Here is a 72,089-nt window from a genome sequence, read left to right on the forward strand (position 1 = left end):
TGGCGACTCGCCGGTCCACACCCCTGGGGTCCCTTTGTTCCTTGTTCCTGGAGCCTCCTCCGCTCCTCTTCCTTCCTTCTCCTTCTTCTCCAGGCTCCGGCCCTGTGACTAAGCCCGCCTCTGGAGCAGAGCTCATGCAGAGCCCCTGCTCCCTGTCTTCTCCTCTCTTTCTGAACTTTCTGCCTGACTCCAAGATGGTGCCCACCTTTTATACCTCCTTCTCAGTGCACCCAGGAACTGCTCTCTCCCTGCTATGCACTACAGGGTTCCCCTTCCTCGGTGTTCCCTCCCCCCCACTCCAGCCAGGGACAGGGACTCTCGTGCTCCACTTGGAGCATATCGGTCGCCCTGCCCCCCGGAAATGTGGTGCAATGCATGCAGGTGTCAGGGTCCTGATTCACACTCCAGCCTTACCTGGAAGTGAGATATCACACCTCTGGGTGAGGAGCAATACCTCTGTAGTGACCGAGCCCTCTGGGTGCTACATATCCAGTATATTTGCCTGTCTACCAGCCGTGCCAGACTGCCTGCCTATCAACCGTGCCAGCCTGCCTGCCTATGAGCCGTGCCAGCCCGCCAGTCTATTAGTCGTGCCAGCCCGCCTGTCTGTCAGCCGTGCCAGCCTGCCAGTAAACCAGCCATGCCGGCCTGCCTCTCTATCAGCTGTGCCCATCTGCCTGCCTGTATACCAGCTGTGTCAGCCTGCTTATTAGCGGTGTCCACCTACCTTTATACCAGCCATGCATGCCTGCCTGTCTATCAGCCGTACCCGCTGGCACCAGCCTGTCTGTATACAAGCCACACCTGCCAGCAGTGACATCTCTGACAGTGACACCATCAGTTTGAGTCACTGTTGTGGACAGAGTGGTCTGCCTGATCATAAATGACTAGAAGGTATATTTTTTGACAGTTTTTTTTATTTTAGAAAAACATGAAAAGTCAGTCAGTGCACTGAGTTATAAAATTGGCTGTTGGTTACTATTAGGTTACCTTGTCCTTAGTGTGGTCTTTGGAAAGAATAAGTTGTGGGTTGGTCCTTTGTATTGACCACACATATACGTATACATATAAATGATATCTCCTGTGAGACGTCTTTTTTCTAAGCTAAACCAGCCCAACTTTTTCAACCTTTCATCATATGAGAGGGCTTCAATTACGAAACAGCACTTAATATTAATTATGCCAGACGTATATTTGCAGTAGGTCAAGAAACATAGACTATTGTTCATACTGTCTGAACGTTAACTCTTGAATTGCTGCTGGACAGGGGCCCAGGGTAATTGAACAATCAATGTTTGCTAATATGTTGATTACCCATTGTATAAGTCCATGTAGCTTGTTGACCTGCAAAACAGTGAAGGCCAAACTATGCAGATTGATTAAATACTCAAACAATGCCAGTTAATCTCATTCCACCTTCCCTCTGACCTGTGGATGATGACCTGAACTACATACAGTGCTGGCCAAAAGTATTGGCACCCCTGCAATTCTGTCAGATAATACTCAGTTTCTTCCTGAAAATGATTGCAATCACAAATTCTTTGGTATTATTCTCTTCATTTAATTTGCTTGCAAGGAAAAAACACAAAAGAGAATGAAGCAAAAATCAAATCATTGATCATTTCACACAAAACTCCAAAAAAGGGCCGGACAAAAGTATTGGCGCCCTCAGCCTAATGCTTGGTTGCACAACCTTTAGCCAAAGTAACTGCGAACAACCGCTTCCGGTAACCATCAATGAGTTTCTTACAATGCTCTGCTGGAATTGTAGACCATTCTTCTTTGGCAAACTGCTCCAGGTCCCTGATATTTGAAGGGTGCCTTCTCCAAACTGCCATTTTGAGATCTCTCCACAGGTGTTCTATGGGATTCAGGTCTGGACTCATTGCTGGCCACCTTAGAAGTCTCCAGTACTTTTTCTAAAACCATTTTATAGTGCTTTTGGAAGTGTGTTTTGGGTCATTGTCCTGCTGGAAGACCCATGACCTCTGAGGGAGACCCAGCTTTCTCACACTGGGCCCTACATTATGCTGCAAAATTTGTTGGTAGTCTTCAGACTTCATAATGCCATGCACACGGTCAAGCAGTCCAGTGCCAGAGGCAGCAAAGCAACCCCAAAACATCAGGGAACCTCCGCCATGTTTGACTGTAGGGACCGTGTTCTTTTCTTTGAATGCCTCTTTTTTTTTCCTGTACACTCTATGTTGATGCTTTTTCCCAAAAAGCTCTACTTTTATCTCATCTGACCAGAGAACATTCTTCCAAAACGTTTTAGGCTCTCTCAGGTAAGTTTTGGCAAACTCCAGCATGGCTTTTTTATGTCTCAGGGTAAGAAGTGGGGTCTTCCTGGGTATCCTACCATACAGTTCCTTTTCATTCAGACACTGACGGATAGTACGGGTTGACACTGTTGTACCCTCGGACTGCAGGGCAGCTTGAACTTGTTTGGATGTTAGTCGAGGTTCTTTATCCACCATCCGCACAATCCGCATTGAAATCTCTCGTCAATTTTTCTTTTCCGTCCACATCTAGGGAGGTTAGCCACAGTGCCATGGGCTTTAAACTTCTTGATGACACTGCGCACGGAAGACACAGGAACATTCAGGTCTTTGGAGATGGACTTGTAGCCTTGAGATTGCTCATGCTTTCTCACAATTTGGTTTCTCAAGTCCTCAGACAGTTATTTGGTCTTCTTTCTTTACTCCATGCTCAATGTGGTACACACAAGGACACAGGACCGAGGTTGAGTCAACTTTAATCCATGTTAACTGGCTGCAAGTGTGATTTAGTTATTGCCAACACCTGTTAGGTGCCACAGGTAAGTTACAGGTGCTGTTAATTACACGAATTAGAGAAGCATCACATGATTTTTCAAAGGGTGCCAATACTTTTGTCCACCCCCTTTTTTAGGTTTGGTGTGGAATTATATCCAATTTGGCTTTAGGACAATTCTTTTTGTGTTTTTTTCATTGAAGACAAATTAAATGAAGAGAATAATGCCAAAGAATTTGTGATTGCAATCATTTTCAGGAAGAAACTGAGTATTATCTGACAGAAGTGCAGGGTTGCCAATACTTTTGGCCAGCACTGTATGTGGGTATAAAAAGGAGCTATATCCTTATGCAGAGACTCTACAAGACAGCAGCCAGGTCACCATGGCTCCATCAAGTGGGACACAGATTTGACATTCTATAAGATGCTAGCCTAATGGAATACAATCCTAGCTGGGAGAATACAGACATGCTCATTTGACCATCACCTGAACTCATGGAGATGTTTTGGGAAGCCAGGTTGGGACCTTATGGTCGCCTGGCAAAATGAAGACATTTGGGGAAGCAAAGTTGGGACCCTCTGGTCACCTGGCCTCATGGAGACGTTTGGAGAAGACAGGTTGGGACCCTCTGGTCACCTGATCACGTACCTCAAAGGACTGTTAGCTTCCTAAGCTTGTCATTAACTCCTCTCTGTGGGTGCCCGCCAAAAGTGGGGTACCACTAGTGGGGGTAGTCATCCCTGGAAACCGCGAAGTCGCAGCTGCCCTAATCTCGGCGAGTCAGCAGAAGGGTTAGACTCTGTAATTTTGTATGCACCATATTGGGTATTTGCGGGGACTGTTCTATATGTTTGTCTGTTTGGTGGTTCAATAAAGTATTGCCACAATGTTTTACCCTCACCCTGTGTTGTCTGAGTAGTGCTTATGCCCACGGGAAACGAGAGCGGGCGTTCAGTGGGATGAGCCCTGGTCCATGCGGTCTTGAGCCAGCAAACAAGAACACCCACTGACCCCCGTGTCTCCACACCTTCCATCCTTTGTAATAATCTAGTTGCCACTTTTGAACTGACTCTAACTTCTGAATATTCTTTTTAAAAAGTATAGCCCAAAACTGGATCCCATATTCTAGATGTGGCCTCACAAGTGATTTATAAAGGGGTAATAATGCATTGGAATCACAGATTTTCTCTCTCTTTTTATACATCCTAAAATCTTGTTTGCTTTTGCAGCTGCTGCTTGACATTTAGTACTGCTGCTCAGCTTACTTGTAACCAGAATACCCAAGTCCTTCTCCTGTTTTGCAATCCCAAGTATACTCTCATTTAATGCAGATGCAGCAAAATGATTATTCAATCCTAGATGCATTACTTTACATTTATCAACATTAAATCTCATTTGCCAAGTGTTTTGCCCATTCAGACTTCTTATCCAGATCATGTTGCAATATTTTAATGTCAAGGTCAGATTTTAATATCCTACATAGTTATTGTCATCAGCAAAGACGGACACTTTACTCTCAATCCCATCCACAAGGTCATTAATAAAGAGGTTAAAAAGAATCGGTTCTAGCACAGATCTCTGCGGTCCCCACTGCTGACTATATCCCATTTAGAGAATGTACCATTTATGTTGACTCAGTTTCCTGTCTTTTAGCCAATTCCTTACCCATCTGCATATAGTTTCCCTCAGTCCCTGCTTCTGTAACTTCAGTAAAAGGCTGTTATGTAGAACAGTATCAAATACCTTTGCAAAGTCCTTATAAATCACATCAGCTGCATTACCAACATCCAGATTTGCACTTACCTCCTCATAGAAACCCAATATGTTAGTTAGACATGAGTTATTTTTCATAAATCCATGCTGGTTGTCATTTATTATATTATTCTCTGCAATATATCTCTGCAGTTCATCTCTTATAATGACTTCAAAAACTCTGCACACTACTGATGTCAGGACGTCGCCTGGATCCAGCTTCTTTCCTTTCTTAAATATCGGTACCACGTGAGCCATCCTCCAATCTTGTGGCACCATCCCTTTTACAAGAAAGTCTAAGAATATGAGATACATTAGTCTCTCAATTACTGAGCTCAATTACCTCAATATTGGTGGATGAATGGCACCTGGGCTGGAGAATTTGTTAAGGTTTCATTTGCTCAGACGCAAGCGTACTTTTTCATGTATTCGACTACTTATATCAGGTGGTGAACTTTGATTTTTGCCCTTAAGAAAGATCCTTGGAACAGACGGCTTGTTGGTGAACAGGATGAAAAGTGCCTGTTTACTATCTTAGCCTTTTCTTTGTCCTCTATAATTATCTTGTTAACATCATCTTTTAAGGGGCTGATAATTTCTGTTTTTTTCTTTTTGACATAGATGTATTTCTAAAAAAATTTTGGATTTATTTTAATGTCGCTGGCAATTAGTTTCTCTGTAGATAATTTTGCTATCTTGATTTCTTTTTTTACATTTCTTATTGAGATCTTTATACTTCTGAAATGCTATTTCTGTACTCTCGGCCTTCAAGATTTTGAATGCCCTTTGTTTTTGTCTTATTAAACTTTGTACTGTCTTATTTATCCATAATGGTTTCTTTCTATTCCTGGACATTTTATTACCAGAGAGTATACGTTTTCTACAGGATTCTAGTAGTATTTCATTAAACATGCCCCATTTATGTTCGGTATCTCCAGTTACCATGACATGGTCCCAGTCTACACGATTAAGCACTTCCCTTAATCTGTTGAAATCAGCTTTCCTGAAGTCCTAGGTTTTGCATTTCCCATTTGAAATGGTTTATTGAATATTACATTGAAACTTACCATATTATGGTCACTGCATCCCAAATGCTCCCTGGCCTGTAGATCTGAAATTGTATCTGGTCTATTTGACTGAACCAAATTCAGCAGATTACCTCCCCTGGTTGGTTCATCTACCAACTTAGAAAAGTAATTGTCTTGAACTGAGGATAAAAACTTGCAGCTTTTAGCACAACCAGAAGATTCTATTATTATTATTTGCTGCCTTTTTAATTTGTTGCAGCATTTCATCCTCCACCTGTTCAGCTATATTAGGAGGCTTGTAGCAAACTCCAATTAGCAGCTGTCCATTCCCATGCTATTTACCCATACTGACTCTGACATTGGGGGGAGCTTCGACATTGTAATCATTGAACACAGGTCTTAAGTTGGATTTAACAAAAAACACACCCCTCCACCTTTTTTTGTTCTTCCTGCCCTTTCTGAATGTATTAAAGCAGCCCAATCCCCATCCAGTCTGGATGGTCAGATTATACTCTTCAAATAAACAAAGTATGCAGCAAAACTATATAGAAAACTTATCTTTTATTATATATATTAAAATAGCTACTGCGCCAAATACAACCCAACAAATATAATAAAGTGTTCAAAGTGCCAGTGCTCATAAAAAATATCATGATCTCACCCAAAGAGATTCCAAATGACTCCAAACTGGGTCCTCAGAACAGAGACAGGTGATCCGACTACAGGGTACAAAAAAATGTTCCTAATTACCCTGTCGTGCCCTGTTTATCTCCTGATCTGACAAGAGCAGTGCCCAAGTGTTACCTATAGAAGTAAAGAATAACCCCAACAAAAAGCCCTCCCAACGCATTTCTGCCTCAATGGCGAGGCCTTATCAGGGGAGTGTATTGCGGATATCAGGACTCAAGGGCCAATATAGATATGGGGTGCAAAGAACAGTATTAGGTACAAAAAAGAGAAACACAATGCAGATACACTTCAGAGCGACCGTACAGAGTGCTGCTAGGTCAGAAAATGGGATGAGAAGGGGGCATATTCCTAGGGATATAAATAGTTTTCTTTTCATCCGTAGCCCGTCGGCGTTCCACATGTAGCACAGGAACTTCTTGTCCCACCCCGTAATGTCATCAGGTCTCTAAGGACACAATAGCCTCATGAATCAAATGCCCATTGATGGCGCCGGAGTACTTCCTCTCCCTCCTCCGGCTCGTCATGCGTCTCCACGGAGATGTCACAGCAACAGCCTAGGAACTTAACAGAGCGATTCCGCTCCGGTCTCCAACACTCCTATGTCTACATGTAGACATGACGCCTAGGCATACTGAATGTATCTCTGCAGGGATATAGTTAACCCCACCAGTGACTAAGCTAGGATCCAAAATACAGGGGGCCATGGGTGCACAGATATTATTAGATGCACTGTTGATATTCATCTGTTAATATATTACTTAATATGCTAATTGACATGCTATTGCTATGTCAATTTGTGTCTTACCAAAAAAGTAAAGTATCCAGTGTAGCAGGAAGATACCATCAGAACACAAAGGTTCTCATGACTTCTTACAGGGCCCATAAATCATATCAATAAAGATAAATTTTTATAATACTTCTAAACATCTAAGATTTCACCCTAGATACACATACAGTGGGTACAAAAAGTATTCACACCTCTTTAAATTTTTCAATCTTTGTTTCATTGCAGCCATTTAGTAAATTCTAAAATGTTCATTGTTTTCTCATTAAAGTACTCTCTGCACCCCATCTTTACTGAAAAAAACTGAAATGTAGAATTTTTTGCAAGTTTATTAAAAAAGAAAAACTGAAATATCACATGGTCATAAGTATTCAGACCCTTTGCTCAGTATTGAGTAGAAGCACCCTTTTGAGCTAGTACAGCCATGAGTCTTCTTGTGAATAATGCAACAAGTTTTTCACACCTCGATTTGGGGCTCTTCTGCCATTCTTCCTTGCAGATCCTCTCCAGTTCCATCTGGTTGGATGGTGAACGTTGGTGGACAGCCATTTTCAGGTCTCTCCAGATATGTTCAATTAAGTTTATGTCAGGGCTCTGGCTGGGCCTGTCAAGAATAGTCACAGAGTTGTTCTGAAGCCACTTCTTTGTTATTTTAGCTGTGTGCTTAGGATCATTGTCTTGTTGGACGGTGAACCTTTGGCCAAGTCTGAGGTCCAGAGCACTCTGGAAGAGGTTTTCATCCAGGATATCTCTGTACTTGGCCGAATTCATGTTTCCTTCATTTGCATCCAGTCGTCCTGTCCCTGCAGCTGAAATACACCCCCATAGCATGATGCTGCCACCACCATGTTTCACTGTTGGGATTGTACTGGGCAGGTGATGAGCAGTGTCTAGTTTTCTCCTCACATACCCCTTAGAATTATCGCCAAAAAGTTCTATCTTCGTCTCATCAGTCGAGAGAATCTTATTTCTCATAGTATGGGAGTCCCTCGTGTGTTTTTGAGCAAACTCTATGCGGGCTTTCATATGTCTTGCACTGAGGAGAGGCTTGCTACACAACCTTGACACTTATATCATCCATTCAGTCTATTGAGGAGCCAAGTTTCTCCCATTTCTCCTCCATATATCTCCGACCTAGTCTCCCGTTACATACCTGCCCGCAACCTCCGATCCTCACAAGATCTCCTGCTCTATTCCCCTCTTATCTCCTCCTCCCACAACCGTATACAAGACTTCTCCCGTGCTTCCCCCCTACTCTGGAACTCTCTACCCCAACATATCAGACTCTCGCCTACCGTGGAAACCTTCAAAAGGAACCTGAAGACCCACCTCTTCCGACAAGCCTACAACCTGCAGTAACCACCACTCCACCATACCGCTGCACGACCAGCTCTACCCTCACCTACTGTATCCTCACCCATCCCTTGTAGATTTTGAGCCCTCGCGGGCAGGGTCCTCGCTCCTCCTGTACCAGTCGCTGTCACATTGTGTTCAAGATTATTGTAATTGTTCTTGTATTATACCCCTTTTTCACATGTAAAGTGCCATGGAATAAATGGCGCTATAACAATAAATAATAATAATAATAACAATCTTGACACCTTTAGAGGGTACTGTAATGGAGGGACCTTGGCTGTTACTGGTATAAGGGTACTCTGTGTTACTCACCGCTCCCTACTCCAAGGTCCCGGCCATTGGTTTCATTGGGCCCTAAGCAACCTGACGCACCTTTATAACTCTCCAAGTACCTCTTGATCATGTCAGCATGTTCAGATACGGCTCTTCTAAGTGGTGAGTTGTCATGACCACTGGCCTCTCCTCTTGCTAACAGGCCTTTTGGCCTATTTGATGAGGCTCCGTGCAGATGACCTCTGCTGGATGATTAAGATGCCTCCGTTCTGGCTCAGTTCTTCTTTTATTGATTTTACTATTGTGATCATGTCCTGGTCCCAATCTTACTATTCCTGATTAATTTAATGTCTTCATCAATATTATACCTGGTACTTGTTATGCTACTTCTGGTGCAGACTCTTGGCTACTGCTGCTGATTACTCTCCTGCTCCACCACTGGAATCCAGTCTGTAAGTGATGGTTTTCTATTATTGGTCTCTGAACCCTTTCAAGTCCTACTATGTCTTCTCAACATGACAAAAACAAATTTGTAGATAGTATTTTATGTGTGGTTCATGGAGTGACATATATAGAATTAAAGCTATGCTTTCATCATGTGTATCGGCATATCTAATGGAGAAAAATTAACATATCTTGGAGTAAAGAACATGCGGGGGCACTACAGCAGCTTTACCTTAAAGAATGTAACATTATCTGCTCATTTACTGGCATGAAGAAAGCCTTGTGCTCACTGTCCAGCACAATATTACCCAATTTCACTCAAGATTTCTCTGGTTCAACTCAATCTTATCATCAGAAAATGAACCCATATACAGTATATTTCGAGAGACTTCTGATCTTGATGACAACTGCCTAGTAGATGTAGTGCCGGAGTCTCTGCCTCCTGCCTCCCTTCCCCGGCAGAGACGCCAACTCATTCCTCTCTTAAAGGGGCCGCGCGCGTCGCCCTAAGGAGTCCCCGGCCAATGGCCGGAGGATCCCTCCATATACAAGGCACCTCCTCCAAAATGGAGGTGCCCGAGCAATGTTGTTGCACTGTTCACTACTCTGCTTCAGCCCTCAGGTCCCATTGTCAGTTGCCTGCCAGTTGCCTGCCAGTTGCCTGCCAGTTTCCTGCCAGTTTGCTGCCTGATTCCTGCCTGTCATCCGCTTTCCTGCTTGCTAGCCTGAGGTCCGACGGTCTGCCTTCCGACACCTGTCAGTCTGTCTATGGACCAGCTTACCCGCTCACCTGGGAGCGCTCACCTGCTACCTGTCTGCTAGCCTACCTGGAGGCTCCGCCGTCACGTGCTGTGACCACCTGCCAGTCCAGAGACTCTTGCCTGCTCACCTGGGAGCGCTCATCTGCTACCTGCCTGTTAGCCTACCTGGAGGCTCCGCCGTCACGTGCTGTGAGACGTCTTTTTTCTAAGCTAAACCAGCCCAACTTTTTCAACCTTTCATCATATGAGAGGGCTTCAATTACGAAACAGCACTTAATATTAATTATGCCAGACGTATATTTGCAGTAGGTCAAGAAACATAGACTATTGTTCATACTGTCTGAACGTTAACTCTTGAATTGCTGCTGGACAGGGGCCCAGGGTAATTGAACAATCAATGTTTGCTAATATGTTGATTACCCATTGTATAAGTCCATGTAGCTTGTTGACCTGCAAAACAGTGAAGGCCAAACTATGCAGATTGATTAAATACTCAAACAATGCCAGTTAATCACATTCCACCTTCCCTCTGACCTGTGGATGATGACCTGAACTACATACAGTGCTGGCCAAAAGTATTGGCACCCCTGCAATTCTGTCAGATAATACTCAGTTTCTTCCTGAAAATGATTGCAATCACAAATTCTTTGGTATTATTCTCTTCATTTAATTTGCTTGCAAGGAAAAAACACAAAAGAGAATGAAGCAAAAATCAAATCATTGATCATTTCACACAAAACTCCAAAAAAGGGCCGGACAAAAGTATTGGCGCCCTCAGCCTAATGCTTGGTTGCACAACCTTTAGCCAAAGTAACTGCGAACAACCGCTTCCGGTAACCATCAATGAGTTTCATACAATGCTCTGCTGGAATTGTAGACCATTCTTCTTTGGCAAACTGCTCCAGGTCCCTGATATTTGAAGGGTGCCTTCTCCAAACTGCCATTTTGAGATCTCTCCACAGGTGTTCTATGGGATTCAGGTCTGGACTCATTGCTGGCCACCTTAGAAGTCTCCAGTGCTTTTTCTAAAACCATTTTATAGTGCTTTTGGAAGTGTGTTTTGGGTCATTGTCCTGCTGGAAGACCCATGACCTCTGAGGGAGACCCAGCTTTCTCACACTGGGCCCTACATTATGCTGCAAAATTTGTTGGTAGTCTTCAGACTTCATAATGCCATGCACACGGTCAAGCAGTCCAGTGCCAGAGGCAGCAAAGCAACCCCAAAACATCAGGGAACCTCCGCCATGTTTGACTGTAGGGACCGTGTTCTTTTCTTTGAATGCCTCTTTTTTTTTCCTGTACACTCTATGTTGATGCTTTTTCCCAAAAAGCTCTACTTTTGTCTCATCTGACCAGAGAACATTCTTCCAAAACGTTTTAGGCTTTCTCAGGTAAGTTTTGGCAAACTCCAGCATGGCTTTTTTATGTCTCAGGGTAAGAAGTGGGGTCTTCCTGGGTATCCTACCATACAGTTCCTTTTCATTCAGACACTGACGGATAGTACGGGTTGACACTGTTGTACCCTCGGACTGCAGGGCAGCTTGAACTTGTTTGGATGTTAGTCGAGGTTCTTTATCCACCATCCGCACAATCCGCATTGAAATCTCTCGTCAATTTTTCTTTTCCGTCCACATCTAGGGAGGTTAGCCACAGTGCCATGGGCTTTAAACTTCTTGATGACACTGCGCACGGAAGACACAGGAACATTCAGGTCTTTGGAGATGGACTTGTAGCCTTGAGATTGCTCATGCTTTCTCACAATTTGGTTTCTCAAGTCCTCAGACAGTTATTTGGTCTTCTTTCTTTACTCCATGCTCAATGTGGTACACACAAGGACACAGGACCGAGGTTGAGTCAACTTTAATCCATGTTAACTGGCTGCAAGTGTGATTTAGTTATTGCCAACACCTGTTAGGTGCCACAGGTAAGTTACAGGTGCTGTTAATTACACGAATTAGAGAAGCATCACATGATTTTTCAAAGGGTGCCAATACTTTTGTCCACCCCCTTTTTTAGGTTTGGTGTGGAATTATATCCAATTTGGCTTTAGGACAATTCTTTTTGTGTTTTTTTCATTGAAGACAAATTAAATGAAGAGAATAATGCCAAAGAATTTGTGATTGCAATCATTTTCAGGAAGAAACTGAGTATTATCTGACAGAAGTGCAGGGTTGCCAATACTTTTGGCCAGCACTGTATGTGGGTATAAAAAGGAGCTATATCGTTATGCAGAGACTCTACAAGACAGCAGCCAGGTCACCATGGCTCCATCAAGTGGGACACAGATTTGACATTCTATAAGATGCTAGCCTAATGGAATACAATCCTAGCTGGGAGAATACAGACATGCTCATTTGACCATCACCTGAACTCATGGAGATGTTTTGGGAAGCCAGGTTGGGACCTTATGGTCGCCTGGCAAAATGAAGACATTTGGGGAAGCAAAGTTGGGACCCTCTGGTCACCTGGCCTCATGGAGACGTTTGGAGAAGACAGGTTGGGACCCTCTGGTCACCTGATCACGTACCTCAAAGGACTGTTAGCTTCCTAAGCTTGTCATTAACTCCTCTCTGTGGGTGCCCACCAAAAGTGGGGTACCACTAGTGGGGGTAGTCATCCCTGGAAACCGCGAAGTCGCAGCTGCCCTAATCTCGGCGAGTCAGCAGGAGGGTTAGACTCTGTAATTTTGTATGCACCATATTGGGTATTTGCGGGGACTGTTCTATATGTTTGTCTGTTTGGTGGTTCAATAAAGTATTGCCACAATGTTTTACCCTCACCCTGTGTTGTCTGAGTAGTGCTTATGCCCACGGGAAACGAGAGCGGGCGTTCAGTGGGATGAGCCCTGGTCCATGCGGTCTTGAGCCAGCAAACAAGAACACCCACTGACCCCCGTGTCTCCACACCTTCCATCCTTTGTAATAATCTAGTTGCTACTTTTGAACTGACTCTAACTTCTGAATATTCTTTTTAAAAAGTATAGCCCAAAACTGGATCCCATATTCTAGATGTGGCCTCACAAGTGATTTATAAAGGGGTAATAATGCATTGGAATCACAGATTTTCTCTCTCTTTTTATACATCCTAAAATCTTGTTTGCTTTTGCAGTTGCTGCTTGACATTTAGTACTGCTGCTCAGCTTACTTGTAGCCAGAATACCCAAGTCCTTCTCCTGTTTTGCAATCCCAAGTATACTCTCATTTAATGCAGATGCAGCAATATGATTATTCAATCCTAGATGCATTACTTTACATTTATCAACATTAAATCTCATTTGCCAAGTGTTTTGCCCATTCAGACTTCTTATCCAGATCATGTTGCAATATTTTAATGTCAAGGTCAGATTTTAATATCCTACATAGTTATTGTCATCAGCAAAGACGGACACTTTACTCTCAATCCCATCCACAAGGTCATTAATAAAGAGGTTAAAAAGAATCGGTTCTAGCACAGATCTCTGCGGTCCCCACTGCTGACTATATCCCATTTAGAGAATGTACCATTTATGTTGACTCAGTTTCCTGTCTTTTAGCCAATTCCTTACCCATCTGCATATAGTTTCCCTCAGTCCCTGCTTCTGTAACTTCAGTAAAAGGCTGTTATGTAGAACAGTATCAAATACCTTTGCAAAGTCCTTATAAATCACATCAGCTGCATTACCAACATCCAGATTTGCACTTACCTCCTCATAGAAACCCAATATGTTAGTTAGACATGAGTTATTTTTCATAAATCCATGCTGGTTGTCATTTATTATATTATTCTCTGCAATATATCTCTGCAGTTCATCTCTTATAATGACTTCAAAAACTCTGCACACTACTGATGTCAGGACGTCGCCTGGATCCAGCTTCTTTCCTTTCTTAAATATCGGTACCACGTGAGCCATCCTCCAATCTTGTGGCACCATCCCTTTTACAAGAAAGTCTAAGAATATGAGATACATTAGTCTCTCAATTACTGAGCTCAATTACCTCAATATTGGTGGATGAATGGCACCTGGGCTGGAGAATTTGTTAAGGTTTCATTTGCTCAGACGCAAGCGTACTTTTTCATGTATTCGACTACTTATATCAGGTGGTGAACTTTGATTTTTGCCCTTAAGAAAGATCCTTGGAACAGACGGCTTGTTGGTGAACAGGATGAAAAGTGCCTGTTTACTATCTTAGCCTTTTCTTTGTCCTCTATAATTATCTTGTTAACATCATCTTTTAAGGGGCTGATAATTTCTGTTTTTTTCTTTTTGACATAGATGTATTTCTAAAAAAATTTTGGATTTATTTTAATGTCGCTGGCAATTAGTTTCTCTGTAGATAATTTTGCTATCTTGATTTCTTTTTTTACATTTCTTATTGAGATCTTTATACTTCTGAAATGCTATTTCTGTACTCTCGGCCTTCAAGATTTTGAATGCCCTTTGTTTTTGTCTTATTAAACTTTGTACTGTCTTATTTATCCATAATGGTTTCTTTCTATTCCTGGACATTTTATTACCAGAGAGTATACGTTTTCTACAGGATTCTAGTAGTATTTCATTAAACATGCCCCATTTATGTTCGGTATCTCCAGTTACCATGACATGGTCCCAGTCTACACGATTAAGCACTTCCCTTAATCTGTTGAAATCAGCTTTCCTGAAGTCCTAGGTTTTGCATTTCCCCTTTGAAATGGTTTATTGAATATTACATTGAAACTTACCATATTATGGTCACTGCATCCCAAATGCTCCCTGGCCTGTAGATCTGAAATTGTATCTGGTCTATTTGACTGAACCAAATTCAGCAGATTACCTCCCCTGGTTGGTTCATCTACCAACTTAGAAAAGTAATTGTCTTGAACTGAGGATAAAAACTTGCAGCTTTTAGCACAACCAGAAGATTCTATTATTATTTGCTGCCTTTTTAATTTGTTGCAGCATTTCATCCTCCACCTGTTCAGCTATATTAGGAGGCTTGTAGCAAACTCCAATTAGCAGTTGTCCATTCCCATGCTATTTACCCATACTGACTCTGACATTGGGGGGAGCTTCGACATTGTAATCATTGAACACAGGTCTTAAGTTGGATTTAACAAAAAACACACCCCTCCACCTTTTTTTGTTCTTCCTGCCCTTTCTGAATGTATTAAAGCAGCCCAATCCCCATCCAGTCTGGATGGTCAGATTATACTCTTCAAATAAACAAAGTATGCAGCAAAACTATATAGAAAACTTATCTTTTATTATATATATTAAAATAGCTACTGCGCCAAATACAACCCAACAAATATAATAAAGTTTTCAAAGTGCCAGTGCTCATAAAAAATATCATGATCTCACCCAAAGAGATTCCAAATGACTCCAAACTGGGTCCTCAGAACAGAGACAGGTGATCCGACCACAGGGTACAAAAAAATGTTCCTAATTACCCTGTCGTGCCCTGTTTATCTCCTGATCTGACAAGAGCAGTGCCCAAGTGTTACCTATAGAAGTAAAGAATAACCCCAACAAAAAAGCCCTCCCAACGCATTTCTGCCTCAATGGCGAGGCCTTATCAGGGGAGTGTATTGCGGATATCAGGACTCAAGGGCCAATATAGATATGGGGTGCAAAGAACAGTATTAGGTACAAAAAAGAGAAACACAATGCAGATACACTTCAGAGCGACCGTACAGAGTGCTGCTAGGTCAGAAAATGGGATGAGAAGGGGGCATATTCCTAGGGATATAAATAGTTTTCTTTTCATCCGTAGCCCGTCGGCGTTCCACATGTAGCACAGGAACTTCTTGTCCCACCCCGTAATGTCATCAGGTCTCTAAGGACACAATAGCCTCATGAATCAAATGCCCATTGATGGCGCCGGAGTACTTCCTCTCCCTCCTCCGGCTCGTCATGCGTCTCCACGGAGATGTCACAGCAACAGCCTAGGAACTTAACAGAGCGATTCCGCTCCGGTCTCCAACACTCCTATGTCTACATGTAGACATGACGCCTAGGCATACTGAATGTATCTCTGCAGGGATATAGTTAACCCCACCAGTGACTAAGCTAGGATCCAAAATACAGGGGGCCATGGGTGCACAGATATTATTAGATGCACTGTTGATATTCATCTGTTAATATATTACTTAATATGCTAATTGACATGCTATTGCTATGTCAATTTGTGTCTTACCAAAAAAGTAAAGTATCCAGTGTAGCAGGAAGATACCATCAGAACACAAAGGTTCTCATGACTTCTTACAGGGCCCATAAATCATATCAATAAAGATAAATTTTTATAATACTTCTAAACATCTAAGATTTCACCCTAGATACACATACAGTGGGTACAAAAAGTATTCACACCTCTTTAAATTTTTCAATCTTTGTTTCATTGCAGCCATTTAGTAAATTCTAAAATGTTCATTGTTTTCTCATTAAAGTACTCTCTGCACCCCATCTTTACTGAAAAAAAACTGAAATGTAGAATTTTTTGCAAGTTTATTAAAAAAGAAAAACTGAAATATCACATGGTCATAAGTATTCAGACCCTTTGCTCAGTATTGAGTAGAAGCACCCTTTTGAGCTAGTACAGCCATGAGTCTTCTTGTGAATAATGCAACAAGTTTTTCACACCTCGATTTGGGGCTCTTCTGCCATTCTTCCTTGCAGATCCTCTCCAGTTCCATCTGGTTGGATGGTGAACGTTGGTGGACAGCCATTTTCAGGTCTCTCCAGATATGTTCAATTAAGTTTATGTCAGGGCTCTGGCTGGGCCTGTCAAGAATAGTCACAGAGTTGTTCTGAAGCCACTTCTTTGTTATTTTAGCTGTGTGCTTAGGATCATTGTCTTGTTGGACGGTGAACCTTTGGCCAAGTCTGAGGTCCAGAGCACTCTGGAAGAGGTTTTCATCCAGGATATCTCTGTACTTGGCCGAATTCATGTTTCCTTCAATTGCATCCAGTCGTCCTGTCCCTGCAGCTGAAATACACCCCCATAGCATGATGCTGCCACCACCATGTTTCACTGTTGGGATTGTACTGGGCAGGTGATGAGCAGTGTCTAGTTTTCTCCTCACATACCCCTTAGAATTATCGCCAAAAAGTTCTATCTTCGTCTCATCAGTCGAGAGAATCTTATTTCTCATAGTATGGGAGTCCCTCGTGTGTTTTTGAGCAAACTCTATGCGGGCTTTCATATGTCTTGCACTGAGGAGAGGCTTGCTACACAACCTTGACACTTATAGCATCCATTCAGTCTATTGAGGAGCCAAGTTTCTCCCATTGTTATACCAGGGAAATGGCTACATACTACACATTCCCAAATAGATCGTTTTTTGCGATATGTTATGCCTGGTACCATGCCCACCATGCCACCAATATCCTTATCCATCCTGAGGATATCCGAATGCTTGGTCAGAATCTTTCTCACATCCGGTGCCCCGTTATCAAAAGTGGCTATTAAACGCATGACGTTGTCCTCATTTCTATTTCGACCTGTTATGAGAAGCTCCTCCCTGTTAGAACTCAGAGAATCTTGGAAAGTTTCTCTGAGCAGAGGATCTGGGTACCCCCTGTGCAGGAACCATTTCCTTAAGTCTTTAGATTGTTGGATAAAGTCCTTTTTATCTGTTCAATTGCATCTTAGATGCAAATATTGTCCTTTAGGGATACCCTTCTTTAGGGGAACAGGGTGATGGCTATCCCGATTTAAGAATGAATTAGTGGCAGTTGGTGTACGAAAAATTGTGATTTGAAATACCCCATCCTCTGTTTTGGATATCAAGAGATCAAGAAAAGAAAGTTGGTGTTCATGGATTTCAAAGATAAATTTGTTGTCATTAAGGAAATCCCACAAACCTGTGGAACTCCTCCACAGGGCCCTTCCACAGTAGGAACACATCATATATGCATCTGACCCAAAGGTGGATAAATTCAGACGTGGCACAGTTTTCCTCTGTAAAAACGATGGTCTCTTCGCACCAGCCCAGGAGCAAGTTGGCATGGCTTGGCCACACAGGCTGCTCATAGCTGTGCCGCTAAGCTGGTGGTAAATGACTCCATGAAAAAGGAAAATATTGTTGTTAAGGAAAAAACTGAGGAGGCTAAGTAAAAACTGATTGCGGGGCTTAGATTGGCACCCCTTGGTGTTCAAGAAAAACTTAGTTGCTTCGATGCCCTTTTCATGCGGTATTGAGGAATACAATGTCTCAACATCGATACTAGGAAGAAGGATGTCTATGTCTGCCATGATGCCCTCAAGCCTATTCAGGAAATCTGTAGTGTCCCTTATATAAGATGGAAAAGTTAAGACAAATGGTCTTAGAATTTGGTCAAGGTAAGACCCAGCTCCGTGACCCAACCCACCGATGCCTGACACTATGGGCCTACCTCCAATAGGTGAAAGGCCCTTATGCACCTTATGTAGGGAGTAGAAAGAAGGCATCACTAGGTATTTAGGGAGCATGAAAGTGCATTCATCCTCTCTTATTAGATGTTCATCCAATGTTTTATTTAGGAGGATTCTAAGTTTTTCATGCATTGCTCTTATCGGGTTTCCTGATAGTGGGGCATAAGTGGATTGGTCCCTTAGAATAGAGAGGCACATCTCCATGTAACCCTTGCTGTCCAAAACAATTATATTCCCACCTTTGTCAGATGGTTTCATTGTTATGGAGGTGTCCTTTTCCAGCTTACATAGGCCCGCCATTTCATCTTTAGATAATTATGATAACCCCCGCTCGTTCTCAATTCTGTAATCTCTATCGTCACCACACTTACAAACGTGTCAATGGCTGATACATCGCCTATGGTGGGAGGCATCTTATTACTTGTAGCTTTAGGAGTAGTGAAGGGTCCCTGTCCTGTTGAGGTTGGGGGGGGCGGGGTGTTTCCATTTCTGCAAGAAACCTAATGTCAGATTATAACTCTACTGGGATGTTGAGATCAGAACTAATTTTTTTATCCTATTGAGCAAAGTGCTTCCGACACCTCAATTTTCTAGCAAAGAGATTAAAATTTTTATGCACTCAAAAGCACAAAATTTCCTTGTGGGGACAAAAGAGAGTCCCTTACTCAACACTGATAGCTCAATTTATAATTTGTGCCTCTAAATCTGATCTCTGGGTTGTGTGTTCCGATTATGCAGGGTATAGTTTCTGAATGTAGTTTATGTGTGGGTTTCTTCTGGGTTCTCCGGGTTTCCTCCAACACTCAAAAGAACTACTGAGAGGGAATCTAGATTGTGAGCCCCAATGGGGACAGTAATGATAATGTCTGTAAAAGCGCTATAGAATTAATAGCGCTATATATGTGAGTGAAATAAATAAGTATTACACACATCTTTTAAGGGCAATTGGACTACCTTCGATTTGTGGCAAATGTATTAGTCACAAATTATGTGTTTGGGAAAAGTTTACAAGTTCAAATTTATATTTTAGCTGTTAAAAAAAAATTCAGAACTTTGTTAAAAAACATTTACTGAGACCCATACTTATTTTATTTCTCCATCTATGGATCTGTGTGAGGGATTGCTTTTTTGTATGTTAAGCTGTAGTTTTTATTGGTTCCATTTTGGGGTACATTGGACATTTGGTTTTCTCTTCCTAGCTTTTTATACTTTTTGCAGGTGGTCTGGCAATCAAAAATTACTAATTCTATGGTTTGGATTTTTTTCTTTTATTGTTTAAGGTATGGGTTATATAATTCTATATCGAAACAGATGATCTTTTATGGATGTGACGAGACTGAAATATTTACCTTTTTTAAATTTTGAAAATTCTTTATTTTTATAATGGGAAAGTGAGAGTGATTGATTCAAACTTCAAGTTACACAACTGGTTTTGTTATGAAATATTTGGCATAATTGGGGACAATAATAACATAGGTGCTGAACAGCAATACCAAGTGCAAACTTTGTACATATGTGGCGCCATTTCTAGAAGAGCGCAACTTTTCTAAATAATGGTCACCCCCAATTAATATTTACATGGATGAAAATTTTTCTGAAAATGTTATCATAGCTTTCAGAAATGACGCTACTATGTAGTAAAATCCAGTAAACTATATATCAATATATTACAACAAGTTGTAGTCTTTGGGCTGTTTTAACGGTACATGACTTTTACACGATTTGCAGAATGGTCACATTAACACGTTAACCACATTTTCCATTGAGGGGGTGTGTGATGTGTAAGTCGTATAAAGCAGACAAAAAGAACCGCTGCATAAATCTTTCTTTTTTTCAACGCTCTGATCACAAAATGGAGCTTTCAATGAAACTCTCTATATTTTCTCTTCTGGGTCTTCTTCTACAAATCGGTAAGAAAATATACATAATTTAGTTATTCTTATTTATAAAGTACTAACGGAGGATTTCCTTTAAAACATAGATTAAAAGAAAAATAAGGGCTAATATGATATTTGGGAAGGAAAACCCACAAATGTATTTTGTAGTAGAAACATTTACTGCTTCTTCAGAAACAAAAAAAAAGCAAAAATTATAAAAAAAACTTTCTCTTTAATATGTTACCATAGGCATAAAAATAAATTAAATCAATTTCTAACTTCTACTTAATGTATATTTTTATTATCTATATACCGGTTCATAAATGATATTAAATTCCACATTTTATTTTTCATCAGCTTTTTTGACTCTCTTCTTTGTGCACTGCTTCCATTAATTTGCTACAGACGTCAAAACAGCCATGATACGGAAGATCGGAAAATGTCCTGAAATACAGTTTTTTGTAATTTCCAAAATAACAAAAACATTAATTTCATATAATAGTATACTGTAATTTTCATTATATAAAATAAGAACATTTTATATAATGAAAAATTCAGTACATAATACTCTATGTGAGATGAGACAAAATAGAAAAACATTAACGTACTTTGTTCTAAAGCAATTTATGAACAGGAAATGATAATAAAAGCAAGAGATAAAGAATAAGAATCAAGAAAACTTTCAGAAGTTAAAATAAAAACTAAAAGCAAAGGTTTATGATTTATACATTTAATTTGTATGAATATGAATTATTTTTAAGAAGAGAACATACAAAGTGAAATCCAAATATTTTCTTTGTCTTATGCTCCTCACCCGTACAAAAATGTACTAGTATTGTATATCAAATGTTATTTATTACATTCCATAATTTCTGAATGTTTTACATATGTTTTAATTTTTTAAATAATGTTTTAAGGTAACTTTATTTATATAACAATAACTATTTTTTTAATCTCATTATGATTGTTACTTTTAATGATACAATAATGGCATATTTATATTTCAGTATAACATGGCCATTCATGCTGATATCATAATATAATACTATAACATACAGTAGTGTGTTAAAAGTTTTAGGAGTCTTTCGAAAAAAAATATGCTGCAAAGTAAAAAGCTTTCAAAAATAGTAGTTTATTATTACCAATTAACAAAATACAAAGTGAATGAACAAAAGAGACACTTACATCAAACAAACATTTGATGTGACCACCATCTTATGCTGAAGTCGGTTTAAACCTTCCTGTCCAGGCTAAATTTTTCTTTTCTGATCAGTGCTACTTCATGTAGTATTAACTATGTAATGCTTTAAACATATCTCTATAATGTTTTTTTCATTACACATTTTATTTCATATTAGTGGTAAATTTAGGTTGATGTGATTTGTGTTTATTTATTAAAAACTTAGAAATTTGATGAAAATTTAGCAAAATTTGCAATTTCCGAACATTAAATTGTAATGCCCTTAAAACAGATAGTCATTAGTGTTGAGCCACCCCCGTAGTGTTCGGGTTCGGTTCGTCGAACACCGGTATGTTCGCCGAACTGTTCGTCGAACTGTTCGTCGAACACCGTTAAAACCAATGTCAGGCAAACAAAAACACATAGAAACACATAGAAAACACCTTCAAAGGTGTCCAAAACCTGAACAAACTGCTCAGAAGACACAACTAACACATGGAAAAGTGACAACTAAATATAGTCATGCGAAAAGAAAGAGGTGGAGGAGTAAAAGGAGGGGGAGACACAGATATAGGCATGTCATGCCCTTCTAAAACCAAAAAAGTGAGAAGCCGACAGGGCCAGTCCGTTCCTGCCCGTGCGACCTCCGTGTCGCCGGGTTTGTGCCAGAGCTGCGGTGGATCCTGATGGCCAGCCCCCCTCTCCCAATACTGGTGCCTGTCCGCTGGTGGGTTGAGCCCCCCCCGCGGTGGAGGCAGCTCTAAGCTCTGTAATTTAAATTGTCTCTCTAATTTGAATGAGTACACTTTAAATCCTTTTACAAGGATCTATTGGAGGGCAAGTCTGATGCCAGCAGCCGCGGTAATTCCAGCTCCAATAGCGTCCACTAAAGCTGCTGCAGTTAAAAAGCTTTTATAAGGATCGAGCTTGGCGGTCCACCGCAAGGCGTCCTACCGCCAGTCCCAGCCCCTGTGCCTTGGGATGCCTCCCCCGATGCTCTTCACTGAGTATCCTGGGGGCCCGAAGCATTTCCTTTGAAAAAATTAAGTGTCCAGACTACAGGTCATGTAGCTTGCTTAACAGCTTGGATAATCCGCTGACTAGCAGACACTGCTACTAGGCCAAAAGTATTGCCTGGGCTAGATGCAGTTAAAAATTTGTAATTAGATCTACATGCGGTGGCTACTCTGCTGACTAGCAGACACTGAAGCTTTGCAGCAGACCTCTGATTCCCAGGCTATAGTATGAGTAAACAGCTCTTCAGACTCAACCATCTGTGTTACCCCAAGCCATAGTGTATGTAGTTTCTTACGGTTAGAAGGGGGGTAGAGACCCGACCCACCTGGAATTGACGATGCCAACGTCATGTAAAACACAGCAAGGGGACTCCAAAAAGAGTCTCCATTTTTTCCAAAAATGTGTGGCACAGACACCACTTAAGTGGCATCAATTGCCCCAGAGTTGCTTAAAACGGTTGGTGAGGTGATTTTACCAAATCCTCAAGCTTTTACTCTCCCCAGGATGACACAGGGGTAGAAAAGTCCTTGTGGATCCATGATTTGTTCATCTTTATGAACGTGAGTCTGTCTACATTCTCAGTGGACAACCGCGGGTGCTTATCTGTCAGCATACCAGCAGCAGCCCTGAACACACGTTCAGAGAGAACGCTGGCTGCGGGGCACGACAAGATCTCCAAGGCGTGAGTGGCGAGCTCAGGCCATTTTTCCAGATTGGAAGCCCAAAATGAGCAAGGGTCCAGTGACACAGTCATGGCTTCCATGTTCACTTGGAGATACTCCTGTACCATTGTCTCTAGGTGTTGACTTTGTGTCAGACTTCTTATCTCCAGTGGCCTTGCAAAGGATGAGCTAAAAAAGTGGTGAAATGATTGCACAAAATTTCTGTTACCAGCAGATACTGTGGTTCGGTTACGGTTTGACTGCTGAATACTCGACAGTCCCATGGTTGGCAAGTTAGAACTGTGAGATTCACTACGTGCACCGCTGGTGTTTTGTGGAAAAGCACATATAAGATTCTGCAACAGTCTCTGCTGATACTCCTGCATGCATGAATCCCTTTCTATGGCAGGAATTATTTCTGCAAATTTACTTTTGTACCGGGGATCTAAGAGTGTGGCAACCCAGTATTCGGGATTATTTTGAATTCTGACAATCCGAGGGTCATGTTGCAGGTAGTGCAGCAAGAAGGCACTCATGTGGCTTGCGCATCCAGGAGCACCAAGTCCTGTTGTGTTGGTGGCGAGGTAAGAATCATGCTTCCTCTGCCCTCTCCACCCTACCTCACACAACAGAAATGTGATCAAGGTCTCCCTCATCTGATGAGTCTTCCATGCCCATCGCCAGTTCGTCCTCCACTTCTTCCTCGGCTCCTGTACCCTCCTCACCAGTTTGGCTGCTACCATGCGCCCTGGTTAATCCCTCTCCCTCACCCTCCCATGCCTCCCGCCTTGGTGCTGCCGACCGTCTGGACCTTGCAGATGTTAGCCCTTCCGCATACAACTCCTCCTCCTCTACTTCCTCCACCTCCTCTTGTCCCACCACCTGACTCCGAATTCTGTTTAACGTGTGCTCCAGCATGTAAATCACAGGAATAGTCATGCTGATAATGGCATCGTCAGCTCTAAACATCTTCGTCGCCATTTCAAAACTGTGCAGAAGGGCACATAGGTCCCTGATCTGAGACCACTCCTCCAGCCTGATTTGCCCCACCTCTGGATCCCGTTGGCCCAGGCTATACGTCACAACGTATTGCACCAGGGCTTGTCGGTGCTGCCACAGTCGCTGCAACATGTGCAGAGTTGAATTCCACCGTGTCGGCACATCGCATTTCAGCCGGTGAAGTGGCAGGCTCAACAACTTCTCTAGAGATGTAAGTCGCTGAGCTGCGGGATGCGAATGGCAGAAGTGAGCACACAGTGACCGTGCCCTCTGCAGAAGGCCATTAAGTCTGGGATAGTGGGCTAAAAATTGCTGAACAACCAGGTTCAACACGTGAGCCATACAAGGCACGTGTGTGACATTGGCCCGGCGAAGGGCCGCACCCAGGTTTGCAGCATTGTCGCACACGGCCTTCCCTGGTTTCAGGTCCAGTGGAGACAACCATTCATGAAACTGGTTCTCCAGAGCTGACCACAACTCCTCAGCTGTGTGACTCACATTTCCCAGACATTTCAAAGTAAAAACCGCCTGATGACGTTGAGCCCTGCTGCCAGCATAGTAAGGAGGTGTGCAGGATTCCTTCTGCGCAGTTAGAAAGCGGGTGGCATTACCAGTCAGGCTTTGGGTGCAGGTGGAGGACCGAGAGGAGGTTGAGGAGGCAGAAGCAGTGGAGGAACTTCGAGATAAAGAGGATTGACGCACAACTCGTGGGGACGGCAAGACTTGGACAGCAGCCCCTTGTCCTGCTGTCACCATAGTTACCCAGTGCCCAGTCAGCGACATGTAACGACCCTGTCCATGCCTACTTGTCCAAGTGTCTGTGGTGAAATGCACCCTGTCACACACAGAGTTTCTCACAGAAGCGGTGATGTTGTGTGCGACATGCTGGTGGAGCGCAGGCACACCTTTCTTTGAGAAGTAGTGCCGACTGGGCATCTGGTACTGGGGCACTGCGACGGACATAAGGTCTCGAAAATCCTCTGTGTCCACCAGGCGGAAAGGCAGCATTTCTGTAGCCAAGAGCTTGCAGATGGTGAAATTCAACCTCTTAGCTTTCTCATGGCTAGGAGGAAATGGTCCACATCTGAGGGACCGAGGGCTGGCTGTTGTGCTTAGACGGGGTTGGGTAGGGTGTTCCCGGGAAACTGCTGGTCTGTGAGGAAGATGCAGGCGGACATGTTAGGTTGCCTTGATCCAAAGGTGGTGCTCTCGATGTCGGAGAGCACTCAACACCAGCTGGTGTTTCCACTTCCAAATGAAATGATGACCTGTCAATCACACTGGCTGTTGTGGGTAAAGAGGTGGCAGGTCTGCATCCAAAAACATGTGTGACTGCTGTCCCCCCAGTCACAGAGGATAAAGAGGCCGCGGATGAACAAGATGGGACAGACGGTGGTTGGCCCGGCCCGCTAGGCCGCATTGTAGCACAGTGAGCTTCCCACTGCAACTTATGCTTCATATCCATGTGAAGGTTCATGCATGAAGTACTCAAACTATGGATTTTTTGGCCTCTACTTAGCTTTTGGTGACAAATGTTACAGATAACACGAGTTGGGTCATCCTTATCGATCTGAAAAAATGCCCAGGCTATGCAAGGCTTAAAGCCCATGTGACCTGAAGAGCCACCACGACTTGTGGTCAGAGGCACAGTTCTGTTTGAGGATGCAGTTGTTGATGTGCTTCCAGTACTACGTCTCTGTCCAGGAAGGCGCAACCTAACCTCGTCGTCACTAGCATCCTCCTCCACCTCCTCTGCTGACCTCATCGACTGGCTGACTGTGGGTTGACAGTAAGTGGGATCTCCAACCTCGTCATCATCACCCTGTGTGTTCTCACACCCGTCATCCTCAGAGCCAACCTCTTCCTGCCCTGACCGAAAACTTAAGTTGTCGCTCCAATCAGGTATTTGAGTCTCATCATCGTCTTCCTCATTGTCTCCACCAACAGGAGTTGCAGTTTGGGAACGAAGATCTACATTATGCTCAGAACCTTCTTCATCTGGTCCTGGATCCGACTCATAAAGATTCTGGGCATCAGTGCAGATCATTTCCTCGTCTGGATTCACAGAAGCTCTGGAGCAGACCTCTGATTCCCAGGCTATAGTATGAGTATACAGCTATGCAGACTCAACCATCTGTGCTACCCCATTCTCAGATGGGCAGCTGGAGACTTGGGAGCTGTGAGGAAGCAAGTGCGATTGGGGTGACACCTCTGAGGACTGGAGTATTTGTGATGTTGAAGTTGAGGTGGAGGAGAGCCCACTTGAAGGAACACTTGATATCCGTTGAAGCACCTTCTGTTTTTGTGCCTCATCCGGAATTTGTAGCGATGGACATGGCCGTATGAAAGGGATCGGATCACATTGTCCACGAAAAGAAGTAGACATCTTAGTTTGGCTGGAAGATGGTCTTTCTTCTGCAGATGTTACTGTTGCTTTAACACCTACCCCACAGACACAAATTTTTTTTCCCTTCCCAACACGCCTATTTCCCTTTCCACCAGCAGCAAGCCTTTTGCCACTCATTTTGGTGGTTAACTAATTGACAACTCTGTAGTTGTTTGCATAAAAAACGATGGATGGAAACCGAGCAGAGCTGAGTGGCCAAACTGTGGTACTAGCCCAAAAGGATTGGCTGGGTTAGATGCAGTAAAACAATTTTACTACATACACAGGTGGTGGAGCTTGGTATAGATGGCCTAATAGAATAAGTACCACACACTGCTACTGTGCCCAAAATTATTTTCTGGGCTAGATGCAGCTAAAAATTATTATTAATTTCAAAGCTGGTGGAGCTTGGTATAGATGGCCTAATACTCTGAGTACCACACACTGCTACTATGCCCAAAATTATTTTCCGGGCTAGATGCAGCTAAAAATTATTATTAATTTCAAAGCTGGTGGAGCTTGGTATAGATGGCCTAATATAATGAGTACCACACACTGCTACTATGTCCAAAATTATTTTCCAGGCTAGATGCAGCTAAAAATTATTATTAATTTCAAAGCTGGTGGAGCTTAGTATAGATGGCCTAATAGAATGAGTACCACACACTGCTACAGGCCCAAAATTATTTTCCGGGCTAGATGCAGCTAAAAATTATTATTAATTTCAAAGCTGGTGGAGCTTGGTATAGATGGCCTAATACAATGAGTACCACACACTGGTACTAAGCCCAAAAGGTTTTACTTGGCTAGGTGTAGTAAAAAATTTGTATTACATACACAGGTGGTGTAGCTTGCAACACAGATAGGCTACTCCACTGACTAACACACACTGCAAGAGGCCCAAAATCATTTGCTTAGCTAGATTTAGCCAAATGCTGTGGAAAACACTTGCACAGCACTAAAACAGACCTGCCTGGCAAAAAGTGATAGGAACTGACATAACCTAGCCCTCAAAAGGACAGCAATTATAATTAGTCCCTACTCCCAACCTATCTGTCTATTTAATAGCAAATTCGCTTGCAATTCACACAGTTAGAAAGTATAGCGCCCACAGCAGCAACAGTGCCGTCTAACACTCAGCTGCAGCAGTGAGAAAATGGTGGCGACGTGCAAAATGGCTGGGTCTTATAGGGCAAGGACATGTGACATACACAGCCCTTGCTTTTGTGAAAAAAAGCAGTTCGCTCCGTTTGTGCGCTGCTGATAGGCTGACAGATTGCACCTCCCCACTGTAAATGCGGAAAAGAAAAAAAAAAATGGAGATCTTCATTATTTATGCAGAGATCCATCCCCTGCCCCTCCCCCCACCCCGCTGTACACTTAAACTGCGTATTAACATTAATTTTCAGCATTACTGTGAAAAAATCCAGTTATGATTTTGGTGCACGAACAGTTATTGAACATAACCTCGAACAGCCGAATTTTTTTCAAATCGTTCGTGTTCGCCGAACGGCTCGAACACCGCCCAAAACAGCTCGAATTTGAGATTGGTGAACAGTTTGAGTCGAACACCGCTCATCTCTAATAGTCATACCACTAAAAATAATTAATACATAACACTTTCAGCATATCTACTTTACATCAGCATCATTTCTGAAAGATTTTTCTTTTTTGTCGAAATAATAGGGTTTAAATTTTGTCAGCATTTTTTCATTTTTCCAGCAAAATTTACAAAACATATTTTCTTAAGGAACACTTTACATCTGAAGTGACTTTTAGGGGTCTATATGTCAGGAAACGCCCAAAATGACCCCATTTTAAAAACTGCACCTTTCAAGGTATTCAAAACCTCATTTAGGAACCCTTCAGGTGCTTCACAGAAATTAAAACAAAGTGAAAACAAAAATGAAAAATTAGTTATTTTCCACAAAATTGTTGCTTTAGCCTTAAATGGTTTCATTTTTCACAAGGGTAACAGGAGAAAATGGACCATACAAGTTGTTGTGCAATTTCTCCTGAGCACGACGATCCCCCATGTATGGTCAGAAACTACTGTTTGGGAACACAGCTGGTACCAGCTGGGTTCGGAAGGAAAGGAGCAGTATTTGAATTTTGCAGCGCAATTTTGGCTTGAACAGATTGCAAATGCCATGTTGCATTTGAAGAGCCCCTGACATGCCAAAACAGCAGAAAGGACTGGGGGCTGCATTATACTCTATAAGGCTGCATTGTACTGTATTGGGATGCTACATTATATTATATGGGGCTGCATTATACTCTATATGGCTGCATTATACTGTATGGGGGTGCTACATTATATTATATGGGGCTGCATTATACTATATATGGTTGCATTATACTCTCTTGGCTGCATTATACTGTATGGGGGTGCAAGATTATATTATATGGGGCTGCATTATAGTCTATAGGGTCTGTATTATATTATATGGGGGCTGCATTATATTCTATGGGGGCTACATTATACTATATTTACTCTGTGGAGCGGCATTATACTCTATCAAGGACTATAGGCTGTGTATTATACTGAATGTACTATATGGGGCTGCATTATACTGTATCGAAGACTATGGGGTGCATTATACTGTATGGAGGACTATGGGGAGGGTATTATACTATATTGAGGATTAAAGGGTGCAATATACTATGAGGAATGCATTATGCAATATGGAGGACTGTGGGATGCATTATACTATATTGAAGACTATGATGAGTCCATTATACAATATGGAGGACTGTGGGATGCATTATACTATATTGAGGACTATGGGAGTGTACTATACTACATGGAGGACTATGGGGAGTGTATTATACTATATTGAGGACTATAGGGTGTGCATTATACAATATGGAGGACTATGGGGTGTGTATTAAACTATACGGAGGACTATGGGGCATGTATTATACTATATGGAGGACTATGGGGAGTGTATTATACTATATTGAGGACTATAGGGTGAGCATTATACAATATGGAGGACTATGGGGTGTGTATTTGTTACGCACATGCCCGGACTGACTGGCGTGAGCATGGTTAGTGATCCCACTGGACCATGAACCGAGGAGTGCCTGGAGGGGCGTGACTAAGTATCAACTCAGTCCGACCAAGGTCACATGGCGGTTCAGTCGACTCAGTGAACCAGGGAGGAACCGAGCAGAGGGACCAGATGCTACTCCAGGTCAGACCCCAGTCACAGCTGTTGACCCACACCGGGGAATGCAGAAACAGACAAGTTAGGCTAGCATACTGACAGGTGGGTATTGGCAGGCACGGCTGGTATGCAGACAGGTGGATACTGGCAGGCACAGCTGGTATGCAAACAGGTGGGTACTGGCAGGTAGGAACGCAGGCAGGATAGGGACCAGTGCAGACTGGGATACAAGAACAGAGCCGCAGGTGCGGCAGACAAGCAGAGCAGAGCAAAACCCGCAGTTGCAGTAAACGAGCAGAGCAGATCAAAACCCGCAGGTGCGGTAGACAATCAGAGCAGAGCAAAACCCGCAGGTGCAGTAAACAAGCAGGGTAGAGCAAAGCCCGCAGGTGCGGTAGACAAGCGGAGCAGAGAAAAACCCGCAGATGCGGTAGACAAGCAGAGCAGAGCAAAACCCGCAAGTACGGTAGACAAGCAGAGCAGAGCAAAACCACAGGTGCGGTAGACAAGCAGAGCAGAGCAAAACCCGCCAGTGCGGTAGACAAGCAGAGCAGAGCAAAATCCGCAGGTGCAGTAGACAAGCAGAGCCAAGCAAAATCTGCAGGTGCGGTAGACAAGCAGAGCAGATACACACAAGGTACTTGCAATGAAGAAGCCAGTGAACACTAAACTCACAAACAGAAGTACAGAGACAACGAATTGGAGTTAGGTGCAGGTTCAGACACTGCAGGAAAAGGGAAGATACGAACATAGAGACAAACAAGTAACGGGCTAGGACACTGTTCAGACAGGAACTGAACCAGAAACAAGATACAGGAACAAGCCTGGGAACTCAGCCCCCAGGGTTGCGGAAACAGACTAGAAGTCACAGATACAGGTAACGGCCCTGGGTATACAGCCCCCAGGGTGGCGGAACAGACAAGATACAGGACAGGACCTGGCAACTCAGTTGCACAGAACACACTGAAAGAAAGTGTTGCTCAGGCACCTCCTACTGGGTGGAGGGGGTTTAAGTATCCAGTGACTCACAACAATAGGCTGGGGACGCATTAGGGGTGCGCATACAGTAACTATAAGAATCAGACAGTAACCGCGCTGCCGCCCTAAGCAATCAGACAAGAGACATGCACACAGCAGATACTGGAGCCAAGTGTGCAGCCAGGACTGATAGGTAAGATGGTGGTTTTGCATGGTGGGAGGTGGTAAGCCATGCCAGCACGCCGCCAGGGAGGTTACAGTATTAAACTATACGGAGGACTATGGGGCGTGTATTATACTATATGGAGGACTATGGGGAGTGTAGTATTCTATATGGAGGACTATAGGGGTGCATTATACAATATGGAGGACTCTGAGATGTGTATTATACTATATGGAGGACTATGGGGTGTGTATAATACTATGTGGAGGACTATGGGAAGCATTATACTAAACAAGGATCTATTAGTAAACATTCTGTGCCCATCATTCTTCCTCAGCCGGTGTAAAGAAGCCTGAAAAAGAGCAGTGAACGACTTCAATATTGTCGATCATGCTCGTTTAACGGCCTGAACTCAGAGCATGTTAACACAGCCTAAATGTTTCTGTATGATGGTGCAATATATTAACATTTGGGGCCCCACTTTAAACTTTTTCCCAGGGCCCCACTTTGTCTAAAACCGATCCTGGTCACATGGGAGGGCTTGGGAGGGAAGTAGTGCTATTTAACTTTCGGAGCACTGAATTTGTGCCAAAAGAGCAGAAACCCCCCCTCAAGTGACCCCATTTTGGAAATTAAACCTCTGGGAAGTCATCTACAAGTGCAGTGATGATTTTTACTCTGTGGTTGTTTTCCAGAAACAAACAGTGGATGTGAAAATTGCAAATATACAATTGTAATGCCCAGTTCATTGTAGTGCCCAATACCTCATAGCGCTCAACACATAGTAGTTCCAGTACATCGTGCCCAGCTTGTGGTTCTGAGCTGGGCACAATGAGCACCCTGTAAATAAAGTGGGCTTTCCTCGCTACAGTATTGACAAATAGGTGGACACTAACTGTGGTTTTGGCACACTGTTTGGCTCAGAAGAGAGGGGGTATTTTGATTTGGGAACAGAGATTTCACTGGATTTCTTTTGAACTATTAAAACAGTTATGCAGAAACTTAACTTTGGCATTTTATTTATAACTTTGTTAGGAGGCTAAATTATGAAAAATTATATTATGATAAGTAGCTACATGTAGGTTCTTGCCCAGAAAGTAACATACGGAAATGGTATGCAGTATTGTTTTGGGGTGCACAGTTGCTAAACTGGAATATTTTAACAGACACTAAAAAATTACAATGTGTAATTTTTAAAGATTGAAAACTAAAAAATAATACCCCGTGGGCATTTATCAAAAAGGATGAGACAAGAAAAGCGAGGTAGGTTTACATCACAAAAGCCGACACCTGCATCAGGCTGCTGTGGCATATATGGTTGTAATATTGGACTATTACAATAAGGGAGTGTGGAAAAAAAAAAATTTTTTTTACAACACACACTTGGTGAGGTAGACAGTTATATTACATTTCAGGAATGTGCCGATCTTGTTGGGTCTTTTTTTTAATTTACAAAAATATCCAAATGAAATGCAAAAAATATAACTTTTAGTATGCTTGTCCCATAAGCCAGGTAGCACACTTTCTCTGGCACACAAGCCTTGGTTTCAGTATTTTTCTTTAGTAGCAAAATGAAGACAGTGGGGTCGTAAACTACCGTTCGCGAATTTGCTGACACTTGCAAATATCAGGAAACTTGACTTGAAGTCTATTCACAATTGATTCATCCGCTCATAGATAGTTTTCAAAGCTAATTCTTCTGCCCTCCAACCCAAATAATCACCGCCACAGGATTTTAGTAACAGATTCTAGCAACAGCTCATTTAATTTCTTCTTTACAGATTAGAGATGAGCAGATTTCACAAAATTCAAATTTGCCAAATAGCGCAGATCTTATTGGGAAACTCAATTTGCAGAAAAGTTATTCTGTATGAATTGAATGTTTCCTATTAGGTTTCTTCAGATGCCAGAGCACAATAAATGTAACTTGTAAAAAAAACCCCCCTAATATTCACCTCACTGCTCACCCGTCCCAGCACTCTACTACCTCTAGCACCTGCTGCCGGTTGTCCGTTCCTCTTCTTTCCGCCATCGTACGCCAGTGTCTTCACTCTAGAACAGGTTTTTCGGTCGCAACCAGCCTTCAAAGGTCATGGTGTGTTGTAAGGTGCACTCTATGAAGTCGCAATGTTGCAACATTAAGATACGCTGTGTTATGCACACGCCCGGGCTAAGCGGCGTGTGCGTGTGATTGGTAGTGATTCCACTGGACCGTGCCGGAGAGTGAATGCCTGGAGGGGCGTGACTAAGTATTCACCCGATCCGACCAGGGTCGCACGACGGCATACGACGCCAGTGCACCAAGGAGGAACCGAGCAGAGGGACCAGGTGCTACTCCAGGACAGACCCCGGACACGGCTGTTGACCCACACAGGGGAATACAGGAACAGGCTGGTAGGCTGGCACACAGACTGGTGGGTATAGGCAGGCACGACTGGTATGCAGGCAGGCGGGTATGCAGGCAGGGGGGTAAAGGCAAGCACAGCTAGAGTGCTGACAGGGAGGCACTAGCAGGTAGGAACACAGGCGGGATAGGACCCAGTACACACCGGGACTCAGGAACAATACAGGCAGAGGGTTACAGGCAAGCACAGCTAGAGTGCAGACAAGGCTGAGCAGGGAGGACAGGGCTCTGTTCACACGGAACAGACAGGAAGGGAAAGACAGAGCCAGATACTCATACAGTACTTGCAGAGACAACAAGCAGGAGTTAGGTACGAGTTCAGACTCTGCAGAAAAAGGAAGGGAACGGACATAGAGGCAAAACAGGTAAAGGACAGGAGAGAGTTCAGACTGGAACTGAGTGTACGGAGGAGACCGACACTGCAGAGGGATACAGGAGCGGGTCTGGGAATACGGCCCCCAGAGAGGCGGAACGAACAGGCAAGGAGCGTGTTCAGACAGGACAGACCAGACGCAGGAGCGGGTCTAGGAAATCGGCCACTAGAAGGCGGAACGAACAGGCAAGGAGCGTGTTCAGACAGGACAGACCAGACACAGGAGCGGGTCTAGGAAATCGGCCACTAGAAGGCGAGAGGAACAGGCTAGGAGCGTGTTCAGACAGGACAGACAAGAGAACACAGAAAGGACTCAGTTCAGACACGGGAGCTGATACCGCAAAGCAGGAGACATACAGGACTCAGTTCAGACACGGGAGCTGATACCGCAAAGCAGGAGACATACAGGACTCAGTTCAGACACGAGAGCTGATACCGCAAAGCAGGAGACATACAGGACTCAGTTCAGACACGGGAACTGATACAAAAAGCAGGAGACAAGAGACGGGACCTGGCACCTTCAGAGTGCAAGCACACACTGAAGGAAACACTATGCTCAGGCAGGGATAGAAGGGAGCTGCTGAGCTATATACCAGGTGACAGACAGCAATAGGCTGAGGACGCACAAGGGGTGTGACCCACAGCAGGTACAAAAGGCAGGAAGTGATCGGGCGCCGCCCTTAAGCAGCAGAAACAGACACAAACAGACAGCATGGAGGGAAGCCAGAGAGACATTCTGGACAGGAGATCAAGTGCGCCCTCTTGCACAGTGGGAGATGGACCACCATGCAAGGACGCCGCCAGGTATGTTACAGTACTTCCCCCCTTACGCCCCCTCTTCTTCAGGCCTGCCAGAATCTTCCGCAGGGAATTCGAGGGCCAGTCGTTCACTGGGTTGGAGGGGGACAGAGACTTAAGGGTAATCTCTGCTTCGAGGTACATCTTGTCAAGCTCACAGGAAGAAATAGACGGGTTATCAGGTACATAATGAGGAAAAGTCACTGTCTCTTTGTTATCTGGTGATATCCCGGAGGATTCAGGAAACAACTGGAGGTCCTCCGCCGGGTCAGAAGAGTGCAGAGGCTCAGAGAAAACAACTGCTTCAGAGTACACTAGGTCGGACTCACTGGAGGAAGCAGGCGAGGTATCGGGTACCGAGTATAGGAAAGTCTCTGTCCATTCACCACCAGGTGGCACCCCGAAGGGTTCTGGAGACAGCTGGCGGACCTCCGCCTGGTCAGAGGGGTGTAGAGACTCACGGGTAACCTCTGCTTCAGAGTACACTAGGTCGGACTCACTGGAGGAAGCAGGCGAGGTATCGGGTACCGAGTATAGGAAAGTCTCTGTCCATTCACCACCAGGTGGCACCCCGAAGGGTTCTGGAGACAGCTGGCGGTCCTCCGCCTGGTCAGAGGGGTGTAGAGACTCACGGGTAACCTCTGCTTCAGAGTACACTAGGTCGGACTCACTGGACGAAGCAAGCGAGGTATCAGATCCAGGATATAGGAAAGTCTCTGTCCATTCACCACCAGGTGGCACCCCGAAGGATTCTGAACACAACTGGAGGTCCTCCGCCTGGTCGGAGGGGTGTAGAGACTCAGGAGAAACCTCTGCTTCGGAGTACACTAAGTTGGACTCACTGGACGAAGCGAGCGAGGTATCAGGTACAGAGTATAGGAGAGTCTCTGTCCTTTCGCTACCAGGTAGCACCCCGAAGGGTTCAGGAGACAACTGGAGGTCCTCCGCCTGGTCGGAGGGGTGTAGAGACTCGGAGGTAACTACCACTTTGGGGTACCCATTGTCAGGCTCACAGGACGAAGCGGACAAAGTATTGAGTACCGGGTGTAGAGAAGTCTCTCTCCATTTGTCATCGAGTGGTATCCCGGAGGGTTCAGGAGGCAACAGGGGATCCTCCCCCAGGTAGTAGAGGTGCACAGACTCTGAGGTAACCACAGCTTTGGAGCATCCTTGGACATGCACACCGGTTAAAGAGAAAGAAGCATCTGATGCCGGGTGCAGGAAGTTCTCCTGTGTGGAGTCTGGATGGGCAGAAGTCTCTTCGGCCAGGAGAACTGGTGCACTACCCACGCACATTACCCATTGGGGTTTCTCCGGGATACAGGGAGATGAAGCTTCAGTAGGGACTTCAAGGTTGGGGTCAGGAGGTCTCAGGGAGGACAGACCCTGGCGTGACGGCTTGCCTCTAAGTCTAGCACGTCTGGACTGCCTCTTGAGGTTGAGAGAAGTATTCCGGAAAGCGTAGTCACCCTGTGAGGATTCTGGGTGGGCAGTAGTCTCATTGGGCTGGAGGACTATTGCGCTACCCACACACATTACCCGTCGGGGCTGCTCCGGGATATTGGGAAGTGAAGCTTCAGCAGGGGCTTCAGAGTTAGGGTCCTCGAAGACTATACGAAAGGCCACCAGGAAGGCCTGCAGGTCAAGGATGACAGGATCCCATGCTTCCCATAGGGGGGTGACCCATTTCAAGGCATCACCCGCTAGGTAGTCAATCATAAAGGCCACTTTAGCCCAATCGGAAGGAAAATAGAGAGGGTAGGCCTTAAAGTGTAGCATGCATTGCTCCACAAATGCACGACACTGTCTTGGATCCCCATAGTAACGTGGCGGATACGCAGGAACGAGGGCTGATAGATCCATCTGGACGGGTGCGTAATTCGCCTGGAACTCAGCTAAAGGGGGAAAAAAATTTATTTATTTATTTTAATGCATGTATTCGCTGGAAAAACTTCTCAAAGAGCGAAGGCCGTGGGGCTCAACGGGAACCATGGCCTGAGCATGCTGTTATGCACACGCCCGGGCTAAGCGGCGTGTGCATGTGATTGGTAGTGATTCCACTGGACCGTGCCGGAGAGTGAATGCCTGGAGGGGCGTGACTAAGTATTCACCCGATCCGACCAGGGTCGCACGACGGCATACGACGCCAGTGCACCAAGGAGGAACCGAGCAGAGGGACCAGGTGCTACTCCAGGACAGACCCCGGACACGGCTGTTGACCCACACAGGGGAATACAGGAACAGGCTGGTAGGCTGGCACACAGACTGGTGGGTATAGGCAGGCACGACTGGTATGCAGGCAGGCGGGTATGCAGGCAGGGGGGTAAAGGCAAGCACAGCTAGAGTGCTGACAGGGAGGCACTAGCAGGTAGGAACACAGGCGGGATAGGACCCAGTACACACCGGGACTCAGGAACAATACAGGCAGAGGGTTACAGGCAAGCACAGCTAGAGTGCAGACAAGGCTGAGCAGGGAGGACAGGGCTCTGTTCACACGGAACAGACAGGAAGGGAAAGACAGAGCCAGATACTCATACAGTACTTGCAGAGACAACAAGCAGGAGTTAGGTACGAGTTCAGACTCTGCAGAAAAAGGAAGGGAACGGACATAGAGGCAAAACAGGTAAAGGACAGGAGAGAGTTCAGACTGGAACTGAGTGTACGGAGGAGACCGACACTGCAGAGGGATACAGGAGCGGGTCTGGGAATACGGCCCCCAGAGAGGCGGAACGAACAGGCAAGGAGCGTGTTCAGACAGGACAGACCAGACGCAGGAGCGGGTCTAGGAAATCGGCCACTAGAAGGCGGAACGAACAGGCAAGGAGCGTGTTCAGACAGGACAGACCAGACACAGGAGCGGGTCTAGGAAATCGGCCACTAGAAGGCGAGAGGAACAGGCTAGGAGCGTGTTCAGACAGGACAGACAAGAGAACACAGAAAGGACTCAGTTCAGACACGGGAGCTGATACCGCAAAGCAGGAGACATTCAGGACTCAGTTCAGACACGGGAGCTGATACCGCAAAGCAGGAGACATACAGGACTCAGTTCAGACACGAGAGCTGATACCGCAAAGCAGGAGACATACAGGACTCAGTTCAGACACGGGAACTGATACAAAAAGCAGGAGACAAGAGACGGGACCTGGCACCTTCAGAGTGCAAGCACACACTGAAGGAAACACTATGCTCAGGCAGGGATAGAAGGGAGCTGCTGAGCTATATACCAGGTGACAGACAGCAATAGGCTGAGGACGCACAAGGGGTGTGACCCACAGCAGGTACAAAAGGCAGGAAGTGATCGGGCGCCGCCCTTAAGCAGCAGAAACAGACACAAACAGACAGCATGGAGGGAAGCCAGAGAGACATTCTGGACAGGAGATCAAGTGCGCCCTCTTGCACAGTGGGAGATGGACCACCATGCAAGGACGCCGCCAGGTATGTTACACGCTGTGACCTTCGAGGTCGGTCGCGGCTGCAAATCATATTCTAGAGTAAAGACATCTGCTTGGATTGTGGAAAAAATAGGCCCTGCAGACCAGTTGGCACACTCTGGGCACCTGAGTCTGTGTGTGTGCTGTGTCAGGTGAGTGGTGTATGAGTATTACTTTTTTGTTCTTTTTTAACCTATTACCAGCCCCGTTTCAGTTCAGAAAAATGTCAGCCACGTCTGATTGCCATTTTGCTGAATTCAAGGAGTGTGAGTTACAAAAAAAATCTGTTTTCTGGGGAATACGGATTTTTATAAGATTCGAGTAGAATTTAATTCCACAAAAATCACCCATTTCTATTAGAGACTGATAGTTACATTTGACCAAAACAAACATGCTTGAATATTGAAGATTATGGGCATTTATCTCAGTTGTAACTTCTTTCATCCAAGTATTTATGGCCAAATTCAAAGTAAAAATTGAAAATTTAGAAGACAAAATATTTAACTTTTCCTTTATGACATGGCGTTGAGATGTATAAATAACTGTACTTAATCTTCTCTACAACAGCTGGACAACAAAATGTCATTGGGACAAACCAGCAAACACTTGAAGCCGCAGCAGGAGAATCTGTGACTATAAAATGCCCTATTGAGCTCGACACAAACCATTTCTCACTAATTTGGACAATTGGCTATGAACGTGAAAATCTTGCTCATCACCAGCGTTACAAAGACAGAACCAAATTTAATATGGAAATGACTATTAGTCACTTGACAGAGGAAGACTCGGGGAATTTCTTCTGCCATTTGAAAAATGGTTCAAAAGTTCTTGAATCAGGTGCAGTAGTACTGGAAGTGATCACAACACCAGATCCTGCAGGTACAATAATGTTATAAATGATCTTCAGATCAAAGCTTTACAATGTGTATGGACCATAACTAGTCATTGAGCTCTCCCGGAGCCACCGCAATGTGCTTCTTTTACGCACCGTATTGAATGCTTAAAGTAATGCTACTTGGAAAGAATAACACCAGAATCTGAAATATCATGGAACTTACCAAACTTTAATCTCATGCAGTGTGAAATCGGAGGCACCGGTTTAGAATGGGTGAATAAATTGGTCACCATGCCCCCATTGCCAATCACAATGACACCCATAACAGTGCCATTCGGAATGAGACATAAAGCAGTAGTGGTAAAACAATAGGACTCACAACAGTTCCTGTCGCAGTTCCAGTAATAGCAAGCCCTAACATTCTGTGATAGGTGTTGATGAAAGTATTTTTAGAGTATATTCACACTTTGCCAATGCACAATGACAGTATCCCTCATTCAAGTAAGCAGATTTTTCCTTCGAGAAACGGGTGTGGTAGGAGGAGGATGTCCTACTGAAACTACCACATTGTGCAACTTCAGAGCTTGTCCCAATCCTGATGAAATAAATTAATGAATAGATTCTATGCAGTAAGAAAATAAATTGTAGTAATACATGTAAAAACACATTGGGTAGTTGACATTTTTTTAAATAAAAAAAAAAGAATAAAAGCCATCCCAATGCACCTATGTATTACACATATAATGACAAGAGGGCCGACCTATGTTTTTGGTTTTCCTTTAGTTTCTCATACTTGGTACATTTGGGGAAGGGGCTGCCCCCTTTAGGCGGTAAACCTTGTCGATTTAGCTGTCCATAAGCAGGTGTAAAACACAGTCAGACCCAGGCCCTGCTCTGCCTCATCTATTTTGAGGCCTGCTGGCATGTAGTGAGGTGAGTTACTAGATTTAGCCACCATCCTGATTAGTTACACCTTGTCGCATCAGGATGGCTTTTACATTTTTTTTATGAAATGTCAACTAAGTACCTGATGTTCATTTAAATGTATTACTACTATTTATTTACCATATTTTGCTACTTATAAGACGCACCCCAAATTTTGGGGCAAAAAATAGGAAATATTGACAATAATAATGGTGTATCTTATAGTCCGCTCTTACGGTAGCTTACCTGGGGAAGCTGCGGTGGAGCGGAGTCCCATGAAGCAGGTTTGCCGCTGCAGGAAGTTGGTGTCGGTGGCAGGAATGGGGCGATGCAGTGGGCACTGGGCTGGGAGAAGGGGATGTTTAGCAGTGCAAGGCTGTGGCGGCCTCTGGTCTTTCAAAAAAAATGTCAGCGGAGTCCCCGCACTTCCCCTTTTTGACTACAGTGGACTTCAAAAAAATGGCCACCAGAGGCAGTGCATGCGCAGACTGAGATCTCAGAAGCCAAAACCTCAATCTGCGCATGTGCCGCCTTTTCCCGAAGTCCATCGCAGTGAAAACGATGGTCAATGTGGGGACTCCTGCAATATTTTGTGAAAGCCCGGGGAATGTTGCAGCACACCCCCTATTCCCAGCTTGAGGCTCGTAGCATTGCCCCACACCTGCCATCGCCGTTAGCTACCTGCAGCAGCGACCTTGCCTCCTGGGACCTCGTTCCACCGAAGCCACCCCCCCAGTAAGCTACATTAGGATTATAAAATGCACCCCCATTTTACCCCCCCAAAAAAGTGTATTTTATAATCCGAAAAATATGGTACATACTGCATTATTTTTATTCACTGTTTTTATTATAGGTTTTGTCTGTGTTGACTTCACAGTGTGAGGGTGCACATTACACTTATACTAATAGGTGTGATGGCCCATGTTTTCGGTTTTGAAACAAATTAACAAGTTATCCACTAGCTACAGAATAGGAGATAACTTGCTTATGATTGGGGGTCCCACTGCTGGGATGGGGGCTCTGCAACCCCATTTTGAATAGAGGTGCACATACTCAGCATCTGCTCCATTCATTGATAGGTGAGCACAGCGCTCTATTTACTGCAGTCACATATAAAATGAATAGAGCAGAGACCGAGGATATGCACCTCCACTCCATTAAAGAGCCCGGCCCCGGAAGGACCTTCAGCAATCAGAAAGTTATTTGCTATCCTATGGGTAAAGTATAACTTGGTATTATGGGAACAATGTTTTAATAAAGGAAGTTCTACAGCATTAAGTGAAATACCAGGCAAAAAAAATGAAAATCAAGATTTTAGTTAGTTCCATGGGGCGTTACATCTCTTCAACGTTTTAATTACCAGAATGTCACCAATTCAAAGATGACCTATTGCTCTCTACAAAGCTGCAGCTGGAGCCTGAGCTGACTACTGCACCCTAACCAATGAACAGGGCTAGGCCAAGTCACTGGACAGACAGAGTAAGAATTACAACTAGTTTTCTAGTATTGATACTTAGGTGGCTTATGGGCAATATTGTTGAGTAGTCATATAGTATTGCCCATATCCAGCTTTTCTGTGGTCTAGTCGATGATGGAAATGGATCTCTGAAAAGGCATCAGTAATATAAATCGGATGGACAGAATTGATATGTCAAAGACACATATGATAAGGACTGGTGTAATGCAGATTTAAGACACTCGTTGAAGTTAACCTCCGCTTTACTACATTTTGAAAAAAGATGGTGGAATTTCCAAACCAAACTATGCAATAATCTTGGACACTTATTTGTCTTTAGAAAGGAATAAAAGAAAGTTTCCTCCTCTCTGTTTTTCTCCTATCTGGTTGCATCGCCTTCCCTTGATCTCCCCATTGTTGACTCTCTGAAACAACTGACTTTCAGGTACTGCCTCGCCAATAATGCGGACCCACTAGAGATAGTACCAGCATGCCAACGTCATACTTGACAAGTGTGCCAACTACTTAGCTTTGCCCTCTACTAGTCCTTGTTCCAAAACTGTCACCAGGACACTATTCTGGCTCTAAGGTATCTCCTTCTCTGTGTTCCAGAAAAATCGTCTGTATAAACACAACATATTCCATTCTACCTACTCTTTGTAAGGCAGACATAATTGATTTTAACAGCTAAATATTCTGTCCAAAAAATTGCTGCCAAAGAATTCTACTACTAACCCCATTCATTTCTTCATAGAGTTTGGCCAAGACAAATATGTATTTTGGAATAGAAGATCACTGACGTTCATTGCAGTTGTAACTTCTTTCATCCAAGGTTTCTGATTAGATTGGAACCAAAAATTGGATATCTAAAATATAAAATCTATCACTTTTTCCATTATCACGTGGTATTGAGATATATACGTAACTGTTCTCAATTTTCTTCTCTACAGCAGCTGGCCAACAAAATGTCCCCTGGATAAAACCAGAACTACTGAAAACTGAAGCTGGAACATCTCTGACCATGAAATGCCCCATTAAGCCTGACACAAGCCGTTTCTCATTAGTGTGGACTTTTGGGCATGAGCATGAAAATATTGCTCATCATCAACGCTACAAAAAGAGAATCAAACTTGGCGAGTTTAATATGGAAATAACTATTAGTAACCTGACAGAGGAAGACTCAGGAATTTACTTCTGCCAATTGAAAAGTGTTTCAAAATCTGTAGTATCAGGTGTCATACTGGAAGTGATCGCAACACCAGATCCTGCAGGTACTATAATGTTATTAAAGAATTGGTGGGAATCGATTCGCATGACCTGGTGTATCGCCCATGACCCAAATCTGTGGTCGTAAGACAGGGGCCATGAGAATTGACTCTTACCATCTATGGCTCTTCTTTTTATTAGGCAACCTAGCACAATGTCATGTGTGTTACGTCACAATGATAATATGGTACCAAGATGTCTAATCAAATGAAGAACCACTGATGCCATTAGGTTTGAGGCGGTTCTCATGGCCCCCCGTCCGGCGACAACTGTTATGGCTGATGGACTGAGTCTTTAGAATCAATTCACACAATCTTTAGTTATAATGGATCCTCAGATGAAAGCTTTACAATATGTATGGACCAAAAGTAGTCAATGCGCTCTCCAGGATCTTTCACAAGCCTTCTTCTTGATGCAACAGAGAACCTGTGATGTAAAAAAGCGCTAGTAACCTGCAGATATGGAGTTAATCTGCAAGTTAATAGCATTTTAAACTGCCTGGCCACCACCCTGAAAGTCTTGCTAGCAGTAGGAAATTAACTTTATTCCTCCTGGCAACCTCCGGCTTTCAGTCATAGAGGTGCGGCCGGCGCGTCTTCAGTCACCGCTCAGTACATAGTGAGCGGCGGCTGTAATCACACCACCGGCACTCACTGACAGCCGGCTCTGTAATGATGCACTGCACAGATGGCTATCGGTCGGTGTTGGGGCGAAAAGACATTGCAACATTTTTTACATGCCAGTCTCGGTCAATATGGGGGTAGCATAGACGGGCTACGTGTTGCATGCGGCATGGCTTTGGCTGCCCATTAAACTCCTAAAAAGTTAAGCCATTTACTACAGAGATTAACTGGTCATTTCTGAGTGATATTAGCTTAGTACAACTTCCACTCCTTTCCACTTTTTGTAAAAGCCCCAGCATGCCATTTATTAGTCTAAAAACCATCATGGACTATGATTTACTTAGCATCCATCCACAATCATGATGGGTTGGTAGCAAACCTGGTATGCCGACCACTATATGGGAAATGTATATAGTTTAGCAGCATCTTTATCAGGATGCCATTCTACATCCGAATTATAAGCTGCAAAAGAAAACAAGAAATTTAGGTTGTGTATAAAAAGAGAGAAAATCCCAATGTATTATTATTCCTCTATAAATCACTTGTGAGGCCACATCTTGAATAGGGGATCCAGTTTTGGGCTCCACATTTTATAAAGGATATTGGGAAGTTAGAGGTCAGGAACGGAGCGCTAGGTAGCAAGGAGACTCTCAGAGAGGAGATGTTATACAGACCTGTTTATTACACAATCACTATGCGTTTCGACAGTGGCCTGCTGTCTTTTCCTCAGGTTTTTTGTGTTACATTGGGAAGTTACAGTCAGTTCAAAATTCAACAGGCAGGTTATTACATGGGATGGAAGGCCTCTCATATCGTGAGAGATTGGAAAAGGTGGGCTTGTTTAGCTTAGAAAAAAAGACGCCTCAGAGGCGATTGCATGACATGTTCCCTTTAACAAGCCTTGCCAAAAAACTTAAAATATGTAACCAAATCATGATATTCTCCAGAAGCAAACAACATCCATTGTATTGACCACATGTGTAGTCAATAGAAAGGACTGACACATGATTTATTAATTTCCAGATCTTACAGAAGACCTGGGGACATTGATTATGTTTGGAAGAAAGGCTATTCCGACAGCTAAATAGGAAAGGGTTCTTTACAGTTATTGTAGTTAGACTAGAGGTAGTAATGGCAGATACCATAACAGCATTTATAAAAGGGCTTGAGGCTTTTCTCACAACAAAAGGCATCATAGGTTATTAATAATCTAGAGATAGAGATTGTATGACTGGTGGAGAAAGGTTGAACTTGATGGACCTATGTTTTTTTTCCAACCTATATAACTATGTAATCAACTTCTTTATTAGGTCCTGGTAAATATCATGAAACTTGGTTTATCCTCCTAATTATCGTTGGGCTGGAGACATGTATTATAATTCTTCTTCTTGCTGTGCTTATTAAATGCCGGTTCTCAGGTACGTTCCTTTCATTCAGCATCATCACTTGGTATGTATGAATTCAGTTACTACTGGTTGTGGTCTTCTCCATGCTGCTCATCTCAAGGAAGAGATTAATTTCCAACTCTTAGAAGGGATTCTCCTTGCAGAGATAGAACAATGCTCCATCAGAAATAGCATACAAGGAAGCTCTCCCCTCGGAAGGAAGAAAACTGTCCAACTATGAATTCCCAGTAGCCACCCTGTAAGTCAATGTCCAACTTCTTATAGAGCTTGGAATCATGACTTGGGTTCTTCTCACCCATCTGTAGATATTCTGGGACTTATTGGCCCTCATCAGTACATGTGAGGTGCCCATGCAGTAACATAGTAACATAGTAACATAGTTTTTAAGGTTGAAGGAAGACTAAGTCCATCTAGTTCAACCCATAACCTAACTTGTTGATCCAGAGGAAGGCAAAAAAAAACCATGTGTCAAACACTAAGCTCCACATTGGGGAAAAAAATTCCTTCCCGACTCCATACTACAATCAGACTAGTTCCCTGGATCAACGCCCTATCAAGGAATCTAGTATTTATAACCTGTAATATTATACTTTTCAAGAAAGGCATCCATGCCCTTCTTAAATTTTAACAGTGAATCACTCATTACAACATCATGCGGCAGAGAGTTCCATAGTCTCACTGCTCTTACAGTAAAGAATCCGCGTCTGTGATTATGATTAAACCTTCTTTCCTCCAGACGTAGAAGATGCCCCCTTGTCCCCGTCTCAGGCCTCAGAGTAAAAAGATCAGTAGAAAGGACTTTGTACTGTCCCCTCATATACTTGTACATAGTAATAAGATCACCCCTAAGCCTTCTTTTTTCCACAGTAAATAACCCCAAGTGTAATAACCTGTCTTGGTATTGCAGACCCCCCAGTCCTCTAATAACCTTGGTCGCTCTTCTCTGCACCCGCTCTAGTTCAGCTATGTCTTTCTTATGCACCGGAGACCAGAACTGTACACAGTATTCTAAGTGTGGTCGCACTAATGACTTGTATAGAGGTAAAATTATGTTCTCCTCATGAGCATCTATGCCTCTTTTAATGCATCCCATTATTTTATTTGCCTTTGCAGCAGCAGCCTGACACTGGCCACTAAACGTGAGTTTGTCGTCCACCAATACACCCAGGTCTTTTTCAGTTACAGTTTTGCCCAGTGTTTTACAATTAAGCATATAATTATACATTTTATTTCCTCTGCCCAAGTGCATTACCTTACATTTATCCCCATTAAAGCTCATTTGCCATTTATCAGCCCAAGCTTCTAGTTTACATAGATCCTCCTGTAATATAAAATTGTCCTCCTCTGTATTGATTACCCTGCAGAGTTTAGTGTCATCTGCAAATATTGAAATATTGCTCTGTATGCCCCCTACAAGGTCATTAATAAATATGTTAAAAAGAAGGGGGCCCAATACTGACCCCTGTGGTACCCCACTGTTAACTGAGACCCAGTCTGAGTATTTTTCATTAATAACCACCCTTTGTTTCCTATCACTGAGCCAGTTCTTAACCCACATACATATATTTTCCCCTATCCCCATTGTTCTCATTTTATGTATCAACCTTTTGTGTGGAACCGTATCAAAAGCTTTTGAAAAGTCCATATACACAACATCCACTGCATTTCCTTGGTCCAGTCCAGAACTTGCCTCCTCATAAAAACTGATCAGATTAGTTTGACAGGAACGGTCCCTCGTAAACCCATGTTGATATTGGGTCATGAGGTTATTCTTCTTCAGATAGCATCTCTTAGGAAACCCTCCAGGATTTTACCCACAGTAGAGGTTAAGCTTACTGGCCTAGAATTTCCAAGTTCAGTTTTTGTCCCCTTTTTGAATATTGGCACCACATTTGCTATACGCCAGTCGTGTGGTACAGACCCTGTTATTATGGAATCTTTAAAGATTAAAAATAATGGTCTATCTATGACATTACTTAATTCCTGCAGTACTCGCGGGTGTATCCCATCTGGGCCCGGGGATTTGTCAACTTTAGTGATTTTTAGACGCCGCCGTACTTCCTGCTGGGTTAAGCAAGTGACATTTACTGGAGAATTTTTGTTATCACTAATCATGTTTTCTGTCATGCGATTTTCTTGTGTAAATACGGTTGAAAAAAAATCATTTAGCATATTGGCTTTTTCCTCATCCTCATCCACCATTTCACCCAGACTATTTTTAAGGGGGCCAACACTATCATTTTTTAGTTTTTTACTATTTATATAGTTAAAGAATATTTTGGGGTTATTTTTACTTTCTCTGGCAATGATTCTCTCTGCCTCAATCTTTGCTGCCTTGATTTGTTTTTTACATAATTTATTTAATTTTCTATATTTATTTAATGCCTCATCACTACCTACTTGCTTTAGTTCTCTAAATGCTTTCTTTTTGTCACTTATTGCGCCCCTTACAGCTCTATTTAGCCATAGTGGTTTCCTCCTATTTCTTGCATGTTTATTCCCATAGGGTATATATTGTGCACAGGTCCTATTCAGGATGTTAATAAATGTCTCCCATTTGCTTTGTGTAGCTTTATGTCTCAGGATATCGTCCAAGTTTATTGCACTAAGATCATCTCTTAACCGTTGGAAATTTGCCTTCCTGAAGTTTAGTGTCCTTGTAACCCCTCTACTACACATCTTATTAAAGGTTACATGAAAACGTATTATTTTGTGATCACTATTACCCAAGTGACCCCCAACTCGTATATTTGATATGCGGTCTGGCCTATTGGTTAATATTAGGTCTAGCAGTGCCCCCCTTCTTGTTGGGTCCTGAACCAGTTGTGAAAGGTAGTTGTCTCTCATAGTAGTCAAAAACCTATTTCCTTTGCTTGAACTACATGTTTCTGTCCCCCAATGTATTTCAGGGTAGTTGAAGTCTCCCATAATAATGACTTCTCCTTGAGTCGCTGCTTCATCTATTTGCTTTGCGAGGATATTCTCCGCTACTTCCATAATTTTTGGAGACTTATAACAAACCCCTATCAGTAATTTATTATTTTTTTCCCCTCCCCTTATCTCCACCCATAGGGACATTTTCATTAGATTCACATATTTCCTCCCGCAAGACAGGTTTTAAGGATGATTTTACATATAAACACCCCCCCCCCTCGCTTGTTTGTACGGTCATTTCTGAACAGACTTTAGCCCTGTAAATTAACTGCCCAGTCATGGCTCTCTTCCAGCCACGTCTCAGTTATCCCTACCATGTCATAATTATTTTCCAACAAAATTAATTCTAATTCCTCCATTTTGTTGGTGAGACTTCTGGCATTAGTGTACATGCATTTTATGTATCTCTCTGTACCTCTATTCCTTCTTACTTTATTGACTGTTCTAACCCCACCCCCAATTTCTTTATTTGTGCCCAGGTCACTATCTGCACTATCTTCCCCACCTATAAAATGAATACCCTCCCCCCCAATCCCTAGTTTAAACACTCCTCCAACCTTCTAGCCATTTTCTCCCCCAGCACAGCTGCACCCTCCCCATTAAGGTGCAGCTGGTCCCTAGCATAGAGTCTGTAGCTAGCTGAGAAGTCGGCCCAGTTCTCCAGGAACCCAAATCCCTCTTTCCTACACCAGTTCTTGAGCCACTTATTTATCTCCCTAATCTCCCGTTGCCTCTCTGGCGTGGCACGTGGTACCGGTAGTATTTCAGAGAATACCACCTTGGAGGTCCTTGCTTTCAGCTTGCAGCCTAATTCCCTGAAATCATCTTTAAGGACCTTCCACCTACAGTACAGACCAAAAGTTTGGACACACCTTCTCATTTAAAGATTTTTCTGTATTTTCATGACTATGAAAATTGTACATTCACACTGAAGGCATCAAAACTATGAATTAACACATGTGGAATTATATACTTAACAAAAAAGTGTGAAACAACTGAAAATATGTCTTATATTCTAGGTTCTTCAAAGTAGCCACCTTTTGCTTTGATGACTGCTTTGCACACTCTTAGCATTCTCTTGATGAGCTTCAAGAGGTAGTCACCGGAAATAGTTTTCACTTCACAGGTGTGCCCTGTCAGGTTTAATACGTGGGATTTCTTGCCTTATAAATGGGGTTGGGACCATCAGTTCTGTTGTGCAGAAGTCTGGTGGATACACAGCTGATAGACCTACTGAATAGACTGTTAGAATTTGTATTATGGCAAGAAAAAAGCAGCTAAGTAAAGAAAAACGAGTGGCCATCATTACTTTAAGAAATGAATGTCAGTCAGTCCGAAAAATTGGGCACACTTTGAAAGTGTCCCCAAGTGCAGTTGCAAAAACCATCAAGTGCTACAAAGAAACAGGCTCACATGAGGACCGCCCCAGGAAAGGAAGACCAAGAGTCACCTCTGCTTCTGAGGATAAGTTTATCCGAGTCACTAGCCTCAGAAATCGCAGGTTAACAGCAGCTCAGATTAGAGACCACGTCAATGCCACACAGAGTTCTAGCAGCAGACACATCTCTTCAACAACTGTTAAGAGGAGACTTTGTGCAGCAGGCCTTCATGGTAAAATAGCTGCTAGGAAACCACTGCCAAGGACAGGCAACAAGCAGAAGAGACTTGTTTGGGCTAAAGAACACAAGGAATGGACATTAGACCAGTGGAAATCTGTGCTTTGGTCTGATGAATCCAAATTTGAGATCTTTGGTTCCAACCACCGTGTCTTTGTGTGACGCAGAAAAGGTGAACGGATGGACTCTACATGCCTGGCTCCCACCGTGAAGCATGGAGGAGGAAGTGTGATGGTGTGGGAGTGCTTTGCCTGTGACACTGTTGGGGATTTATTCAAAATTGAAGGCATACTGAACCAGCATGGCTACCACAGCATCTTGCAGCGGCATGCTATTCCATCCGGTTTGCGTTTAGTTGGACCATCATTTATTTTTCAACAGGACAATGACCCCAAACACACCTCCAGGCTGTGTAAGGGCTATTTGACCAAGAGGGAAAGTGATGGGGTGCTACGCCAGATGATCTGGCCTCCACAGTCACCAGACCTGAACCCAATCGAGATGGTTTGGGGTGAGCTGGACCACAGAGTGAAGGCAAAAGGGCTAACACGTGCTAAGCATCTCTGGGAACTCCAAGATTGTTGGAAGACCATTTCCGGTGACTACCTCTTGAAGCTCATCAAGAGAATGCCAAGAGTGTGCAAAGCAGTCATCAAAGCAAAAGGTGGCTATTTTGAAGAACCTAGAATATAAGACATATTTTCACATGTTTCACACTTTTTTGTTAAGTATATAATTCCACATGTGTTAATTCATAGTTTTGATGCCTCCAGTGTGAATGTACAATTTTGTTAGTCATGAAAATACAGAAAAATCTTTAAATGAAAAGGTGTGTCCAAACTTTTGGTCTGTACTGTACCTCTAACTTTGTCATTTGTGCCAATGTGCACCATGACCGCTGGGTCCTCACCAGCCCCTCCCAGTAATCTGTCAACCAGATCAGCGATGTACCGGACTCGAGCGCCAGGTAGGCAGCACACTGTTCGACGATCCCTGTCTTTGTGACAGATTGCCCTATCTGTTCCCCTAATAATTGAATCCCCCACTACCAGCACCTGCCTGGCCTGCCCTACTCTCCTATTTCCCTCTTTACTGGAGCTGACACTCCTCTGGCTTTCAGGGGACATGCCTTTCTGCAGTAGTGCTACCCCTGTACCGTCACTCCCCTCATCTGCCAACTTTGCAAACTTATTGGGGTGTGCCAGATCAGGATTAGCCTCCCTGGCACTCTTCCCTCTACCCCCCCTTCTAACTGTCACCCAACTAATGGCCTCACTGTTCTGCAGCTCCCGACTACCACCCCCCCCCCTCATCTACCCCAGTGAGCTGCTGCTCAGTGAGCAGCAGACTCCTTTCCATGTTGTCAATGGATCTCAGTGTTGCCAGCTGCTCATTTAGATCCAGTACCTGGGCTTCCAAACGCACAACGTGCACACATCTCGCACAGCAGTAAGCAACCTCGACCGGCTGTTCAAGGAATACATACATGTGGCAAGATGTACACTGGATAGCATTGTCAATAATGGAGCTCATTTCCTAATGGGGATTGCAAGATACAGAATGTTAAGTAAAAAGAAAAGTAAAGAATTAATGAAATACAGTCAGCAATTCAGTCCAAAGTCCTCCCTTCCAAACTCCCTGAATACAAAGTCACTGAAAAACAAGTCACACACTTACTTTCGTTCGCACTTACGCTCCGGACACACGCAGCTCGTTCACACTCGCAAACTAAGAGATTTAAAGAGTTTTTTTTTTTTTTTCCCCCTTTTCCAGCAATGCACCCTTCACCTCAATGCACTTCCAAAGGAAGCTTTAATACATGTAAGGAATGCTTGTTTATTTCGCATTCCTCACATGTATTAAAGCTGTCAAACAGTCACAAATCATGCACAAGGGAATGATTCAAACATATCACCGAGTACTCTGAAGATACTCGGTACTCGCCCGAGTATACTCGCCGAAAGGGTTAACCGAACATACTCGCTCATCACTATGTAAAACCCCTTTAAATATACCTTTTTATGAATATTTGTGTCTTTATTCTATGACCATGTTCTACAAAATAGACAAATCTATAATGACCACATCACCCTCATATGAGCTCACTGACACTGTTCTTCCCCTGATTTCTAATGAATTACACATTTCATTAAAATAATATTAATTATTGTAATTTTCCATTTTTTAGGAAACTCTGGACAAAGGAACAAAGTGAGTAAAGTGAGGATGTCTTCAATCAGCGTGTAACACGAGTATGACCACTGTCAAGATTCTCCTCTATTGCCAGCTCAAGTGGTCGTCACGTGGCCACAAGTATGGAAATTGGCAGATTACTAACTTTTCCTGTTTCTCACACTATTCTAATGACTGGGATGCAAAATGCACATTTGTGGCCACGTAATGACCACTATAGCTGGCAATAGTCGGGAATCAAGAGTGCGCATATTGCAAACTGTCAGGACACGGCAATCTGCAGTCACATAGAGTAACTGCAGGAATTGTATGTTCAACTTGGAAAATCACTATAAATGAACTGAACAAAAAAGAACTGCAGCAGCGGGCACTGCTGCTACAATATGTATGGAGCTTGTGTGTGGTAAACAATGAAGGAAGAGCGGTGATTTCCAGTGCAATGTGGCCCATTCAATCACCTTCGGTGGTGGCGCTGGTAGTTGGATCATCTATCAATGACCTATTCTAACTATAGTCCAGTTTATATCAAAGTTCTGATGAACCCCTTCATAAAGGTATACCTAGAAATTAGTCATCAGGCAAGGCTTAGTAGTTTTTCTAAATTTAGACTGGGCACGATGGGGAAATAGAGCTCTGCTGTTTACGAAAATGTGTGATGACCACCCAGCCAACTTGTAGGACAACTGCTAATGTCCTGCTCTGTGGTGGAGGAGACGTGACCTCTGCTCAAAGCAGATTTTGTCATCCTTGCAGTTCCACTAGTACTGTAACCAGTAGGGACATTTATAGTGTAAAACAATAGCCACTTTATGGGTCATATACTGTATTGTGATATTAAAGGGACGCTGTCACCTGGATTTTGCTACCCAATCTGAGAGCAGCATGATTTCGAGGTGGAAAAGCTGATTCCAGTGATGTGTCACTAAGGCCATGGGCACACGTTGAGTAATTGGTGAGTATTTTACATCAGTATTTGTAAGCCAATACCAGGAGTGGGTAAAAAATGCAGAAGATTATTCCACTCTTGGTTTTGTCTTACAAATACTGAGCTAAAATACTCACCAAATATTCAATGTGTGCAGATGGCCTTACTTTTCTGGTTGTTGCAGTTTTTATTAAAAACTGTTTTATCTGCTGCAGCTCTACCTATTGAATGAGTGCTGAGCTATGTATGACCCCGCCCACACCACTGATTGCCAGCTTTCTGTGTACACTGTGCATAGGCATCAAGCTGGCAATCAGTGGTGGGGGTGTGGTTATACTGAGCGCATGAATATGCAGGATTACATGGCATCAGGTTTACTAGTCCTCCTGCTGATAAAACTGTAGTTTTACCAAAACTACAGCAAGCAGCCCAATAAGTAACATTTCTGGAATCAGGGTCTCTGTCTTTACATTTTGCTGCTTTCAGATTAGGTAGCAAAAGTCAGGTGACATATTCCCTTTAAGTAACAGCTTTGAGGTGTATACTTGCTGTGACTTCACCTGTTCTCTGATTTTACTGCTTAAGAAAGAGGTGGAACTTCAAGAGATTTGTTACGCTGACGTCTCTACAACCCGAATCAATCAACGACCCAGAACGAAGGGCACAGAGAAGACAATCACATACGCAGCTATAAAGCCTCGGGAGTGAGAAGAAACCCGCTATAACTGCATGCTGTAGGCCACATGGTTGAGCTTCGGCCTTCCTGAATGACCATGTGGACCAGAATTTGTGATACATATGGAAACTCAGATATTAAACTGTATTGCTCGAGACAAAAAAATGGGCCTCATGGATTATGTGGCAAACACCAAACTTTCTGTTAGACACGTAATAAATATGTAAAATAATCGTTTGTGGACACTACTGTAAAATGGAAGAAATTGTCCACGTCCATTTATTAAATGTTTTATTCACAAAAAAAAAACCTTCAGACGAAATTCCAACATAATGTAATCACCAAAAAGGTTCAGCCAAAGGCCTGAACTGACCATCTGATTAACTCACTAAATGTCCACTCACACAAGGCGACCGACGTACCCACCTTCTAAATAAGAGGCCATGATGAACTTAAAATGAAGAACAGATTAATATGAGGGCGGGATGAAGGAAAGCATCCAACCTTCAGGACAGGTAATCTGACAAAACCCCCATCCCCAGTCTACCTTCTTATATAGTAACAGTGGGTCACATGGGATTTGTTTAATCCAATGACTCACTGGTACCGAGGTAGAAAGGCCAGTCCGCCCCCTGCAATAGCAGCCTCAAGGGTCCAAACAAGGACCCAATCACTGACTGTTGCTGTGTCACCCTGGCCTGGATGCCACAAATATAATAAAGCTGTGTCTGAGAGCAAGGGGGAGGTCCTCTAGTCAAGGACCATTATCATGCAGCAGGGTTAGAAAGAACTGGACAACCTGTCTCTGGATTGAGAGGTGTCCCAGAGCAGGGACAGACAGTTGTGTTGCAGCCTAAGAGGACGTGTGGCAGTAGGAGAGCCACGAGCCAGGGACAAGAGGCTGGGAGGATTCCAAGTCCTACAGCAGATAACCAGTCCGCAGGGGACTGTATGTTCCTTGGCCTAAGAAGCCCGGAGGCTCTGCACATTTATATCAGCCCCAGCGGTCTGCACTGCAGCGGCGGTTAGCCCTGACCACAATCCATGGGTGGCCTACAGCACATCGTAGATTACCACTGGTCTGACCACCCTGAGCTACGGAACCGGGTCGTCACCACTACCCCCATTATTGCCCTGTTGCCCGGATCCGAGTGCCCCACGGCCCAGGGGGCGAGTCAGCTTTGGCGTAGTCGGCAGGATTGTAACCAACACGCCACAAACGGGTATTGCGTGCCTGAAAAGACATCGGGAGCCATCTCCCGCCATCTTCCGTCGGTTCCCGCCATCTTCAGCCGTTTTCCCGCCATCGGACGCCATCTTCAGGACGCCGCGTGGGAAGAAGAGGGGCGTGAACGTCCAAACTGCGCGAGACCCGAAGCTCCGCCCCACGCACCGACGCTGCGCAAGGTCCTGGAAGAGAGAGGGAGCGACGCTAACGTCATCAGGACGCGACGCAAGGTCCTCGTCCGGAGCAGCACCAGCGGAGCCGCGGCCTACAGAGGAGGATCGTCAGAAGGTAGGCCACGCTTAACTAGCGGGGAGGAAGATGACGGACGTGGAGGGACCTTCTACCACCAGCGCCGATGCAGCAGTGGTTATGCCATTTTCCCTGCCTTACATCCCTGGAGCGGCCTGGCTGCCCAAGTATTCAGGGGAGCCCCATGCACTAACTGACTTTAAGGAAAGGCTGTACAGTTTGTTCCAAGTTTACCCCCTGACAGAGGAACAGAGGATTAGCATACTGACAGGGCAGTTAACTGGCGCAGCCCAGCGGGAGGTAAAGTCATGGCCCGCTGAGGAGAAAAGGACCGTAAAGGACATTCTGGCCCGGCTGCGGGGTACCTTTGATACACGTACCTCTGCTGAAATTAAAATGCGGTTCTACGGGTGTAAGCAGCGGGCACAGGACAGCATCAGAGACTATGCCCTAAATTTGCAGGAAGCCTTGAGAGCCATCAAACAAGCTGACCCTGGCAGCGTGCAGGATACGGATAAGCTACTAACAGAACAGTTCATAGAAGGTCTGCTGTCTAGCGCCCACAGGACCCAGCTGCGCCTCATGTTCTTTCAGAACCCTGATCTGACCTTTGCCCAATTCAAGGACAGGGCCATAAGGGTGCTCCGTGAACCTGCAACCAGTGGCGCTATAAACCCCCGGCGCCCTGCTCTCACCTATCACCAGGAGGCAGCGCCCTCCTCTATGGACTCCGTGGGGGCTGACGCACAGGCCCTGAACCAAAAGCCCCGTCGAAAGATCTGCACCACCAAGTCCAGGAGCTGACCAGGAGCGTCGCGGCGTTGACCAGGACCGTCCAGGCGTTGCAAGTGGACCAGTCAAGACCCATCGAGTTGGCCTCAAGTCCGGAGGATGTCCCGTGGCGTCGACAGAGGAGGATCCCGTCGTTCCGAGGGAGGCCCACAGATCGCTACGCAGAGGATGGACAGCCCATTTGCCGTCGATGCAACCAGCCTGGACACATCTCCAGGTACTGTAATTTAAACGGGTCCAACTTGGGGCAGAGGGCCAACCCCCAGGCATAAGATCACCAGGCCCTTATAATTGGCGTGATAAGTACGTTGGGGGGTGCCCGGTTTTACCCGTGGTGCTGGACGGCATCCCCATGAGCACCTTGCTGGATACCGGGTCGCAAGTAACTACTATCCCTTATGTACTTTTTAAGCAGTATTGGAGTGATGCTGATATAACACGGTATCCGGACAGTGACTTGAGCATCATCGCCAGTAATGGCTTGCCCGTGCCGCAGATGGGGTTCAAGGAGATGACCATTAAAATTGGTAAAGTTGAACTACCGGCACAGGGAGTGATTATTGTGGACATTGTCCGTCGTGAAAGTCACCCTAAAATAACTGTGGGTACTAACGTGATTGAGAATTGTCTTTCAGAGGTAATTGTAATTCTACAACAGGTGGCGGTGAATGCTAGTTCCAGCCAACAGAGAGTCCTCAACAAGGAGATAAAAGCCCTGATGAGACTGCAGCAGGTAGAACTGTCTGGTGGTGAGATCGGTAGCGTAAGACTGAGTGACCCATTCCCCATTTCCATGCCTCCCAAAAGTGAAATGATGATCTGGTGTTGGACTGCAATCGGGTTGAGAGGTAGAGACTACCAAGCCATGGTAGAACCCGTGTACTCAGACAGCAGGCCCACCATTTTGACAGCCCGGGGGGTGGTTGATGTCCGTCATGGGAGGGTGCCCGTTTGCATTCTCAACATTGGGGAGAGGGAGGTACACTTACCCAGGTACGCTACACTTGCCAAACTGTTTGCTGTCGAACACAAAGCTATCAGGGCAATGGAGCCTTTGCCTCCATCTCCACAGGCGGAGGGTAATGGCTCCCAGAAACAAAAGGAGGACTGGTGCCAGAAACTCCATGTGGGTGCTGACTCCACTCCCCTGTACCAAAAACAAGGAGTCTACCGGGTGGTCCAGGAGTACGAGAGAATTTTTAGTAAGCACCCGCTAGACTTCGGCAGAGTAAAAGGGATAGAACACCATATCCCCACGGGGAGCCACCCACCAATAAAAGAGAGACACAGGCCTGTACCCCCTGCACATTATCAGAACGCCAAGGGTATGCTGAGGGAAATGAAAGAAGCTGGGGTCATTAGAGATAGCTGTAGCCCCTGGGCAGCCCCCTTGGTTCTGGTAAAAAAGAACGACGGCACCATGAGAATGTGCGTGGACTATAGACAAATAAACCGTATCACCCACAAAGACGCATATCCGCTGCCTAGAATAGAGGAGTCTTTAGCCGCACTAAAATCAGCTAACTTCTTTTCTACTTTGGACCTTACTAGCGGGTACTGGCAGGTTCCTGTGGCAGAGGCTGAAAGGAGAAGACCACCTTCACCACCCCGATGGGACTGAGCGAGTTCAACTGTATGCCCTTCGGGCTCTGAAACGCACCAGGGACCTTCCAGAGGCTGATGGAATGCTGTCTAGGGCACCGAAACTTCGAGACGGTCCTCCTTTACCTAGACGACGTGATCGTCTATTCGAAGACTTACGAGGACCATCTAAAGCACCTGGCTGAGGTGTTCGAAGCCCTGGCTCCGACCCTGACAAGGTCCCAGCAATCAAGAGCTGGCCAAGCCCCTCAAACATCAAAGAAGTGAGGCAATTCCTCGGGTTGGTAGGCTACTACCGAAGGTTCATCCCCGGGTTCACTAAGATGTCAGCTCCTATGCAGGACCTCCTGATAGGACAGTCTAAGTCCTGTAGCCAAAAGCCACCCTTCAAGTGGGATAAACCAGAAGAGGAGTCCTTCCGCCAGTTGAAGATGGCCCTCACAGGGGATGAGATCCTGGCCTACCCTGATTATGGCCAGCCTTTTATTCTCCACATAGACGTCAGTAAAGTGGGACTGGGAGCCGTACTGTCACAAAACCAACAGGGCAGAGAAAGGGTGATCGCGTACGCCAGCCGGAAGCTGAGGCTCACCGAGAGGAACCCAGAGAACTACAGCTCCTTCAAGCTAGAATTCTTGGCGGTGGTGTGGGCCATAACGGAACGCTTCAAGCATTACCAGGCCTCCGCAAAGTTCACTGTGTACGCGGACAACAACCCGTTAACACACCTAGACAGTGCAAGACTTGGTGCCCTGGAACAGCGGTGGATGGCCCGTCTCTCCAATTATGACTTAGTGATCAAGTACCGGGCAGGCAAAACCAATGCCAACGCTGACGCCCTGTCGAGAATGCCTCACTTACCTGAAGGTGACGAAGACCCAGAAGAGCTGGAGGAGGTAGAACTCCCCGCGTTTCACCGGTATGGGGCCGCTCAATACTCCCACCGCGTGAAGGAGGAAGATTTAACAACCGTTATGATCAATCCCCTACCTCGCCACAGCTGGGCCGAGACCCAAGATAGTGATCCTGCGATCCGCCTTGGTGAAAGATCTGCTGACCCAGGAAGATGCCCGCTTAGATCCGGATGCTCCAGAGTAGTGTTGAGCCACCCCCGTAGTGTTCGAGTTCGGTTCGGTTCGTCGAACACCCGTGTGTTCGCCGAACTGTTCGTCGAACTGTTCGTCGAACACCTTCGAACACTGTTAAAACCAATGGCAGGCAAACAAAAACACATAGAAACACATAGAAAACACCTTCAAAGGTGTCCAAAAGCTGACAAACTGCTCAGAAGACACAACTAACACATGGAAAAGTGACAAGTACATATAGTCATGCGAAAAGAAAAGAGGTGGAGGAGTAAAAGGAGGGGGAGACACAGATATAGGCATGTCATGCCCTTCTAAAATCCAAAAAGTGAGAAGCCGACACGTTCAGTCCGCTCCTGCCCGTGCCACCTCCGTGTTGCCGGGTTTGTGCCAGAGCCGCGGTGAACCCTGACGGCCAGCCCCCCTCTCCCAATACTGGTGCCTGTCCGCTGGTGGGTCGAGCGAGCCCCCCTGTGGTGGAGGCAGCTCTAAGCTTTTTAATTTAAATTGTCTCTCTAATTTGAATGAATACACTTTAAATCCATTTACAAGGATCTATTGGAGGGCAAGTCTCATGCCAGCAGCCGCGTAATTCCAGCTCCAGTAGCGTCCACTAAAGCTGCTGCAGTTAAAAAGCTTTTATAAGGATCGAGCTCGACTGTCCACCGCAAGGCATCCTACTGCCAGTCCCAGCCCCTATGCCTTGGGGTGCCTCCTGATGCTCTTCACTGAGTATCCCGTGGTCCCGAAGCATTTCCTTTGAAAAAATTAAGTGTCCAAACTACAGGTGGTGTAGCTTGCTTAACAGCCGGGATAATCCGCTGACTAGCAGACACTGCTACTAGGCACAAAGTTTTTCCTGGGCTAGATGCAGTTAAAAATTTGTAATTAGATACTCTCGTTGGATGCTGAGAAAGCATTCCATAGAGTCTCCTGGCACGCCATATATGATTCTCTTAAAAAGCTTGGGGTAGGGGTCTAGGGGACCCTTTTATAGCCAAAATCATGGCCCTGTATCACAATACGTCACCTAGGCTGAAGATAAATGGAACTGCAGCACCCTGAGGGCTCGGTTGCTACAGAGGTATTGCACCTCACCCAGAGGTGTGATATCTCACTCTCAGGTAAGGATTGAGTGTGGATCAGGACCCGACACCTGCATGCATTACACCACATTGCCGTGGGGCAGGGCGACCAATATGCCTCTGAGATGGGCACGACAGTCCCTGTTCCTGGCTGGAGTGGGGGGAGGGAACACTGAGGAAGGGGAACCCTGTAGTGCAGGAGCAGGGAGGAAGCAGTTCCTGGGTGCATTGAGAAGGGAGTATAAAAGGTGGGCACCATCTTAGTTCAGTGCAGAGAAGTCTGAGCAGAAGTGGCAGGGAGCAGGGGCTCTGCATGAGCTCTGCTCCGGAGGCGGGCCTAGTAACAGAGGCCCAGGCCTGGAAGAGGGAGAAGGAAGGAAGAGGAGCAGAGAAGGCTCCAGGAACGAGGAATGAAGGGATCCCAGGGGTGCGGACGGGCGAGTCGCCACCGCACGCCCGAATCCACCTGCGTGGAGGGGTCAGGCCAAAGGGGGAGACCGGTCCCCGAAACTAGTGGAGGCAGGAAACGACCCTCAGCTAGAAACCGGAGGCTGTGACATTTTATGTGGCGCAGCCCCTCGCTACACCCGCTAGGAAGGCACCACATAGGGTCAGGGAAACTGGCGCCAAGTTTACCAAGAGGAGGCCCGAGGCAGCCGGACAGAAGGGTTGGTAAGAAAGGCCAGACAAAGGACACACAAAGGGGGTCCTGTGAAGCGCTCCAAAGTTATCTGGGAGTTGTCTGAGCCCCTCACCTGGTGAGCACAGTACGACGTGGGCAGCCGTTACCTGCAGACGTGGTCTGGATAATAAGAACTGTGAGTAAAGGCCCTGGACTGCATCACTGACTCCGTGTCGTTACTGCTGCTGCCCTGCACCATCACCCCCATCCTCCGCATACACTGCCCTGAGGCTATACTCCTCCCGTGGGGAGTTATGCTACGCTCTGCTGCACCCACAACACCAGCCTCAGCGGTCTGCCCTGAAGCGGCGGTTCACTCTGACCGCAATCCACGGGTGGCGTAGTCGGACATTTAAACATCAAAACCACATAAATCGTTCCGCCACTGGTTTGACCACCCTGAGCCACGGAACCGGGTCGCCGTCACGAAGACTACAACCACCAGCATCCACCAAAAAGGGTCCGGCTCCGGGTGTCCCAAGGCCCAGGGGGTGCATCAGAACATTTTCATCACCTTTCACAATCACCAATGGGACAAGGCAGGGATGTCCTCTGTCCCCTCTCTTATACATCCTAGTGACGGAGCACCTGCTCTCATCAATTCGCCATAACCCCAATATTAGGTGGATTGAGGTGGGAGGCACCGAGTACAAGTGCTCTCTATTTGCTGATGATGTCCTAGTATATATCACTCAATCACATATATCCATCCATGCTGTTATGGCTGAAATAGATCACTTTGTTACATGGTCAAATTTTAAAATCAATGCAGCGAAGTCTGAGGCCCTCGATGTCTCCCTCCCCAAATCCATATAGGATTCCATCCAGTCCAACTTTCCCTTTGCCTGGCCCTCACAGGGTATCAAATACTTAGGAATTCCTATTCATAGAGACCTCTCCCATCTATGTTATCTTAATTTTGGGCCCTTTATTGAACAACTCCATACAGACCACGGTTGGCAAGTTAGAACTGTAAGATTCACTACGTGAACCACTGGTGTTTTGTGGAAAAGCACATGTACACTGTGTTCCAAATTATTATGCAAAAAGTGTTTAGGAGTGATAAGGGAAGAATTGGTTTGTTTGTCAGTTAAACTCATTGATGGTGATGTGTGTCAGGGCTCTTTATATCACTGTAAGCAATTGCAGACACCTGTGCTAATTAGTTTGGCAGGTGTGTCCAATGAAAGGCAAGACTACTTAAGAAGGCTGTCTCACATTATTAAGCAGCCTACATTTTCTGCCAAAATGGGAAAGAAAAAGGATGTGTCGGCTGCTGAGAAGCAACAAATTGTGGAGTGTTTAGGTCAAGGCATGACTACAATCAACATTGTGCGATGATCAGGATGAAGTGTCTTGGCAATCAAGAAGTATGTAGCTGATTCACAGTACACACGTGTGCGTGCTGATAAGGGCAAATTGAGGACTCTTTCCTACAGGCAATTACGTCAGGTTAAAAGAGCAGCGGCAAAAAAGCCTTGTCATAGCAGCAGACAAGTTTTTGAAGCTGCTGGTGCCTCCAACGTCCCCCGAACAACAAGATGCAGGGTCCTTCAGAGGTTTGCAGCTGTGCATACGCCATCCTGTCGACCTCCTCTATCCACTTCACACAAGCAGAAACGGCTCCAGTGGGCTAAACATTACATGAAGACTGATTTCAAAACTGTTTTGTTCACGGATGAGTGCCGTGCAGCGCTCGATGGTCCAGATGGATGGAGTGGAGGATGGCTGGTTGATGGACACCCCACGCAAACACAGCTACAGCGCCAACAAGGACGAGGTGGAGTAATGTTTTGGGCTGGAATCATGGGGAGAGAGATTGTCGGCCCCTTTAGGATCCCTGAAGGCGCTAAAGATGAACTCCATAATGTATGTGGATTTTCTCAAACAGCACTTCCTGCCATGGTTCAAGAAGAAGAACCGTGTATTTCACAGCAAGATCATTTTTTTGCATGATAATGCACCATCTCATGCTGCACATAAAACATCTGCATCTCTGGCTGATATGGGCATAAAAGGGGACAAACTTATGGTGTGACCCCCATGCTCCCCTGACCTCTACCCATTCATAACCTCTGGAGCATCATCAAAAGGAGTGTCTATGATGGCGGGAGGCAGTTCACATCTAAGCAACAGCTCTGGGAGGGTATTCTGTCCTCATGCAAAACAATTGAAGCAGAAACCATCCAAAACCTGACAAATTCAATGGACGAGAGAGTTCAGAAGCTCCTTTCGAACAAGGGGTCCTATGTGAAAATAACCTGCTAATGCTTATAATTTCAAAAATGACCATTTTTTTGGTCTTTATTAAAATGAAAAGGTTGATCGAAAAGTTTGGGGGATCTAAGAGTGTGGCAACCCAGTAGTCATGATTACTTCAAATTCTGACAATATGAGGGTCATGTTGCAGGTAGTGCAGCAAGAAGGCACTCATGTGTCTTGCGCATCTCGGAGCCCCAAAATTATTTTCCGGGCTAGATGCAGCTAAAAATTATTATTAATTTAAAATCTGGTGGAGCTTAGTATAGATGGCCTAATAGGATCAGTGCTGCACACTGCTACAAAGCCCAAATTATTTTCCAGTCAAGATACAGATAAACATGATTAGTAATTTTAAATCTGGTGGAGCTTATTATAGATGGCCTAATAGAATCAGTGATGCACACTGCTACAAAGCCCAAATTATTTTCCAGCCAAGATACAGATAAACATGATTAGTAATTTGAAAGCTTAAAATGGTTGGTAGGGTGATTTTAACCAATCATCAAGCTTTTACTCTCCCCAGGATGACACAGGGGTAGAAAAGTCATTTCGGATCCATGATTTGTTCATCTTTATGAACGTGAGTCTGTCTACATTATCAGTGGAGAGCCGTGTGCGCTTATCTGTCAGCACACCACCAGCAGCGCTGAACACACGTTCAGACAGAACGCTGGCTGCGGGGCATGACAAGGTCTCCAAGGCGTAAGTGGCTAGCTCCGGCCATTTATCCAGATTGGAAGCCCAAAAAGAGCAAGGGTCCAGTGACACAGTCATGGCTTCAATGGTTACTTGGAGATACTCCTGTACCATCGTCTCTAGGCGTTGACTATGTGTCAGACTTCTTGTCTCCTGTGGCCTTGCAAAGGATGGGCTAAAAAAGTGGTGAAATGATTCCGCAAAATTGATGTTACCAGCAGATACTGTGGTTCTGTTACAGTTTGAGTGCTGAACACTTGACGGTCCCACGGTTGGCAAGTTGGAACTGTGAGATTCACTACGTGCACCACTGGTGTTTTGTGTAAAAGCACATGTAAGATTCTGCAACAGTCTCTGCTGATACTCTTGCATGTGTGCATCCCTTTCTATGGCAGGAATAATTTCTGCAAATTTACTTTTGTACCGGGGATCTAACAGTGTGGCAACCCAGTAGTCAGGATTATTTCTAATTCTCACAATTCGAGGGTCATGTTGCAGGTAGTACAGCAAGAAGGCACTCATGTGTGTTGCGCATCCAGGAGCACCAAGTCCCTGTTGTGTTGGTGGCGAGGTAACAATCATGCTTCCTTCCTCTGTCCTCTCCCCCCAACCTCGCACAACAGAAATGTGATCAAGGTCTCCCTCATCTGATGAGTCTTCCATCAGTTCGTAGTCAACTTCTTCCTGGGCTCCTGCACCTTCCTCACTAGTTTGGCTGCTACCATGCGCCCTGGTAAAACCATCTCCCCCACCCTCACATGCCTGCCGCCTTGGTGCTGCCGACCGTCTGGACCTTGCAGATGTTAGCCCTTCCGCATACAACTCCTCCTCCTCTACTTCCTCCACCTCCTCTTGTGCCACCACCTGACTCCGAATTCTGTTTAACATGTGCTCCAGCATGTAAATCACCGGAATAGTCATGCTGATAATGGCATCGTCAGCACTAAACATCTTCGTCGCCATTTCAAAACTGTGCAGAAGGGTGCATAGGTCCCTGATCTGAGACCACTCCTCCAGCGTGATTTGCCCCACCTCTGGATCTCGTTGGCCCAGGCTATACGTCAGAACATATTGCACCAGGGCTTGTCGGTGCTGCCACAGTCGCTGCAACATGTGCAGAGTTGAATTCCACCGGGTAGGCACATCGCATTTTAGCCGGTGAAGTGGCAGGCCCAACGACTTCTGTAGAGATGTAAGTCGCTGAGCTGCGGGATGCGAACGGCGGAAGTGAGCACACAGCGACCGTGCCCTCTGCAGAAGGCCATCTAGTCTGGGATAGTGGGCTAAAAATTGCTGGACAACCAGGTTCAACACGTGAGCCATACAAGGCACGTGTGTGACATTGCCCCGGCGAAGGGCCGCACCCAGGTTTGAGCATTGTCGCACACGGCCTTCCCTGGTTTCAGGTCCAGTGGAGACAACCATTCATGAAATTGGTTCTCCAGAGCTGACCACAACTCCTCAGCTGTGTGACTCACATTTCCCAGACATTTCAAAGTAAAAACCGCCTGATGACGTTGAGCCCTACTGCCAGCATAGTAAGGAGGTGTGCAGGATCCCTTCTGCGCAGTTAGAAAGCTTGTGGCATGACCAGACAGGCTTTGGGTGCAGGTGGAAGACCGAGAGGAGGTTGAGGAGGCAGAAGCAGTGGAGGAACTTTGACATAAAGAGGATTGACGCACAACTCGTGGGGACGGCAAGACTTGGACAGCAGCCCCTTGTCCTGCTGTCACCATAGTTACCCAGTGCCCAGTCAGCGACATGTAACGCCCCTGTCCATGCCTACTCGTCCAAATGTCTGTGGTGAAATGCACCCTGTCACACACAGAGTTTCTCAAAGAAGCGGTGATGTTGTGTGCGACATGCTGGTGGAGCGCAGGCACACCTTTCTTTGAGAAGTAGTGCCGACTGGGCATCTGGTACTGGGGCACTGCGACGGACATAAGGTCTCGAAAATCCTCTGTGTCCACCAGGCGGAAAGGCAGCATTTCTGTAGCCAAGAGCTTGCAGATGGTGAAATTCAACCTCTTAGCTTTCTCATGGCTAGGAGGAAATGGTCTTTTACTTGTCCACATCTGAGGGACCGAGGGCTGGCTATTGTGCTTAGACGGGGTTGATAAGGGTGTCCCCGGCAAACTGCCGGTCTGTGAGGAAGATGCAGGCGGACATGTTAGGTTGCCTTGATCCAAAGGTGGTGCTATCGATGTCGGACAGCGCTCAACACCAGCTGGTGTTACCACCTCCAAAGAAAATGATGACCTGCCAATCACGCTGGCTGTTGCGGGTAAAGAGGTGGCAGGTCTGCGCCCCAAAACAGGTGTGACTGCTGTCCCCCCAGTCACAGAGGATGAAGAGGCCGCGGATGCACAAGATATGGCAGACGGCGGTTGGCCCGGCCGGCTAGGCCGCATTGTAGCACACTGAGCTTCCCACTGCAACTTATGCTTCATGTCCATGTGCCGGTTCATGCATGAAGTACTCAAACTATGTATTTTTTGGCCTCTACTTAGCTTTTGCTGACAAATGTTACAGATAACATGAGTTGGGTCATCTTTATCGATCTGAAAAAATGCCCAGGCTATGCAAGGCTTAGCACCCATGCGACCTGAAGAGCCACCACGACTTGTGGTGAGAGGCAGAGTTGTGTTTGAGGATGCAGTTGTTGACGTGCTTCCAGTACTACGTCTCTGTCCAGGAAGGCGCAACCTGACCTCGTCGTCACTAGCATCTTCCTCCACCTCCTCTGCTGACATCATCTCTTGGCTGACTGTGGGTTGACAGTAAGTGGGATCTCCAACCTCATCATCATCACCCTGTGTGTTATCACACCCGTCGTCCTCAGAGCCAACCTGTTCCTGCCCTGACAAAAAACTAAAGTTGTCGCTCCAATCAGGTATTTGAGTCTTATCATCGTCTTCCTCATTGTCTCCACCAACAGGAGTTACAGTTTGGGAATGAGGGTCTACATTATGGTCAGAACCTTCTGCGTCTGGTCCTGGATCCGACTCATAAAGATTCTGGGCATCAGTGCAGATCATTTCCTCGTCTGGATTCACAGAAGCGCTGGAGTCGACCTCTGATTCCCAGGCTATAGTATGAGTAAACAGCTCTGCAGACTCAACCATCTGTTCTACCTCATACTCAGACGGGCAGCTGGAGATTTGGGAGCTGTGAGGAAGCAAGTGCGATTGGGGTGACACCTTTGAGGACTGGAGTATTTGTGATGTTGAAGTTGATGTGGAGGAGAGCCCACTTAAAGGAGCACTTGATATCCGTTGAAGCACCTGCTGTTTTTGTGCCTCATCTGGAATTTGTAGCGATTGGCATGGCCGTAAGAAAGGGATCTTATCACATTGTCTGCTAAAAGAAGTAGACATTTTAGTTTGGCTGGAAGATGGTCTTTCTTCTGCAGATGTTACTGTTGCTTTAACACCTACCCCACGGACACAACCTTTTTTCCCCTTCCCAACACGCCTATTCCCCTTTCCACCAGCAGCAGGCCTTTTTCCACTCATTTTGGTGGTTAACTAATTCACAACTCTGGAGTTGTTTGCACAAAAAAACAATGGATGGGAACCGAGCAGAGCTGAGTGGCGAAACTGTGGTATTAGGCCAAAACTATTGGCTGGGTTAGATGCAGAAAAAAATTATATTCAATTTGCAACCTGATGGAGGTCAGTATAGATGGACTAATAGAGAAAGTCCCACACACTGCTAGAAGGCCAAATATTTTTTCAGAGCTAGATGCAGAAAAAAATTATATTCAGTTTGCAACCTGATGGAGGTCAGTATAGATGGACTAATAGAACAAGTCCCACACACAGCTAGAAGCCCAAATATTTTTTCAGAGGGAGATGCAGAAAAAAATTATATTCAGTTTGCAACCTGATGGAGGTCTGTATAGATGGATTAATAGAACAAGTCCCACACACAGCTAGAAGCCCAATATTTTTTCAGAGGTAGATGCAGAAAAAAAATATATTCAGTTTGCAACCTGATGGAGGTCAGTATAGATGGACTAATAGAGAAAGTCCCACACACTGCTAGAAGGCCAAATATTTTTTCAGAGCTAGATGCAGACAAAAAATTATTTTGAATTTGCAACCTGATGGAGGTCAGTATAGGTGGACTAATAGAACAAGTCCCACACACTGCTAGAAGGCCAAATATTTTTTCAGAGCTAGATGCAGAAAAAAATGATATTCAGTTTGCAACCTGATGGAGGTCAGTATAGATGGAATAATAGAACAAGTCCCACACACAGCTAGAAGCCCAAATATTTTTTCAGAGCTAGATGCAGAAAAAAATTATATTCAGTTTGCAACCTGATGGAGGTCAGTATAGATGGAATAATAGAACAAGTCCCACACACAGCTAGAAGCCCAAATATTTTTTCAGAGGTAGAAGCAGAAAAAAATTATATTCAGTTTGCAACCTAATGGAGGTCTGTATAGATGGATTAATAGAACAAGTCCCACACACCGCTAGAAGCCCAATATTTTTTCAGAGGTAGATGCAGAAAAAAAAATATTTTTAATTTGCAACCTGATGGAGGTCAGTATAGATGGACTAATAGAGAAAGTCCCACACACTACTAGAAGGCCAAATATTTTTTCAGAGCTAGATGCATAAAAAAATGATATTCAGTTTGCAACCTGATGGAGGTCAGTATAGATGGACTAATAGAACAAGTCCCACACACTGCTAGAAGGCCAAATATTTTTTCAGAGCTAGATGCAGATAAAAATTATTTTTAATTTGCAACCTGATGGAGGTCAGTATAGATGGACTAATAGAGAAAGTCCCACACACTGCTAGAAGGCCAAATATTTTTTCAGAGCTAGATGCAGAAAAAATTATATTCAGCTTGCAACCTGATGGAGGTCAGTATAGATGGACTAATAGAACAAGTCCCACACACAGCTAGAAGCCCAAATATTTTTTCAGAGGTAGATGCAGAAAAAAATTATATTCAGTTTGCAACCTGATGGAGGTCTGTATAGATGGATTAATAGAACAAGTCCCACACACAGCTAGAAGCCCAATATTTTTTCAGAGGTAGATGCAGAAAAAAAATATATTCAGTTTGCAACCTGATGGAGGTCAGTATAGATGGACTAATAGAGAAAGTCCCACACACTGCTAGAAGGCCAAATATTTTTTCAGAGCTAGATGCAGACAAAAAATTATTTTTAATTTGCAACCTGATGGAGGTCAGTATAGATGGACTAATAGAGAAAGTCCCACACACTGCTAGAAGGCCAAATATTTTTTCAGAGCTAGATGCAGATAAAAATTATTTTTAATTTGCAACCTGATGGAGGTCAGTATAGATGGACTAATAGAGAAAGTCCCACACACTACTAGAAGGCCAAATATTTTTTCAGAGCTAGATGCAGAAAAAAATTATATTCAGTTTGCAACCTGATGGAGGTCAGTATAGATGGACTAATAGAACAAGTCCCACACACAGCTAGAAGCCCAAATATTTTTTCAGAGGTAGATGCAGATAAAAATTATTTTTAATTTGCAACCTGATGGAGGTCAGTATAGATGGACTAATAGAGAAAGTCCCACACACTGCTGGAAGGCCAAATATTTTTTCAGAGCTAGATGCAGATAAAAATTATTTTTAATTTGCAACCTGATGGAGGTCAGTATAGATGGACTAATAGAGAAAGTCCCACACACTGCTAGAAGGCCAAATATTTTTTCAGAGCTAGATGCAGAAAAAAATTATATTCAGTTTGCAACCTGATGGAGGTCAGTATAGATGGACTAATAGAACAAGTCCCACAAACAGCTAGAAGCCCAAATATTTTTTCAGAGGTAGATGCAGATAATAATTATTTTTAATTTGCAACCTGATGGAGGTCAGTATAGATGGACTAATAGAGAAAGTCCCACACACTGCTAGAAGGCCAAATATTTTTTCAGAGCTAGATGCAGAAAAAAATTATATTCAGTTTGCAACCTGATGGAGGTCAGTATAGATGGACTAATAGAACAAGTCCCACACACTGCTAGAAGCCCAAATATTTTTTCAGAGCTAGATGCAGAAAAAAATTATATTCAATTTGCAACCTGATGTAGGTCAGTATAGATGGACTAATAGAATGATGCTATGCCCAAAAGATTTTACTTCACTAGGTGCAGTAAAAAAATTGGTATTCTATACACAGGTGGTATATCTTGCAACACAGATAGGCTACTCCACTGACTAACACACTCTGCAATAGGCCAAAAAGGATTAGCTTTGCTAGATTCAGCCAAATGCTGTGAAAAAAACTTGCACAGCACTGGCACAGACCTGCCTGGCAAAAACTGATAGGAACTGATGTAACCTAGTCCTGAAAAGGACTGCAATTACAATTAGTCTTTACTCCCACAATCTATCTATTTAAGAGCACAGACCTGCCTGATAAAAGTCGTAGGAAATGCTGTAACCTAGTCCTTAAAAGGACTGCAATCACAACTATTCCCTACTCCCAAGCTATCTGTAGATTTGTGCGAAAATTGGCTTGAAATTAACAAGGTATAGCGCACAGAGCAACAGCGGTGCCGTCTAACACGCAGCTGCAGCAGTGAAAAAATGGTGGCGACGGGGAAAATGGCTTGGTCTTATTGGGCAAGGACATGTGACATACACTGCCAATGACACATGCCCTTGCTTGTGTGAAAAACAGCAGTTCGCTCCGTATGTGCGCTGCTGATAGGCTGACAGACTGCACCTCCCCACTGCAAATGCGGGAAAGAGAAAAAAAATGGAGATCTTCATTATTCCTGCAGAGATCCATCCCCTGCCCCTCCCCCCACCCCGCTGTACACTCAAACTGCGTATTAACATTAATTTTCATCATTACTGAGAAAAAATCCAGTTATGATTTTGGTGCACGAACAGTTATCGAACATAACCTCGAACAGCCGAATTTTTCTCAAATCGTTCGTGTTCGCCAAACGGCTTGAACACTGCCCAAAACAGCTCGAATTTGCGATTGGCGAACAGTTCGAGTAGAACAACGCTCATCTCTACTCCAGAGGAAGCCAAGCAGCTATGGAAAGAGAAGAGCAAGCTGTTCCTCTATGAAGGCAAGCTGTGCAGAAGACTTGTCAACCACCGGACACACGAGCTGACCTGGCAAGTCGTGGTCCCAAGGCGGCATGCAGCTATGGTCCTGGGGGCTTACCATGACAGAGCGGGGCACTTCGGTTGGAAGAAACTGGAGTTCCTGCTAAGAGGACGATTCTTTTGGGTCGGCATGAGAGGGGTTGTAGAGAAGTGGTGCAGGGACTGTGGCCCTTGTAACTTAAGGAGAAAAGACCGCACCAGCCAGAACACACCCTTGAAGCCCATCGTCACCCAGCAGCCTCTTGAGCTGGTAGCTCTGGACCACGTCAAATTGGCTCCAAGCCGGTCAGGATACATCTACGCCCTGACAATCGTGGACCACTATTCCCGTTTTCTAGTGGTGGTCCCGGTAAAAGACTTGACAGCCCAAACGGCGGCCAGAGCCTTCCAGAATACTTCTGCCGTCCAAACGGGTATCCGGAACAGGTCCTGACGGACCAGGGTCCAGCGTTCGAAGCTGAAATCTTCCAAGAGTTCTGCAACCTCTATGGTTGTAAGAAGATTCTTACAACGCCTTACCACCCACAAACCAACTGCATGTGTGAGAAAATGAACAATATAGTCATTGATCTCCTGAAGACTTTGCCCCTGGAGGAACGCAGCCTGTGGCCAGAAAAACTGCCGGACCTAATAGACCTATACAACCATATCCCGGTGAATGCTACAAACTGCACCCCGGCTTACCTGATGCGAGCCAGACCAGGTAAGCTGCCCATGGACCTGGAGATGGGAGTCCTAACACCTGAGGACACCTCCCTGGATGCGGACTGGGATACGGAAAGGCGACTGCAGTACAAGAAGGTACAGGAGAGTGTGGAGAAGAGCCTGGCCCAGGTGAGAGAAAGGCAAGAAAGACTCTTCAACCAACACGCCCCTGCTGGTCCCCTAGAACCTGGTGAGCAGGCCCTGAAGCGAAAGAGAAGGCTACATAAGTTGGAAGACCAGTGGGAAAGGGAACCCTACACCGTACTGCAGTCTGATCACGACAACTCGAAGGTGTGCGTGATCACCAAGGATGGAGGAGAAACCACTAGTACCGTCTCCAGAGACAACCTAGAAAGGTGTCCCGAGCAACTCCGTAGTGCAGAAGAGGATCAAAGTGACCTTGAACCCACAGAGGACAAGGAAGAAATGATCAGCACCGTTCTTGGAGAGTTCCCTCAGTCCTGGACTCGAATAAACGAGGCCATAGTGGTACCCATCCTGCATTTCCTGCAACCGACTCAGCAACAACCTGCACCAGAGCCGGAAGGTGAAGAAGAGCAAGCAGTTCCGGAGGCAGAAGAGCCGGTACCAGCAGCCCAGGAGAATCAACCCTCTGCTGACAGTGAGCCTGCCATACCTGCGGTAAGCCAGAGGACCCGCAGACAGCTGCCTGCCCTGCCTGTAAGTCTAGCCAGTGACTGTACCCTAATGGTAGTGAAGAAAACCAGGTTAGACCACCACCAGACAGTGGGTTACGCAGATCAACCAGGAGCACAAAGGGGCAGATACCCGCTCGCTGGAGAATATAGGGTGCACTAAAACTGTAAGTAACCCTGTTGCCAAGTGTTGAAATGTTTGCAAAGTTACATGCATGATTAGTAATTGTGTATTTCAGTTTCTTACAGTTACCGTACGGACTCAAAGGTTATGAACTTTTAATAACCGGGACTTTGTATGGACTGCGTTCGGAGCCTAACCAAGGAATGAACTAAGACTGTAAAGGAATTGGGGCTAGGACAGACCCCCACCTGGTTAAGGCTCCCCGTTGTGTTGGTGATATGGACACCCGGTCACAGACCACACTGTGACGTTAAGAACTCAACCTGTGCGTCATTTGTCTACTGATGTTTTATGGTCATGCATATTATCTTTGTTTATTGTTTAGTCCCGGAGTACTAAATTTTACTAGGGGGGAATGTGTCACCCTGGCCTGGATGCCACAAATATAATAAAGCTGTGTCTGAGAGCAAGGGGGAGGTCCTCTAGTCAAGGACCATTAGCATGCAGCACCTCCTGTGCCAGACCAGTAGGGGGAGCAGGCTGCCCCTATAAAAGCTGGAGCTGGGGGCAGGGTTAGAAAGATCTGGACAACCTGTCTCTGGATTGAGAGGTGTCCCAGAGCAGGGACAGACAGTTGTGTTGCAGCCTAAGAGGACTAGAGATGAGCGTTGTTCTACTCGAACTGTTCGCCAATCTCAAATTCGAGCTGTTTTGGGCGGTGTTCGAGCCGTTCGGCGAACACGAACGATTTGAGAAAAATTCGCTGTTCGAGGTTATGTTCGATAACTGTTCGTGCACCAAAATCATAACTGGATTTTTTCTCAGTAATGATGAAAATTAATGTTAATACGTAGTTTGAGTGTACAGCGGGGTGGGGGGAGGGGCAGGGGATGGATCTCTGCAGGAATAATGAAGAACTCCATTTTTTTTTCTCTTTCCCGCATTTACAGTGGGGAGGTGCAATCTGTCAGCCTATCAGCAGCGCACACACGGAGCGAAGTGCTTTTTTTCACACAAGCAAGGGCATGTGTCATTGGCAGTGTATGTCACATGTCCTTGCCCTATAAGACCCAGCCATTTTCCCCGTCGCCACAATTTTCTCACTGCTGCAGCTGCGTGTTAGACGGCACCGCTGTTGCTGTGTGCTATACCTTGTTAATTTCAAGCCAATTTTCGCACAAATCTACAGAGAGCTTGGGAGTAGGGAATAGTTGTGATTGCAGTCCTTTTAAGGACTAGGTTACAGCATTTCCTACGACTTTTATCAGGTAG

General features: G+C 44.9%; 1 protein-coding gene across 1 annotated transcript; it reads left to right on the forward strand.

Moving 5' to 3' along the window:
- The first annotated feature begins 20,066 nt into the window (after positions 1–20,066).
- LOC141153288 (cell adhesion molecule CEACAM2-like) lies at positions 20,067–52,670 on the forward strand. Its single transcript, XM_073638001.1, has 6 exons — positions 20,067–20,140; positions 38,236–38,547; positions 41,834–42,154; positions 44,083–44,190; positions 50,917–50,939; positions 52,432–52,670. Exons 1-6 carry the CDS (start codon positions 20,083–20,085, stop codon positions 52,552–52,554), a joined length of 945 nt encoding a protein of 314 aa, XP_073494102.1. The 5' UTR covers positions 20,067–20,082; the 3' UTR covers positions 52,555–52,670.
- The last annotated feature ends 19,419 nt before the right edge of the window (positions 52,671–72,089 follow it).

Source organism: Phyllobates terribilis, unplaced genomic scaffold (genome assembly GCF_046119375.1).
Source record: "Phyllobates terribilis strain yellow unplaced genomic scaffold, ASM4611937v1 Scaffold_7__3_contigs__length_470593459, whole genome shotgun sequence".
Taxonomy (NCBI): Eukaryota; Metazoa; Chordata; class Amphibia; order Anura; family Dendrobatidae; genus Phyllobates; species Phyllobates terribilis.

Excerpts from the sequence above, each read along its gene's own strand:
- LOC141153288 (XM_073638001.1), top strand. The coding sequence starts at position 20,083 with ATGGAGCTTTCAATGAAACTCTCTATATTTTCTCTTCTGGGTCTTCTT. Across the intron at positions 20,141-38,235 it reads GGGTCTTCTTCTACAAATCG|CTGGACAACAAAATGTCATT; the intron begins GTAAGAAAATAT and ends TCTCTACAACAG. Across the intron at positions 42,155-44,082 it reads CGCAACACCAGATCCTGCAG|GTCCTGGTAAATATCATGAA; the intron begins GTACTATAATGT and ends CTTCTTTATTAG.